General features: G+C 41.0%; 3 protein-coding genes across 6 annotated transcripts in view; 1 reads left to right on the forward strand and 2 right to left on the reverse strand.

Annotated features, from left to right (window-relative positions):
- Positions 1-11,615: 11,615 nt before the first annotated feature.
- On the reverse strand, positions 11,616-24,845 carry mob3a (MOB kinase activator 3A). Of its 2 annotated transcripts, none has more exons than XM_058390487.1 (4): positions 24,572-24,845; positions 17,906-18,444; positions 15,333-15,535; positions 11,616-12,014 (listed from the first exon to the last, which is right to left on the reverse strand). In XM_058390487.1, exons 2-4 carry the CDS (start codon positions 18,321-18,323, stop codon positions 11,985-11,987), a joined length of 651 nt encoding a protein of 216 aa, XP_058246470.1. In that variant the 5' UTR covers positions 18,324-18,444; positions 24,572-24,845; the 3' UTR covers positions 11,616-11,984. The 2 variants fall into 2 exon arrangements, with proteins under 2 accessions (XP_058246470.1, XP_058246471.1); XM_058390488.1 differs by lacking the exon at positions 24,572-24,845 and adding an exon at positions 18,669-18,815.
- Positions 24,846-26,104: 1,259 nt separating this feature from the next.
- Positions 26,105-48,337, reverse strand: LOC131352581 (tyrosine-protein kinase ZAP-70). Of its 3 annotated transcripts, XM_058388789.1 has the most exons (15): positions 48,157-48,337; positions 42,495-42,648; positions 41,274-41,386; positions 39,962-40,392; positions 37,489-37,649; positions 33,776-33,914; positions 33,556-33,637; positions 32,503-32,525; positions 32,320-32,359; positions 31,319-31,523; positions 31,016-31,222; positions 30,331-30,523; positions 30,040-30,180; positions 28,793-28,905; positions 26,105-26,842 (listed from the first exon to the last, which is right to left on the reverse strand). In XM_058388789.1, the coding sequence occupies exons 4-15, from the start codon at positions 40,361-40,363 to the stop codon at positions 26,725-26,727; spliced, it is 1,824 nt and encodes a 607-aa protein (XP_058244772.1). In that variant the 5' UTR covers positions 40,364-40,392; positions 41,274-41,386; positions 42,495-42,648; positions 48,157-48,337; the 3' UTR covers positions 26,105-26,724. The 3 variants fall into 3 exon arrangements, with proteins under 3 accessions (XP_058244772.1, XP_058244773.1, XP_058244771.1); XM_058388790.1 differs by lacking the exon at positions 41,274-41,386; XM_058388788.1 differs by lacking the exons at positions 41,274-41,386; positions 42,495-42,648.
- A 2,810-nt stretch (positions 48,338-51,147) lies between these two features.
- Positions 51,148-72,089, forward strand: part of adamts10 (ADAM metallopeptidase with thrombospondin type 1 motif, 10) — a 59,076-nt gene continuing 38,134 nt past the window's right edge. The window contains exons 1-5 of the mRNA XM_058390468.1: positions 51,148-51,523; positions 60,004-60,369; positions 66,739-67,100; positions 71,657-71,816; positions 71,907-72,089. The exon at positions 71,907-72,089 is cut by the window's right edge and continues 17 nt beyond it. Coding sequence (XP_058246451.1) covers positions 60,276-60,369; positions 66,739-67,100; positions 71,657-71,816; positions 71,907-72,089 — 799 coding nt within the window. The 5' untranslated portion in view covers positions 51,148-51,523; positions 60,004-60,275. The remainder of the gene's footprint in view (positions 51,524-60,003; positions 60,370-66,738; positions 67,101-71,656; positions 71,817-71,906) is intronic.

Below are 72,089 nucleotides of genomic sequence, written 5' to 3' on the forward strand. Positions count from 1 at the left end.
TCAAATTTAGACGTACAGTAAAGGTGCACTTCCGCTATAGATTACAGTAAGAGAGCTCATGTCTGATGCAAGTTTCTGCAATAACACACACTGATGTCATCCATCCATCCATCCATCCATCCATCCATAGCATGATTACTGAGCACAGAGTCAGCCTGAGAGAAACTGAGTCATGATGCTATTCAGATAACCCCTAGTTATAAAGCTGTGCACTCTGCTTGCTAATATAGAAAGAATATTTTCTCAAATCAAGTGAGCTACATGTTATAAATACTCTGTTAAAGGTTTTGTTTACACGTCGGAAGATATCCAGAACATAATAAAATATTAGTTAATCCATGGTGAGAAAAGCCGTTCGGGAAAATGCTTGTTTGTGTTGGGACACGCCTCCTGTCAATCATTTTATAGACACTCCAGGGTCCACTATAGGTCAGGTGGGCGGGGCTTCTTGAACATGTTAGCGTAATCGATCCACCAGACTGTTAGAGACCTAATCTTTAAAAAAACAAAAACTAAACTAATCTACACTAATCTTACCTAATGCACCTTTAATTATTAAACAACTTTCTGAAACGAGACCAAAAACTAATTGAAAACTGAGCCAGAATTCTAAGGCATATATGTACAAGTAAATATACTGATAATCTACACAACTATTTGCATAACCTTTAGGTTTAGATTAGTTAGTGTTTACAGCTGAGACTTCACTACAAGTAACAAAAACATAGGAGTCCCTCAAGGTCCCAGGTTTGGGACCGTCACAATGTTATGTTAGCCAGGATCATTCACATACATATTTCACAGCTCCATATTTCTGAAAGTGATAAATGATAGTGAGAACCTTAGGTTAAATAGGTTAAACTTCTAGCACCTGACTCTTGTAGATCTTTTATTGACTGTTTAAAGGACTGTTTTGGTGCGTTATCATTATCTAACGATAAACCAGAAATCGCTGCTGTTATTGGAGTCCTTATCTGTGAAGGTTAAAAATTGCGTAAAAAAAACAGGGAGCAGTGTGGTCAGCTTTAAGAGCCGCAGTGGGAATGTTTGCAAAAAGGGTTAGGAATATATCTCCAGTCTGTGATATTCCCTCAGCAAATGATAGTGAGAAATGCTGGTTTTACAGAAACACTGGTTAATCTGGTTTAGCAAAGCGCTCTGTTTCTAGATTACATCACATGCAAAATGCTGTGAATAAGCAAACGCATTACACCTGATGTTTAAATGATGTAATAGGCCAGCAAGATGATTAGCCTGTAGCTCTGACACATTTTTAATGAATTCCTCTGTACATAATCATTATTTATGGTAGAGTTAGTATTTATGGTGGAGTTAATGGTAGGCCTCCTCAGATTCCGAACATAATTTTTATCGTAGCAGATTTAGTGATATCTACAAATATCATATTGTTGCCTCCTGAAATGTGAACACAAAATTTGTATTGTGTTTAGCCTGAGATTCACTTTGTCTTACAGGATGTGTCCAGATTTAATTGTTAAATTTGAACTTCTCCGAATAGAAATACTGAGGGGGGTACAAACTTTTGCACTCAGATGTGTGTGATTAGTGTGTTTTATTATGGATCAATTTCTTCTTTTGCTTTTGAGAGAAAAGTCTGTTCTATAACAAGAACGATGTCCCGTGTCGATGACCTCCAGTGGTTTCACGTGATGGATCAATACGGTTCCCGGTGCTTCTAGGAAGCGTAGACAGGAACTCACCCTCGCACATTCTGGACTCTGGAAGGTTTTTGTAGTTTGCCGAGAGTGAACGAGCGAGGCGCTGCACACTCTCTCACGACAGTGTTAATGAAATATCTCTCTGTTGTGATCCCTGTTCTTCGAAAGAGCCGTTCCATGAAACAATCGCCTTGGGCTAAAAAGTTAAGCTTGGCGTTTTCGGGTTGTTTGTGCACTGTGTGAAATTTAATCAGACACAGTAAGAGCAACGTGCTGCATGTGACTGCATGAAAGATGAGAGAAAGATCTTGAGGCTCTCTGCTTACAAGCGGCTTAGAGGTTTTTTTCCATCTCGAGCCGTCCAGCAAATCCTGCGTTCTCCCTCCCTTACCGTGTAAGGGCACTTAATAAAGTGGAATCTTACGACTCTCTCTTTTACTCCCTCTCTCCCTCTCCCTCTCTCTCTCTCCTGACCTACAGACTCACTTCTGAAAACAGCAGCAGACATTGCGAAAGCCTTGCCTGCTGCTTGGGAGGGAGAAGCACATGATGCAATTCCTGGTGGTGTTGACAACAAGCCGTGTTCTGAGGCAGGCGAGGGTTACTCGAGGGCCAGCATGAGCACAACGTCGTAAAAAAAAAGGCCCGATGCGGCACTCGGACTCACCCGCCGCCTGGAATGTGCTTTCCAAAATCAATAGCGGAGCACGCCCGGCTGACGCCTGCCACACAAATACGGCCTCTGATTGGCTGGGGTGTGTAGGTGTTCCGTTGAGTTCCTACATGTTGACAGTGTGTGTATGTGTACCTTGAGTTATGTGAAAGAGGCATGCATCTTCACAGTTGTGTTCATTTTCACACGTATGTTCTGTACGCTTGAATCAGTCCTCGGTCCCAGGTGCATTGTGGGTGGGAACAGGACACGGATATGTAGAGGGACTGAGTGGGATTTTTGAATGCATGACACTAAGGGATTGTTACCTTTATAAAATATAACTGAAGATTTTGGGGAAAGTAACAAACAATTAGGAAGCCAAACTCCATTTAACAAATAGAAATGTGCGCCGATCAGGCTGCCTGACCTGTCCTGCACTGTGTATTCTGACCCCTTTCTATCAGAACCAGCATTAACTTCTTCAGCAGTTTGATCAACAGTAGCTCGTCTGTCGGATCGGATCGCACGGGTCAGCCTTCACTCCCCACGTGCATCAATGAGCCTTGACCGCCCATGACCCTGTCGCCGGTTCACCACTGTTCCTCTCTTGGACCACTTTTGATAGATACTGACCACTGCAGACCGGGAACACCCCACAAGAGCTGCAGTTTTGGAGATGCTCTGATCCAGTGTTCTAGCCATCACAATTTGGCCCTTGTATGTTTTCTTATTATAGACTCTTCAAATAATGTCATAATGTCATAATGTTATGCCTGATGTGTGTAAATTGTATTGTTGTTTATTACACGACTCTCCAAACAAGGTGTGTTATCTTCTGACACTGGGGCACATGAATACCATCATCTCGCTTCTACCATACTTGCTTTGCTTTGTTAGAACCGAATAACATAAAGCCACTCTGTTGTTTCAGATATCTTTCCTCTCCTTCCACTTGAGCTAGCTTTACACAGATGCACACAGAATGACAGAAACTAAAGCGAAAGGAAAAGTGACAAGAGAGCGAGAAGAGACGAAAACCGCAAATAATGTTGTTTTTTTCCAGTACTTTTAGAATGGAAAGTGGAAGTTAAACTTAACGTTCGTTAGATCTCTAGCGACTGCACTTTCAAGGATGTGCTAGCTAGATGAAGAGGACTTGTGTGTTACCTGAGCTTTAAGAGAGACCTGTGTATGTGTGTGTATGAGAGAGAGTGTAAGGGTAGTGCCAGAATATGTGTGTGTGTGTGTGTGTGTGTACACGAGTCGTTCCTATTCTGTTACATCTGAATATTTTCCAAGCTGGCAGCTACTACCTACTCACGATCAAGGCTTACGGCTGCTTCTGCAGGAGCATCTGAAGTGTTTCTCAAGTCAATCTCTGCAGAAACACAAGCCTCTGCTTTAATCCTTACTCCATAACTTCCACTGAAATCAGAAACAGAACACACACTTACCTGCAGACCTGAATGACCGTGCATGTGTGTGTGTGTTCGTATTGATCACTAGAGTACTAAAGAATCTGTATATAAAGCTTCTCCATACAGCACTGTATTATAGGCTGAAGCAGGTGTAGAGGATCTGGAGAGTCTGTTTATAGATCACTGAAAGCCACTACCAACTTCTGGGCCCTAAATAAAGATTTAAATGTGTCCTAGGGGGTAAAAACCCCGTAAATCTTCTGTCGGAGTATGTAAGACGTGTATTGTCGTTAATGCGTATGGATCGTACATTTTATTGATTAGGAAACTGACCATGTGGGACGTATCTGGGCGGAAATCTGTTCACACACTGATGGAGGTCAGAGGTGACGTACAAACACTGATGTGAAACATTACAACAAAGTGATCGGGAGAAACAACGCCGTTCATGACCATATGATATCAGTAATTTGATTAATTGTCACTGATCAATTGTCGTTCCTTCTGACAGGTAATAAATGCGCTTGTATGAGGAGTTGAGTCTTGTAAACGATTACACAGAAACGCTTTTGCATTAAAGTGTGAATCCATTTAACATCTCGAGCTTGAAGCATACTCTTCCATGAAAATATCTCCATTTTAGTTCTAGAACATTTCCCTCAACCCAGCTATGTGACACGTTCACTCTTGTAAAACATCTGGAATGTCCAAACAGGAAGCTGACATGCCCTCTATCTATGAAAGGTCAGAAACTTCAGTCTCCAGGTTGTAATTATGACGTTGTCGTGAAGTGCGCTAACCTCGTCACACATTTCCGACAGGTAGCATTAGCTGAGCAAGAGCGTGATTGTTTTCCTTTACACACCGTCAAGTAAGAATAATCTCCGTCAGAAAGAAGACGCAGCTGTTAATGACGTCTCGTGTTAATTGCAGCACCGTGATTACAAGAACTACATGTTGTGACGTCTTCATGCAATGAAAGGATTGTTAATAATAGCTGGACGGCTCTCGTCAAGCTCCAGCAATTAGCGATCTCTGACAGGTTTGTGTACAGTCGTCGAGGGGGCGTGGCTTATCGCCGGCGCAGTCGACTGTTGCGCCAGTCAAGCGATTCGACATGACGTCACTGCCACTTCCTGTTTCTGAAGCAAACACATCAAAATACGGAAATGAATCACAGATAATAGGCCGCTTCACGAGGTCTTCAACCTTTAGCAATATGTTTATTTGCTAATTCTAAGAAATCCTGACATTTTTAACACTCATTGCTCATTTTAGAGAAAAATGTATCCTGTTCACAAACAAACCTTGTGTTTTAGAGAGAGAGAGAGAGAGAGAGAGAGAGAGATTGATTTTGAATAGCTAAATGCACAGGGTATGAGTTTATGACTATTTTTAATGTGTATATGTATATAGATCTTTTTTATGTAAATAAAATAGACTGTAAAAAGATCCTGTGCACTGGATCAGATTAATCACCAACTGTCTCTGATGCAACTCTGAGCCGCATTGAACCAGACCCTCTCACACACACACACACACACACTCACACACACACACACACAAGCCGTTTGGCACGTAGCAGCACCGAGGCCACGCCCACTCTCGAACGCCCGTTCTAGCCCCGCCCACTTCTGCATGACGTCTCGTTTAGTCTCGGTACCTCTGGCACGTTCTAGAAGAAAACAAAGCATAGACCGGCTGTAACCGGCTGCAGGGTTGCCAAGTCTTCTTAAAAATAGACACTTATCACAGTATCAACAATACACAATCTTCACAAGCTGTACACGAAATAATATGACCATCCTCTCAAATATGTTATAAGATTCATGAATTAACATTTTATAATACATTTAACAAATTATTTTAAAAAGTTGTATGTATTATTAATTTTTGTATGAACATTTATGCATTTTAGTCTTCACTGTCCTTGCTTTTTTATGTATTTAGTCTAGTTTTATTTCATCTATCCTTGCGCATATTGTTTATAGTTTTATTATAAACCTTTTTGTTTCTATGGCAGACTAACACAGAGATATGCGTTTTGCTTGACATTAACCCAGTATTTTTTTTATATGACATGTTTCATTGCTTTGTCTCCTTTATTATACACTATATTGCCAAAAGTTTTGGGACGTCTGCATGTACATGCCCATGAACGTAATATGGAGTTGTCCCGCTCTTTACAACTATCACAGCTTCAACTCTTCTGGGAAGGCTTTCCACAAGGTTAAGGAGTGTGTTTATGGGAATTTTTCGCCATTCCTCTAGAAGTGCATTTGTGAGGTCAAGCACTGATGTTGGACGAGAAGGTCTGGCTCACAGTCTCCGCTCTAATTCATCACAAAGGTGTTCTATGGGGTTGAGGTCAGGACTCTGTGCAGGTCAGTCAAGTTCCTCCACACCAAACTCACTCATCCATGTCTTTATGGACCTTGCTTTGTGCACTGGTGTACAGTCATGTTGGAACAGGAAGGGGTCATCCCCAAACTGTTCCCACAAAGTTGGGAGCATGAAATTGTCCAAAATGTCCTGGTATGAAGCTGAAGCATTAAGAGTTCCTTTCACTGGAACTAAGGGGCCGAGTCCAACCCCTGAATTCAATGATTTGGAGGGGTGTCCCAAAACCTTTGGGAATATAGTGTATTTCCTATAGGTAATTCTTTGAAACTTTTACTGTATTTACGGATTTAACATATCTTAGATCCTGTTTGTATTTGGCGTACTGAGTACAAGCATTATGTCTCTGTGTAAAAATTTAAAGTATAAAAGTTCCCACTTGAATCAGATCAGAAATCTGAGCTGCATCTGAAGTGGAATTTCATAACCCGTCCCACAGCATTGTTAGTATGTTTGATTCGAACCCTGATGCAGGTAGCTTGCACAGGGGCAAACACAGCACCCGGTTGTGTGGACCAAACAACCAGACCATAAACCGTCTCTGTGTGAGACACGGGTCCAGTCGATATGTCTCTAGCGCTGTTTGATTGCTGTGAAATCTTGCATAAAGCAAAAGAAAAGGTGGATGCTGGTGAAAGAGCTGCCAGGACCTGATTTTTTTATTAACACTAGACACAAATACAGACGGGATTTTAACCTGAGTAGAATGTCGGTAGGGTTAAAATCTTATCAAGGTTAAATCTGGATAGAAGACAAACTGAATTTTTTTTTATGTAAACAGAGACGTTTAAGCATAAACAAAGCTCATGTATGTGTATTAATTACTGTTTTTTTAATCCACTTACTGATTTAATTTAATGAACGGGAAATACACCACTAGGGGAGACAATTGCTGCGGATTGGGGATAAACGGTGGATTTGGCAACACACATGAACAAGAAAGAATGGAGGAAAAGGACGTACTGTTTCACATTCTGCACGTAACACACGGACTGGACACGAGAGGTTTATAACCGTGTTTTATATTAGACTAAGGACACAAAAGAACAGCTTAATAATTTTATTGTGATTAAAAAGTTTCTCTTAACTGGACCCGGAAGTAAGCTGTTTGTTGTTGGGACGCGAACTTGCTGTGTGTTTCTTTCTTTGTTTTTGTTTTTCATGCAAATCATTGCATGTTCACTTTTCAATTCATTCTATGAATTGTAAATTTCTTTTATAAATAAATATCTTGTATTCTCGTTTATCTTCCGAAGTCTGCCGATGATTAGCATGCTAGTTAAATCACTTCAGTTTAAAATCTAACAGTTTTTCTGAACCAGTGTTTTATAAAATAGGTGGTAAATATCATTGAACTGAATGAAAGACTAACATTTTCCCCCTCACTTAATTTACAATAAAAAGGTTCAAACAAACAAACAAACAAAACAGTTGTTCGTTTAACGGCTCAGCTCCGAGTTTAAATTTAAATCCTAGCACGCGCAGAAAACCATGTCGGCCATTACGGGTCGAGTTTCTGTAGGCCGCAGAACAATCCCCCAGGTCAACTCCAGGTACTAAATGGCCAATAAACTAAACATGTACTGGACATTTGAGCCAAAATGTGATTTAATAGACTCCTTATTTCGATGTGTATAAACTAATAAAGTTGCCATAGAGCTTTGCATCAACACAAGTTGAATAATAAACACTACGTGACCAAAAGTATGAGGACGACTGACCATTACCACCGAATGTGCTCTTTCGAAGACCACAGGAATTAATACACCATCAAATCGAGTTAATTCCCCTCCTTATAATAACCGGCACTCATCTCTAAAGTCTATCTGCTAGTCTTTGGAGCGTGGTTGTGGATTTGTGCGCATTTGACAATAGCGTTAGTGAGGTTAGACGCTTATGTTGAACAAAAAGGGCCTTGGGCAGTGTTCGGCTTTTCTTTTCGACGCATTCCGAGTCAGCTCATTGGGGTTAAGGTCAGGACTCGGGGAGAGGCGGTGCAGGATACTCGAGTTCTTCCACTCCAACCTTTCAGCAAAACATGTCGTCGATTTCATGCAAAGGTGCATTAGCATGCTGGGACTAGTCTGTGAAGCTTAGTTCTGGTGTCTACATATGCAAAGACGTCCTTTACAATTGCGTGCTTCCAAATTTGCACACATGGGTTATGACGGTCATGTGACCACATACTTTTGGCCATATTGTGTATTTAGGGCCACTTGTGTTGAGGGTTGGATTAAAACCGTTCCATTTAAGTGGTCAGTCAAGCCAGCTAACAGCTATAAGAACCCAATAATAAATACTTACTGTGATGTTTGTGATATATTCATGCTATTGTGCCTTGCGGTTTCCACGACTGGAACTTTAAAAGCAAGCACCTCCTGGCAATGCATCATGGAGGGGTGAGAACATTGCTCTAGGGTAGTGGTTTCCAAACGTGCTGTTTAGGGACCCCCCAGGAGGATCCCGTGAAGCACTGCCAGAGGGTCTGTGATCTTTCACTGTGATTTAGTTACACCATTATCCGAGTTAAAAATAATGCCATCTTCGGTGTTACGTGTTTTATGTGCAGAAAGTGCAGGTGTTAAAAAAAGCTTTACGGCTCCAAGAAGAAGACAAAATATTATTGTGGTTCGATCCTGAGCTTGGGCTAGTGTCTGAGCAAAGTTTCCAATGTTTTCCAGTTTCCTCCCTATTCTCAGAAATATCATGGTAAGTGGCTTGACTATGCTAAATTGTTGCTCAGTGTGTGTGTGTGTGCCCCCACAATGCAGGGTATGTTCTCACATCTCACTGAGATAGTCTCCAGAACCACTGCAGCTCCGCTCAAGATTACTGGTGCCTCATAGACCCAGGGTCCAGGGTTTGATCCTGAGCGCCGGGTTTCTATCTGACCCAGATCAGGATAAAGCGCTTACTGAAAGAGAGTGTGTGTGTTAACAAAAGGTGGTTACAAAAGGTTTGATAACCCCTGACCTAGCTTTCTTAAGTCTCACTTTCTATACACCGGTGTTGTGTTGACACTGGTCCAAGAATCCTTTCCGTTGATGGATGGTGTAGAAAAGAGGTGACAGTTTTTACTTCCTGAAAGTACATTTTTCCCAGTAAACACTTTTGCTAACCAACAGACCGAGAAGTGGAATGAAAACGATGGTCAGTGCAGCCAAACCTCCAGTTTTAACTTTTGTTTTTGGAAGAAGAATCATACAAATATAAAGAAAATTCTTTTTTTTCAAACGTAGAAAGAGAGAGTTTTACTCAAAGGTGGCACTGGCAACATGATCTTCCTCTTAGTAACCCACTGAGCCGCCACGGACTCCTGTAGAATATGCTAGAATTCGCTGGAACAAGGCTAGTAACCTAACCCCATTCTAAGGAATGACGCAATTCTGACAAACGAGCATGTAAAGCTTCCACTTGAAACGCCTCGATTGATGAGCCTCAGTTATATTTAGTTGGTTTTCTTTCTCCATTTGGCATTCCAGCGTTTGTTCCGCAAGCTTCCTGCCCCCAAGGAACAGAACAGAACAGAACATTTCACACACATTTGTCATTAAAATGCTTTAGTTTGTCATGCAGGATTTAGTGCACCAACAGACGGGACGACATTTAGGCTCGTTTCTCAAATGGGCTGTAAAATAGATTTGGGTAAAAAAAAGAAATAAATCATTTCTAAATTGTTTGAGTGAAATAAAGACCTCTATATTTCACAGTCAGGGTTAATGATATGGTTTTTCAGTGCTCGTAGTGCCACCTGGTGGATAATGCAACTGTGTGTGCTCTGTTGTTAATTTCTAAATTATTACTAACAATTACTGTAAGTCCTAGTTGTGCTAATAAGATAGAACAATAGGCACAATATTAAGCACTTTGGCTATGGCACTTCCTCACGAAATTCTTCTTCTTCTTCTTTGGGCTTTTCCCTTCAGGAGTGGCCACAGTGAATCATCCTGCCTGGCAGTTCCATGTCCAACATTCTCCTACCAATATACTCAGTCCCCCTCCTCTGAACATGTCCAAACCATCTCAATCTGGCCTCTCCCTGACTTTGTCCCCCAAACATCCAACATGAGCTGTCCCTCTGATGTACTCGTTCCTAATCCTGTCCAACCATGTCCCTCTTCAGCTCTGCTACCTCCAGCTCTGACTCCTGTCTCTTCCTCAGTGACACCGCCTCTAAACCATACACCTTCCCCTTGATTCTTGCCGATATTACTTCATCATGAAATGCAGTCCTGAAAATTTGCATACAAATTGCTGCACCAGATATATCCCAATGTATATTTCAACACATTCAGTATGTTCAGTTTACTGGACCTGTGGAACCCTTGATCTTGCACATTTTAGTATTTTCACCTGTTCTAACACACCCACTGCAAACCAGGAACACCTTTCATTCGTTTCTTAGTTGAGTTCAAGCAAGAAAACAGTAATTTATCATAATGGATTATTTCACATGTTAATTCATATTTTTTTGATAATTGGTGCTTATGCAGTTATGTTGATTTTGAATGTAAAATTGAATGTAAAATTGTTACCTGTGCAAATCTTTTAAGGGCAGCTGTCAATGTTATTTAAGATTTTTTTCTTTTAATCTACATTCACTGACCACTTTATGTTCATTCATACAACTGTCCAGTCAGCCACTCTGCTGTTGTAGACCACCTCCCTGACATGCTGTGCATTCTGAGATGCTTTTCAGCTCACCACGGTGGTTTAGAGTGGTAACTATAGACATGTTTTCTCAGCCTGGCCTCTGGTCTCCTCTGACCTCATTGTTAAACTGGACGTTTCTGCTCACAGACTCATTGCTTACTGGATGTTTTTGCTTTTCACACCATTTGAGTGTTATGTGTGAAAACCCCAGGAAATCAGCAGTTTCTAAAATTCTCAAAGCAGCACATTTGATGCCAACCACCATGCCCCAGTTCTCCCAACTCCTTGAGCACACTGAGATATTTTCTGATGTTTGATGTGAACTTTACCCAAAGCTCCTTTGCTCTATTGTTGACTGTGAAGTGGTTGGACGCTTTATGTCCCGGGAAGCCCTGTCTGTCACATATCTGTCACCTTCTGGCTCTCCCTTTTAATTATACCGTCATAGCTTGTCTTGCCAGTGTCCCTGTCTGCACTTCACACATAGTCTACATTGTCTTTAAACATCACATGATCACAAGCATACCTAATATCTTTCTCTCTCTCTCTCTGTCGAGCTACATGTCCTAAACTTGAGCTCCCAGTATTCCGAGTTCCCAGCATAACCACTTCTTCTTTCTGGACCTGCCTCATCCATCCAGACACTACCCGGTCCCAAGCCCAGATAAACATGGGAGGGTTGCGTCAGGAAGGGCATCCGGCGTAAACCCTGCGCCAAGTTGTTGCGAACCCTCACACACGTAGGGAGCACCCGAAAGATCAACAACAAGATATTTTATATTTTCAAATGGAGTAACGACGAAGTGTAAATACGTTAAGGAGAGAATGTTTAATGTCTCAAACACATACATAAATATTAACAAATATAATCTGTATGCTTCAGACAGGGAAAAAATAACAGCAAACAATTACAATGACAGAAATGACTCGGAATCGAAAAAAAAAGAAAAAAGTATTTCTAATACTGCGTTCTACAAACAAAAAGTTTCTACACATTTAAGAGAGAGCAGTTAGGGCTGTTAAAAAGGATATTTCTCGCTAAATAGAATATTACAGTACTTTAAAAGTGTATAAAAATAGAGTCTTTGAAAACTTTGGTTCGTTTATTTAAATCGTTGAAATAGGGCGCACGTGCGGCTCCGCCGACCTTTCCGGAACGTTCTGCCTCGAGGCGGCGGTTCAGTGACACACCCGTGACGTCATCTCTTTCTGTTAGAGAGAGAAACAGACGATTGAAGGCATTAAAAAAAATGATGTTATGTTGTTGTTCATGAACTTGTGAAAGCTGCCATCATGTAAACAAACAAACAAAAATCTGATCCAAAAATGAAAGCACATGCAATACGTGTAATATTGTTGTCTTTGTGCTTGTGGACTGGTAGGTTTTTGTTACAGAAATCACTACTGAGTGTGTTTTAATAAAATAAAATAAAAATAAAATAATATAAATAAATAAATGACAGAATTATATTTGTCACTACTCGATCCGTATTGGAAACACAACTTGTACTGCGCATGTGCAAAATTGCCGCTAACAACACATTATAACATTATATTATTTGTAGGATCAGTAAAGCGTTTCGTCAGACAACGATTAGACACATTTCTGCGCATGCGCAGTACAGATCCAGTAGTTACAATCCTATTTTAGTTATTTTCCAACGCCATCTAGTGGCTGCAGTTGGTATTGGCATGATGATCGTTCTGAGTTTTCTAACTTTCTCCCGGAAGTGACGTAAGGGCATCAGTCATGATCAAGCGGAAATCTCTCTGTATATAATTAGGGCGTTTGTGTAAGTGAGGATTGTTGATTATGTTTTGCTTGCATCGTTAGTATACAGCTTTATGTTCTTGCTCTTATATATGTGTATGTACACCGATCAGTCCCCCTTTTGCTGCCAAAACAGCCCTGACCTGTCGAGGCATGGGCTCCACTAGATCCCTGAAGGTGTGCTGTGGTATCTGGCATCAAGATGTTAGCAGCAGATCCTTTAAATCGTGTAAGTTAGGAGCTGGAGCCTCCATGGTCACCACCTCACAACTTACAGAACTTAAAGGACTTACAGCACATAAAGGATACTTTTGATAGATACTGACCACTGCAGACCGCGAACACCCCACAACAGCTGCAGTATTGGAGATGCTCTGATCCAGTGGTCTAGCCATCACAATTTGGACTTGTAAACTCGCTCAAATCCTCACGCTTGCCCATTTTTCCTGCTTCTAACATCACCTTTGAGGACAAAATGTTCACTTGCTGCCTAATATATCCCACCCACTAACAGGTGCCATGATGAGCAGATCTTATTCACTTCACCTCTCACTGCTCACAGTGTTATTCCTGATCTGATGGCGTGTATGATGTCTATGCTTTGATACTGATGTGTATGATTGTGAGTTAAATGTAGTATGGTGTAACAATATGGTGCCCTACTGTCTGCTATGCTTATGTACGTGAATGTGTCCATTTACTTTTGGTTTTTGTGTATTTTGCAGTTTCACGCTTGATCTTTTAAATCTTTGGGAGTTTGATGGGAAAGAGGTGTGTTTATGTCTCTGATATATGGTATATACATGGCGCACATATCAAGGACAAAAACTTGTCGATTTTGTGCTTGTAGGTTTGTGTTATCGAAATCACTACTGAGTGTGTTCTCAGAAGATAAATAAATAAATAAACGACAGCATTATCATTTTGCAAGTGGAAAGAGCTGGCTACAAATGAACCCTAGATGTTTTTCTCTAGTGCTTTGAGGATTATGCATCTAACTACAAACAAATGCTGATGGCTACCAGTTTAGCTTTGCGTAAAGACGTCATGCACACTGCCACGTCTCCTCACGTCACATAGAGATGCCGGACTCACTGACGTCCAGGGCGAGTATGCGCTGCTTACTTCTTAGCGACAACAAAAAGCAAAATAAACCGAACCAATTGACACCACACGTGTCTTTTGATTGTGACATTTTCTTGGACGAACCCTTTCTCTGAGTGTCATGGGCCGAGACCAGGAGAGATGATGTGGAAAACCCTGTGAATCACGCTGGCACTGGGAACTCCCTGAGGCACCCGTAACGGGCTGGTTAGTCACGGCAAGGCGTCTTTTTGTCTTTTGCTTCTCCTCCCTTCACTTCTCTTTTTACATATGTAAATGGAAACATGTGCATGCACACAAAATAACACACACCGTCCTCCACGCACTGTGTACACTTTCCACTGCCTTCATCACACACACACACACACACTTTTCTCACCATCCTTATGTGTACTATCCTTCCCCGGACATCATTATTAGTTCAGATAATTAAAGCTCTGCTATGTAAATTTAACCCTAACCTTAACCTCAGGAACCAGAAAGGATTTTTTAGCTTTTGAAGATTAAATAAATAAATAAATAAATAAATAAATAAATAAATAAATAAATAAAGTAGTTTTCCACACGGGGACCAGCCAAATTTCCCCATAAGGTCAAAACTGTCACATATTCCTTTCCTTGTAAGGTCAATTGGTTCCCACCAAAATATAAAAACATGTTCCCACACACACACACACACTTTCTATGTGTCTCTTTAAAACTTTCTCTCTTTAGTTGTCCATCTGAAGAAACCCTTAAAACACGTAGCTCAGGTAGGAGCGAAAATCCTTAAATGAACCGTTAACAAACCTTCCCCTTTTTCTAAAAAAGTAGGATTACTAATACCTGTCTGCTTCCTGTTACACAACAGTGCATGTGAAAGCGGGAAGATGCGGTATAGTGACATCATTTCCTGTCTACACTAAAAGCAGAGTGTCAGGGTTTTGTTTTAAGCTTTTATTCGACGCCCATGTAGATGCAAACGGAAATTATGAATGGGAATATATTGAAGGTTGGTGTTCCTATCTGGTTGCTAGGCAACACCTTAAGTGTCTTTCTAAGTATTATTATGGTACGACATGAAGGAAGGAAATTTTGCCACGGTGTTTCCTGTAGTATCTTGTCCTTTTAAAAATTAAATATCACTGATTTGACTCTTTAGCGTCTGAACCATTTGTAGCTCCGCCCACACGTCTGTGTTGGTACACTGTGTAACCACATGAACACTCGAAACATTCGTGCTTCCAAAAAACAATTCTCAAGCTTCTCGTCTCGATGCTACTTAAGAGCTGCTGCTGTAATCATCAAGACTCGTGTCTGGTGCTCAACCCAGGACAACACACTCAGTAAGACTCTTAGTCTTTGCTCTCCTACACCAGGATGCTGATTTCAGATCACTCTAGACGAGAGAGCATGGGTTCCTCTTGAGGTTGCGGGAGATTTTCCTTGCCCGCATTCACCTCTGGCTCGCTCATTAGCGACCTAAACTTCATCCAGATTTCAGCAAGCGCTATACAAAATAAAGGAACTGATTGAACCATGACCCTGGATCACAGGTTTTCAACCAATGCTGAAGAACTCTCCTTCTCAAGGGATGAAAACCTGTGATCTAGAACCTTAAGATTTTTTTCATACTGTTTGTACAACACACACACACACACAACAGCACTGACCAGTGGTTCCAGCTCCTTGTGGTCTATGAGGTTGAATTCAGTGACGAAGTAGTAGAAATGTTTGTAACAGGTGTTGACGTGCGCTTCTGCCCCCATCTGAGTGACGCGGTCGAAGTGGTGGATGTAGACGTGCACAAAGACACGGAACAGACGCGACAGGATCTTCTTCGCCACCTGCATGAAGCTCTTAGGGAAGGGCGTACCTGTGGGGTGAAGAGACATGGTGATGTTACTTTTTAAACGCTTTAGGTAAACATTATAACTGGAATATTAGCATTTAGATGATCGTTTCTCTCATGCGGTCATAGGTTTAAGGTTATACCTAAGGTTGAGCTGACCTAGATTGTAGGTATTTTAGGGGCAGTGGTAGCTCAAGTGGTTAAAGCACTGGGTTGTTGATAGGAAGATTGGGGTTCAAACCCAGCTACTGCCAAGCTACCATTGCTGGGCAACTGAGCAAGGCCCTTAACCCTGTCTGCTCCAGGGGTGCTGCAGTTCATTATAGACACAGTGACACCATTAAAGCTGCTGTCACAGAGCGATTCCGGGTTGCCATTTTGGTCTAACTTCCTCTCAGTTTTCAGACTTCACCATGACTCTCACCCATACCACTCCACCCTCCACCCCCCCAAACACACACACACACAAGCTGCATTAAAACCACACGTAAGAAATCCCCGCTGCTGAAGCCACTCCAGACTCAAGGCTAAAAAAACCTTGATGTTATAAATGAGCAATTATTTTATACACAGGAGTGTGTGATGTGACATTGCATCACTAGCTCTGTAAATTCCACGTCACGTTACTGAACACAACACAGCCTTATTCTGCTTATTATTAATTCTTGATTCTGACTGGTCAGAATGTGTTGATATACACAGATCAGGCACAACATTATGAGTACTGAAGTGAATAAGACTGATGATCTCCTCATCATGGCACCTGTTAGTGGGTGGGATATATTAAAAAGTCAAAAATGTCAAAGTCAAAGGAGCTTTATTGTCACTTCAACCCTATATAACTGATGCAGTACACAGTGAAATGAAACAACGTTCCTCCTAGACCAAAGGTGCTTTGGTATTAGACAGCAAGTGAACATTTTGTCCTCAAAGTTGATGTGTTAGTAGCAGGAAAAATGGACAAGTGTTTGAGCGAGTTTGACGAAGGGCCGAATCATCAGAGCATCTCCAAAACTGTAGCCCTTGTGGGGTGTTCCCGGTCTGTAGTGGTCAGTATCTATCAAAAGTATCCTTTAAGTCATGTACGTTAGGTAGGGCCTACATGGGCACCTAGCATCTTAGAGGACTTAAAGGATCTGCTGCTAACATCTTGGTGCCAGATACCACAGCACACCTTCAGGAATCTAGTGGAGTCCATGCCTTGAAGGGTCAGGGCAAAAGGGGGACCAACACAATATTAGGCAGGTGGTCATAATGTTATGCCTGATTATACAACATCTGTTGCAGTATATATATATATATATATATATATATATATATATATTTATATATAATATCTTACATAAAATATATATTAGATTCAATTAGCAGAATATAATTAGCAGAATATAATAATCATGCTGGAGTTTTGTTTAAGTGTCCTCGCTGTAATTGTATAGATTTGTGTCTAACATATAGAAAAAACTAACAAATTAAGGAAAGCAATTGGTTACTTTTCTACCACAATGTTGAGATCATATGGTCATTTTACTCTGTCCTTATAATGGACAAGACGTCTTGGTGTATCACAGTATCATGATATTTTCTTTGCCTCTCCTAAATATCTCTGTCTTTGTGCACTTTATAAATAGCAGACTGATGAAGATTTAATTACGCCATTAAGCTCTCTCGGGCTTGGCAGCGTTTTGAAAAGGTGTATTTATATCCTAATCCAGGCTGCGTCACCTGATTTGAAAGGTGACGCTTGGATGAGTGCAGGAGCGGTGAGGCGTCAGGTTTAGGGTGACAAACGAGACCGAGACGGTGAGAGGAAAAAGCCTGAATCATGTGGATTGACCTCCTGCTTTAGAAGAAACGTCTTTTTTATCTGTGTGGCATTTTGATTAAATAATATTCATCAGCAGCACGTGATCGTGTTTTTAAACGTAATTCGTTGTGTGATTACACTCTGTCCTGCGACGTGTGTCCAGGGAGTCACTGGGCTTTCTTACTTCGCATATTTGTATGTCATTTGAATGCAAAAAGAAGTTCACGCCCAGGTCTGTACCTAAAAAACAAGCCTAGGGTGCTTAGGAGGGTTTAAACATCGATTACAAATCTAACTCACTAGCCAATCATGCTAAGATCACTAGCCAATCATGAGCTCATGTATGTAGAAGATCACTAGCCAATCATGCTAAGACCACTAGCCAATCATGAGCTCATGTATGTAGAAGATCACTAGCCAATCATGCTAAGACCACTAGCCAATCATGAGCTCATGTATGCAGCAGATCACCAGCCAATCATGCTAAGACCACTAGCCAATCATGAGCTCATGTATGTCTTACACCATCACCAATCGAGAATTCTACAGCCTGTGCTATAAGTATGAAGTGTTTGAGGTTTTCTTACCAACATTAGTGGGGAAGATCTGCTCGTTGTTGATCTGTACCTCGATCCAGTCCATCAGCAGACTCATGTACTTCGGGGCAGAAAGCGCCGTGGGCTTCTTGTACTTGTGCTCGTCCTGCCAGCGGTACTCGTACTTGGGCCCTCCGGACATGACGGGGCACGTCTGCTCGGTGCACGACTCGCTGATGGTGCCGTAGATCAGGTTGATGCGGTTGAAGAAGTCCACCACGTGCACGGCCACCCAGTCGCTCAGGTCCTCGCCGTGAGGCAGCTGCACGGCCAGCTTCAGGTCCAGACCTGCATTCAGCGACGCCTGCGCCTTCTTGTGCAGCTCGAAGCGCTGCGTGCCTGGCTCGAACTTGCGCTTGGGCCGGAATGTTCTGTCTTTGTTGAAGACTTGCTTCAGGGCCAGAGACATGGCGAGGGGACGGTGTGGTTTACTGAAAGAGGACAAGGGAGGAATAAAAACAAACGCTGGCAGGAAGGTCCAGGCAGCTCGAGTCAATGGCAGCTGGTTTGCAGATCCAGAGAGAAATTCTCTAAGAGAGCGAGAGAGAGAGAGAGAGAGAGAGAGGGATTACATAACCAGAATAAGTTTCACTTAGAAGGAATTTGACTTGACAGTTGTTCAAATAAGAATTAAGAAGAGACGAAAAACAGTCGCAGACAATATCTTGCGAAATATTTAAATATTTTTTTTATATGAAACATCCAAAAGAGGCAGAAATATGACAAAAAGGCATCTAACATCATCTGAACTCACCACTTCGACCATTTCTGAGGACTGTCCTAAGAGGCATGGCTTAATATTCTAATTAATGCATTGAGGTGAAGCAGGTTGAATTTCCATGGCGAGTTTTAAAACTCTTACAAGGAACACACTACCTGTTAGACATGAAGGACGTCACAAACTAACCTGACCAACTGTAATTACAATGATATATAATCCACTTTCTGAGTTTAAACCCCATCCAGAATGACCAGTGACATTTCTACTTCGAACGCACTTCAGTTTGAGTAGCCTCGGTACAAAAGAGAAGCGATCTTTAAAGCTTTGAACCTTTTGAAAAACATTCTAATTGAGAGCGACAGAAGTTCCAGATTTAAAACAAAGACTGCTACGTCAACCAAGCAGAACTGAACACAACAATGCAAGCGCTGCTTCATTCAAAGCTATTAGAGAGGACTAACCTGTGATTGTTCATGGTGAAACAAAATGTCACCTGTAATCACACCTGTAATCAGCAGCCGAGTTTAAATCAGAGCGAATAGAAGCTCTCGGGCTTCTGAGGTGTGTGTAGGGCTGAAAATTCACAGGTCAAACACAATGAAGATGGAACACTGAGAACATGGATCACGAAGAAGATGGAACACAGAACATAAAGAATATAAAACACAGAGGAGATGTAACACAGAGAACATCGAACACAGAGAACATGGAACAGGAAAAAGATGGAACACGAAGAAGATGGAACACAGAGAATATGGAACACGAGATGGAACACTGAGAACATGGAATACAGAACATAGAGAATATGAAACACAGAGAACATGGAACAGGGAGAAGATGGAACATGGAGAAGATGGAACACTGAGAACATGGAACACAGAACATAGAAAATATGAAACAGAGAAGATGGAACATGGAGAAGATGGAACACGAAGAAGATGTGAACACGGAGAAGATGGAGTCATTAAACTTTTACTCCTAGATAATTCTACAGTATGTAAGCCGGTTAAATATTGCGTGTATTGCATCCTGTGTTTGTTTCCTCTTTTTCTTTGTCATTACAAATCTCCATGAACACACAGATCATGTTTGATTCACGTCCTGCAGCTGGACTGATTCAGAGTTGAATCACTTTCTCAATAGATTTTGCACGGAAGCAGGCTGAGACCACAGAGCTCTGACTCTCCCGGACCTGGGGTTCTCGCCTGTCTAAAGAACCTCACTGAAAGGGGAAAATACACTACATTGCCAAAAGTTTTGGGACAGCCCTCCAAATCATGCAGTTTAGGTGTTGTTTTTCAGGGGTTGGGCTCGGCCCCTTAGTTCCAATGAAAGGAACTCTTAATGCTTCAGCTTCATACCAAGACATTTTGGGCAGTTTCATGCCCCCAGCTTTGTGGGAACAGTTTGGGGATGACCCCTTCCTGTTCCAACATGACTGTACACCAGTGACCAAAGCAAGGTCCATAAAGACATGGATGACCTCAACCCCATAGAACGCCTTTGGGATGAATTAGAGCGGAGACTGTGAGCCAGGCCTTCTTGTCCAACATCAGTGCCTGACCTCACAAATGCACTTCTAGAGAGGAATGGTCAAAAATTCCCATTACATTGTGGGAAGCCTTCCCAGAAGAGCTGAAGCTGTTACAGTGACAAAGGGCGGGACAACTCCATATTACATTCATGTGCACGTAAAGGCAAAACTTTTGGCAATATAGTGTACATGGGTTTGATTCAAGCAGACTAAACACTGTGTACAATACCACTATTGTGTGTTTAATCATGAAATCTTATTGATTTATGTTTTTTCACCACACACCTAGGCTTCATCTTCCGGGATGCTGAATTATTCCTAGATATTTTCCTGCTCTGCATTTCTCTCAAGGATGCATTCCCACCATGTGCATTGTAATACAGACACAATGGAGCGAGAAACCCTTACAAACCGCTCCCATGTGTAAAAATAAGGCTCTACTGGCATTAAGGAAGAGGCGTTCAAATGAAAGAATAAGAAGAGGCGGAGTCACAACCTTCTGAACGTCACATGTTTCAGACTCGTGTTGTTTCCAGAATACCTCAGATGGGAAATTACTGAACTAACCCCGAGCAGCACCTCAGAGTGCTGGGGGAATTCGTTTGTTGTTAGTGATGGTGTGATACAGCAATAATGTGTCACGATACGAATTTGACAAAAACTTCATCAGAGACACTGCACAATAATCATACCAATAATGACATCACAACAATCCCGCTCGTTCAAGTCTGTATAGGTTCAGACGTTCGCTTATAGAACACTGAGAAGATGCAACACTGAGAACATGGAACACAGAACATAGAGAATATAAAACACAGAGAAGATGGTACATGGAGAATATAGAACACTGAGAACATGAAACACGAAGAAGATGGCACACAGAGAAGATGAAACATGGAGAAGATGAAACACTGAGAACATGGAATGTGAAGAAGATGGAACACAGAACACAGAGAAGATGGAACACAGAGGTGGAACACGAAGAAGATGGAACACGGAGAAGATGGAACACTGAGAACATGGAACACGAAGAAGATAGGACATGGAGAAGTTGGAACACAGAACATAGAGAATATAAAACACAGAGAAGATGAAACATGGAGAAGATGAAACACTGAGAACATGGAATGTGAAGAAGATGGAACACAGAACACAGAGAAGATGGAACATGAAGAAGATGGAACACAGAGGTGGAACACGAAGAAGATGGAACACGGAGAAGATGGAACACAGAACACAGAGAAGACGGAACATGAAGAAGATGGAACACAGAACACAGAGAAGACGGAACATGAAGACGATGGAACACAGAACACAGAGAAGATGGAACATGAAGAAGATGGAACACAGGTGGAACACGAAGAAGATGGAACACGGAGAAGACGGAACATGAAGAAGATGGAACACAGAACACAGAGAAGACGGAACATGAAGAAGATGGAACACAGAACACAGAGAAGACGGAACATGAAGAAGATGGAACACAGAACACAGAGAAGACGGAACATGAAGAAGATGGAACACAGAACAAAGAGAAGACGGAACATGAAGAAGATGGAACACAGAACACAGAGAAGACGGAACATGAAGAAGATGGAACACAGAACACAGAGAAGACTGAACATGAAGAAGATGGAACACAGAACACAGAGAAGACTGAACATGAAGAAGATGGAACACAGAACACAGAGAAGACGGAACATGAAGAAGATGGAACACAGAACACAGAGAAGACGGAACATGAAGAAGATGGAACACAGAACACAGAGAAGACGGAACATGAAGAAGATGGAACACAGAACAAAGAGAAGACGGAACATGAAGAAGATGGAACACAGAACACAGAGAAGACGGAACATGAAGAAGATGGAACACAGAACACAGAGAAGATGGAACATGAAGAAGATGGAACACAGGTGGAACACGAAGAAGATGGAACACGGAGAAGATGGAACACATTACACAGAGAAGACGGAACATGAAGAAGATGGAACACAGAACACAGAGAAGATGGAACATGAAGAAGATGGAACACAGGTGGAACACGAAGAAGATGGAACACGGAGAAGATGGAACACATTACACAGAGAAGACGGAACATGAAGAAGATGGAACACAAAGGTGGAACACGAAGAAGATGGAACACGGAGAAGATGGAACAAGGAGGAGATGGAACATGGAGAACGTGGAACACAGAGAACATGGAACACAGGAATTGAACATGGAATTGAATTAATTGAATGATCCCGGGGTCCCTGGATGGTCTGGTATTTCTGGTAGATTTATAAAGTTCACTCGTTTTCAGCTAGGAGGTGCAGATTCCGCAATGTTCGAGAAGCATAAATAGAATGTGGAAAAATGTTATAATATTAAGGAATAATGAATCTAATTATATAAAGTGTATCACGGAATAATGAATGAAGGAGAGCTGAAATGTGATGAGGAGATGGTTTGTGGTGATGGTGTGCATCAACCAGACAACAACATTCTCTTCCTGTACGTGACGTTGATAGTACGTCCCAGCAGACAGAGGTTGCAGGTTTATGCTGCTTTATGAAATATTTATAAAAATCCTTACGAAGATGAAACTGGGAAAGAACGTCTGGGATGCCTGGGACTATCAGGGGCTCCTGAGTGAAGTAATAATATAAATAATATAAGCGCTCGCCTTATTATCTGGAGATCACTGGTGGTGTACTCTCCCTCCTGTCAATCACAGAGACACTCATGCCAATCATGACATCATGTATGCAGCAGATCACTAGCCAATCATGAGCTCATGTAAGCAGATCACTAGCCAATCACTAGCCAATCATGAGCTCATGTAAGCAGATGATCACTAGCCAATCATGAGTTTATATATACAGATGATCACTAGCCAATCATGAGTTCATGTATGCAGATCACTAGCCAATCATGAGCTCATGTACGGAGAAGATCGCTAGCCAATCATGAGTTCATGTATAAAGATGATCACTAGCCAATCATGAGTTCATGTATACAGATGATCACTAGCCAATCATGAGCTCATGTATGCAGATCACTAGCCAATCATGAACTCATGTATGGAGAAGATCGCTAGCCAATCATGAGCTTATGTAAGCAGCAGATCACTAGCCAATCATGCTAAGATCACTAGCCTATCATGAGCTCCTGTATGCCGAAGATCAGTAGCCAATCATGAGCTCATGTAAGATCACTAGGCAATCATGAGCTCATGTATGCAGACGATCACTAGCCAATCATGCTAAGATCACTAGCCAATCACTAGCCAATCATGCTAAGATCACTATCCAATCACTAGCCAATCATGCTACGATCACTAGCCAATCATGAGCTCCTGTATGCAGAAATCCTAGTACACGAAGAAAATGTACTTTTTCATCACAAAAACACAATATAAGAGTATACAAATTGAGACGCAACATTTGTTTTACTTTTACGTTTTGTTCCGGACTCCGCCCCCTGTCCTGTCATTGGTCTTCAAAAAAAAAAAAAGAGTATGTACTTCTAGCACGTAGCACATGTCCGCAAATCAGGACACGGCATTTGTTTTAAATGGGTTTTGCTCCTGACTCCGCCCCCCTGTCCTGTCATTGGTCGGTTACTGATTGTCTTCACCTGTCTTCTCCTGTGTGTCACTGAGGCAAGACAAGAAAGTCATCATGATGTCTTTTGTCTGTAAAATCTCACTCTGTGTGTGTTTTCCATTTCTCTACCCTGCTGTAGTGTTATAAAACCCAACCTTTATTATTAAATATTAATTACCTTTAATAAGCTAACGCGCTGACTCACCAGTTATACCAGGTGTGCTTCGAAATAACCTACAAACTTACATTTCTATGAAATAAACATGAAAGTGAGATGAATTAAGGGCTTTAAGGAACACCTTTTTAACACTTTTGTGACTAAATCTACCCCGCTAGTCAAAACAACCATGATTTCTAACATCTATTTTAATGCTGTGTTTGAATCCTGACATGAATATTACCATGGGCGTTTCTGCTGCAGCTTCAGGGAAAACAACCCACTACCTGTTGCACGCCACGGGTGTCACACCAAACCTTCTGAAATCATCTCTAATTACGCTTAAAGAATTTGAAAGTCCAAAGAAGTATTTTTTTGAACACTTTTATGATCTGAATTTGAGCAGCGCGTGCCCTCATGTGCGCGTGTATATGCGCGCGCGCGCCTATATATGTGTGGTATTTTCGGGTGTGGAAAAAAAAAATAAAACCAGACATTTTCTGACAAAAAAAAGGCGTTTCCTTTCCTTTTTAGAACCAACACGAGAACCATGTTCATCAGGGAAAAAAAGAAATAAATGCTTAAACTTCTCCCGGTGTGTTAATAAGATGTTAATAAGCGACATTTCCGTATATAGAAGTTGAAAGAAACTTACCGATTAGCGGCGGATACTTTCTACTTCCGCTTTGATGTTACCGCTTTTTTTTTGGACGCTATTAACTAATTTACCTAAAACTAATGGTCCCCAACCCCTAAAGCTACATTATTGGCACCCCGATAAATCCAGCTGAGTTGTTCCTTATGAGCACAGCCGCGCTTTATAGACAGTTCTGAAGCTTTTTCTGTTGAGAGATGAAGCCTACAGTTTGTTGAAGAGAGCAACAAGCGCCTCCGTGTAAACCTGGTGAACAAAGTCCACTTCCTCTCATCATGACAACGTCACGCAGCTCTACTGTACACACTGCATCCCAAAATGGCTCCCTGGTGGAAACAGAGTGCACTACATAGGGCGTTAATAGCGCTGTATAAACACGCACTTTTATGTAAAGGGAATTGGGATCGAGCCAATGTGACTCGAGAGAGGGGTTTTGACTTTACTGTACGTTTCTCAAACACGAAAAAAAGAAACTTAACCCTTCAGTTTAATAACTTAGCAATAGATGTACTGCTGACTTGCTCTACTTACATTTACATTTCTAGTATTTGGTAGACGCCCTTATCCAGATCGACTTACATTTTATCTCATTTTTTCATACAAATGAGCAATTGAGGGTTAAGGGCCTTGCTCAGGGGCCCATCAGTGATGGCAGCTTGGTGGACCTGGGATTCGAACTCACAACCTTCTGAACCACTAAGCTAACATACCCCATATATATTTCAGCTACCTACATCCAACAGGCATAACATTATGACCACCGAGAGGTGACGTGAATAAGACTGATGATCTCTTCATCATGGGACCTGTTAGAGGGTGGGATATATTAGGCAGCAAGTGAACATTTTGTCCTCAAAGCTGATGTGTTTGAAGCAGGAAAAATCTATCTATCTATCTATCTATCTATCTATCTATCTATCTATCTATCTATCTATCTATCTATCTATCTATCTATCTATCTATCTGTCTGTCTGTCTGTCTATCTAGCTAGCTATCTAATAGTTGTGTAGAGCACTCTGAAGGATCACTAATCTCCACAGCCACGCTGTAACATCTAGTGGAAAGCTTCCCAGAGGAAATTAGTGGAGCTGATTATAATGGAAAAGGAAAAACAACTCATGGGACTGGAATGGGAATTTCATGTGCAAGTTTTTCTGACTCTCTCTCTCTCTCTCTCCCTCTCTCTCTCTCTCTCTGTGGAACACTGTAAATTTCTTTTTCTCTATAGATCTATTTTAATAAAAGCATATTGTTTAAAAGAGTACATAAATTCAGTAATAACTGTAATAGTAAAAGAAAAAAAAAACTGTAAATAAAAAAAGGGGAAGAAATTAAGATAAAGTAAATGTTTTATGAGGTGGAATGCAAATCAGTCATGGGATGAGTATAAAATAAAGGAGAAAAAAAATAAAGATTGATCTTAGAACTTTAATCTGAGGAAAAAATCTGATGATCTACTCAATTATTAATTATTAATAAATGATCAATTATTGTTAATTGTACAGCCCAAAAAAAAAAACACACACGCACATACTGTATTTGCATAGTTTATTAAAAAGTAAAAAAAAAAAAGTATTCTTGAAAACAAAAAAAAAGAAAACAACACCAACACACACAGGAATTCACACACAAGTGTAAAACTATCCATAATAACATTTTGATTGGGATTTTGAATTTGTCCAAAATCCCAATCGGCTAAAATTTCTTCCATGAATTAAGAAGACTTTAAGACTGATCAGCAATTAAATCACTCCATTATTGCCATTTTTACTTTTCAAGCTTCACCATCGTTACTAAAAAGGTTCGAGGAAACATGACGAAGTGGCAAAGGCGTTTATTCTTCGAAAGAAAAACTGTTAAACTTGCATCATTATCTCAAAGAGGATGTGAATTAAAAAAAACAAAAACTTAATGTATTTCATAAGCACAAAGTTTTCACTTCCAGCTCTGACCTCTGACGCACAGCGGATCCTGCAAAGAATTTGTATTTCTGGGCACTTTCTCACACACACACACACACACACACACACACACACACACACACACACACACACTACACACACACACACACATACACACACACACACACACACTACACACACACACACACACACACACACACTACACACACACCAGGCTGTTTCTAATTCCTGCTAATTTTCCGGCGTCTTCTCCTCTCCGTTCTCCTCAGTGGGTTTCTTCTTAGAAATGGAGTAGTAGTAGGTCCTCATCTTCTCCTCCACTTTCATGAAACCCGGCCTGTCTTCATAACTGCAGGGGAGAGAAAGCAGGCAAGGAAAATGAGTGAATCATGCTTCATTAGAAATAAACACAGCTCGGGGTAATTCCATGCAAATTTCAACTGAACTCTGGGAAAATAATGCTCTGAGAAATCGCTATAAAATCACACTACTAGCGATTTAACTGTCTGATCTGATTTAACTGTTAAATTTATAATAATTTTATATTTTAAAATCTGAAAATAATTTTAATAATAATTTAAATTGTTGTAATTTTATTTATTTGTTTGTTTGTTTGTTTGTTTTTAGAAATAAATGACAACACTAAATAGAAATCATTTTAAAGCAACACATTGTCAGTTTATTTGTATGTTTTAATTTTATCGTGTTTGTTTTTATTTTCTTTTGCATTTTGTGTTAGAAAGACATGATGACACTAAACAGAAATGATTTTATACTCTGAAACTTTAAATGTTTTTTATTTTATTGTGTCTTTAAATTTATTTTTTAAATTTATTTTAACATTTTTTAGATATAAATAACACTAAATAGAAATAATTTTACAGCAACACATTGACAGATTATTTGTTTATTTTTATTTTATTTTATTGCGTTTTTATAATTTTGTATTATTTTTTTATAGAAATAAACAATAACAATAAATAGAAATAATTTTGAAGCAATACACTGTCAGTTAATGAAATGATGAAATGTTTTTTATTTTATTGTGTTTTATTTTTTTTTATTAATTCTTTTAAAAAAATAAATGATAAAATTAAATAGGAATAATTTAAAAGCAACACTGTCATTTTATTTGTATTTTTTTAAAATAAATAATAACACTCAATAGAAATAATCTTAAAGCAACACTGTGAATTTATTTGTTTTTTATTTTATTGTTTTTTTTTTTGAAATAAATGATAACACTAAATAGAAATCATTTTAAAGCAACACACTGTTAGATTATTAGGGTTTTTTTTTTGCATTTTTAAAAATCTATTTATTTATTTTTATTTAGAAATTAATGATAACACTAAATAAAAATAATTTTAAATCAATACATTGTCAGTTGATTATTTGTATGTTTTTTATTTTATTGTGTTTTTAAATATTTTTAAAATTATTTTGTTGTTGTTTTTAAATATTTTTTAAATTAATTTCTTTTTTAGAAATAAATGATAACACTAAATAGAAATAATTTGCCGCAACACATTGTCAGTTTATTTATATGTTTCCTTTTTTAAATGTGTTTTTAAATTTTATTTATTCTTAGAAATAAATGATAAAAATTAGCAGCATTATCTGCCAATAGAACAAGTTTGGAATTAAAATAAATATCTAGAAATATGTTTTTAAACAAACTTCAAGCTATTTTCACTTCTATATAGATATTGTTCTACAATTACAGTATTATAATACCACAAACATACGCAGATAGGCAATTACAACTCTAATTACATTACAAATAAATAAATAAGTAAGTAAGTAAACAAACAAACAAACAAACAAATAAAAACAAACAAACAAACAAACAAACAAACAAATAAATAAATAAATAATATTTAACATTTATATTTAATGTTCTGGAGTTAATCTTTTTTTTTAAGTTAGTTAAAGAAAAATCTCACAGCCTGTCCTTTAATTCCTGAAAAACTTAAATTGAGACGAACCTCAATAAAAACATGTAAAAAAACAACAACAACAAAAAAACCCCAGCTTCACACGCTGTAACGAATCACTGACCTTTTCTTTTTACATTTACATAGATCATCCACTGTACAAATCCTTGTGGTTACCATAGAAACGCAATTTACTTATTTATTTATTTATTTATTTAATAGAACGTGAGCATCATTTAGACGTGTAATTTGCTGCGCTAGCATCAGAGCTGCTGTTATAGAAAATTCATCAATACTTTCTGACCAATCAGAAGCAAGAATTCAGAAGTGCTGTTTCCTAATAACTAATGAAGCTCACGTACTTTAAGGTCCAGCATTCTTTCATCAGCTCGTACATGGGCTCCGGGCAGCCAGGTGGACTGTCCATGCGGCTGCCGCTCTGGATGAAGGTGATCACCTCGGGACCTTTCATTTTCTGTACACAAGTAAAATAAAAAACAAAAAGTTTATAAACATTCACAATCAACTTTAGCAGGTTGAAGTACTACAAGACACTTCATCATGGACACAGGAGATCTTTCCTACTAGTGGCCATCAAACTCTATAACTCTTTCAGTAGGGAGCAGAGCTGACCAAATCAACACTGACTGTACCAAAAATTCTACAGTAATTAAAATGTACGTTAATACACCGATAAGGCATAACATTATGACCACCTGCTTAATATTGTGTTGGTCCCCCTTTCACTGCCAAAACAACCCTGACCCGTCCTGCACTGTGTATTCTGACACCTTTCCATCTGAACCAGCATTAACTTCTTCAGCAGTTTGAGCAACAGTAGCTCGTCTGTTCGATCGGATCACACGGGCCAGCCTTCGCTCCCCACATGCATCAGTGAGCCTTGGCCGCCCATGACCCTGTCTCCGGTTCACCACTGTTCCTTCCTTGGACCACTTTTGATAGATACTGACCACTGCAGACTGGGAACACCCCACAAGAGCTGCACCCTCCCATCCACTAGAGGTCTCTGTCTCCTGAACACTAATGCACTTTTCCAGTCATAACCAGTCTCACGTCCTGTTCTCAGTATATTATCCTATCTAGATTATTTCACTGTGATTATGAGAAGGCTGTGATCTCACTCTATCTGTATTCAATTACTTGACCTGCGTCATTCTCTTTTGCATTCAATTATAGAGTGTGTTTTTATTTTAAAAAAATATTAAAGGCATCACTTTTATCTTTCATGAATCAAAACCATGTGGTGAAATTATTTCCAGAGTGTTGTTTATTAAGAGCAAACCTTAATATGGTCATCATTACTCCCCACGCAGGGGTCAGAAAACAACAAGCGGTGAGATAACAGGAACCCAGAAGATGTAAACAAGTAAACAAGTCTCTGACGTAAACATACAAATGAATGATGAGACTTCTCATAGAGACTCGAACAAACACAAAACAGGTGCAGACGGTAAACAAACCTAAATACGAACACGTGGAGCTTATCGCCACGGCAATGGCAATGCATGATAGGTAAGTACCAAAAATGTGTGTGTGTTTTATTAAATTTATTTGTTCTTATAAGTAATCAGGATGTTAAGAGAATTACCTTGTAAGGTTTTCCTCCGTAGGAGAACGCCTCCCACATGGTGACCCCGAAGCTCCAGACATCGCCTTTACTGGAGAACTTGTGGTAGTTGATGCACTCCGGAGCGTACCATTTTAGAGGCCATTTGCCTAATGTTCGTGCCTACACACACACACACACACACACACACACACACACACACAGACGCACAAACACGGATGTTTGTCTCGATTTTTTCCACCCACACACTGCTCTTTGTGGTTTGAGGGGCTGCAGAGCGTATCAGTATGAACATTCTGAGCAGCTCTTCACCTTGTAATAGTTATTGTCTGCGCCGAGCGCTTTGGAGAGTCCGAAGTCACTGATCTTGGCGTAATGTTGGTTGACCAGCAGAACGTTCCGAGCTGCCAAATCTCTGTGTACGAAGTTCTTCTCCTCCAAATACTTCATCCCCAACGAGACCTGGTGCATCAGCTCCACCACGTTATCTACCGACACCTGATCTCTGACAAAACACACACAAGTGCATCACTGATTAAAAAAATTAGTCAATCAATCGGTCCATCCATCCGTTCATCCATCAATTCATCCATCCATCCATCCATCCATCCATCCAGCCATCTATCCATCCAGCCAGCCATCCATCCATCCATGCATGCATCAATCCATCCATCCATCCATCCATCAATGCATACATCCATCCATCCATGCATCCATCCATCCATCCATCCATCAATGCATCCATCCATCCATCCATCCATCAATCTATCCATCCAGCCATCCATGCATCCATCAATCCATCCATCCATCCATCCATCAATGCATCCATCAATGCATCCATCCATCCATCCAGGAAGGGCATCCAGCATAAAACCTGTGCCAAATGATTCAAATCATTGAATGATCCACTACAAACAGTGGACTCTGCCGTTGCGTGGGACAAATGCTAGGATAAAAATGAATAAATAAATTCACACACAAGTTGGTCCTTCCTTACTTCCTGCTGGAGAGGAACTTGTTGAGCGGCCCGGCCGGTGCCATTTCCATCACCAGCATGAGCGCCTCCGCCTGGCACAGCCCGATCATGCGCACTATGTAGGGGTTATCCAGCTGGTGCATGATCTCGGCCTCGCGCATCATCTCGTCCTTCACCGACTTCTCATTCTCGCTCTTTAGGACCTTGATGGCTACGTCGATGTGTTTGCTGGGAAACAGAAAGATCCGGTAAACCCCAGAGCCTTTACCTTTTCCTTTACCTCAAAGCTTTCTCTGAGTATCCAGATGAGTCCGCAGCGCTCACCTCTTCATCTTATAGACGCCTTTCTTCACGCAGCCGAAGTTTCCCGAGCCGAGCTCCACCTCGTCCACCATCAGCTTATCACGCTTGATGAAGAGTGTCTTCTCCTGGAGCTCCTTGGGGTCGGCGTACGGGCTGACGAACTCATCGCTGTCCATCGGCAGAGCCTGGCGGTTTATCGGCCCTGTGGTCTTACACGCTCCGGGAGCTGCGAATAATCACGGAAAAACAAACGGAGCAATGAATCAACTGGAGACGAGCTGAAAGAGAAAAGAAAACTGGGAAGGAGATTAAAAAAAGAAATTGTAGAAGTAGAAGAAGAAGAAGAAGAAGTAGAAGAAAAAGGAGGAGGAGGAAGAAGAGTAGATGTAAAGAAGAGAAAGAAGAAGAGGAGGAGGAAGAGGAGGAGAAGAAGAAAAAAAGGAGGGGAAGAAGGAGGAGGAGGATGAGCAAGAGGAGGAGGAAGAAGAAAATGATGAACAGGAGGAGAAGGAAGAGTGGATGTGAAGAAGAGAATGAAAAAGAGGAGGAGGAGGAGAAAGAGGAGGAGGAGTGGATGTGAAGAAGAGAAAACAAAGAAGAGGAGGAGGAGGAGGAAGAGTGAATGTGAAGAAGAGAAAAAATAAGAAGAGGAGGAGGAGGAGTAGGAAGAGTGGATGTGAAGAAGAGAAAGAGGAAGAGGAGGAGAAGGGGATGTGAAGAAGAGAAAGAAGAGGAGAAAGAGAAGGAGGAGGAAGAGGTGATGTGAAGAAGAGAAAGAAGAGGAAGAGGAGGATGAGGAGGAGGAAGAGGGGATGTGAAGAAGAGAAAGAAGAAAAGGAAAAGGAGGAGGAGGAAGAGGGGATATGAAGAAGAGAAAGAAGAGGAAGAGGAGGAGGAGGAGGAGGAAGAGGATTTATTAATACGATTACTAATGTATTATTTAGATTCATTAATAGAACACTGGGATTTGTAGCTAAATTGAATCAACACATTCCAACAGTGTTGTGTTAACACACACTCACCTACAGGGGGCGGCGTGTAGCCATTAGAGAAGATTCTCCTCTGGAAAATACACACACACACACACACAGACACACACACACACACACAGACACACACACACAGACACACACACACAGAGAGAGAGTCAGTGTGTGTCACTCATTTATGGTAAGATCATAAGAAGAGATGAATGTCATACACACCGGTCCAGGAACGGTCGGAGTCTCTGTGGAGAAAAACACACACACACACTTTAATAACTCACACACCATCAGACAGCTCAATGTTTCATCAATCCCACTCCCCCTCTCCTCACGTGTGTGTGTGTGTTTGTGTGTGTGTTCATGTTTTTCAGTTTATCGGATAATTAGCAAGACCTTCATGACCTGATTCAGGCATCTAACATCACCTCAGAGAGTTTACATGAATGCAGTTAAAGAGAGGAGGAGGAGGAAGAGAAGAGAAAGAAGAGATAGCAGGGTGAAAGAAAGTGGAAGAGAGAGGAGGAGGAGAAGAAAGAAGAAGGTGACATTTCGGAATAGGAAGAAAAAGAGGAGGAAGAGGAAGAGTTGTGTGTGTTTACAGACTCAGAGGTGGAGTTGTGTGTGTTTACAAACTTGCAGGCGGAGTTGTGTGTGTTTACAGACTCGGAGGCGGAGCTATGTGTGTGTTCACAGACTCGGAGGCGGAGTTGTGTGTGTATGTGTTGTGTGTTTATGTAATTGTGTGTGTTTACAGACTCAGGGGCGGAGTTGTGTGTGTTTACAGACTCGGGGGCGGAGTTGTGTGTGTTTACAGACTCAGAGGTGGAGTTGTGTGTGTTCACAGACTCGGAGGAGGAGCTGTGTGTGTTCACAGACTCAGAGGCGGAGTTTTGTGTGTACATGTTGTGTGTTTGTGTAATTGTGTGTGTTTACAGACTCAGGGGCGGAGTTGTGTGTGTTTACAGACTCGGAGGCGGAGCTATGTGTGTGTTCACAGACTTGGAGGCGGAGTTGTGTGTGTATGTGTTGTGTGTTTATGTAATTGTGTGTGTTTACAGACTCAGGGGCGGAGTTGTGTGTGTTCACAGACTCGGAGGAGGAGCTGTGTGTGTTCACAGACTCAGAGGCGGAGTTGTGTGTGTTTACAGACTCAGAGGTGGAGTTGTGTGTGTTCACAGACTCGGAGGAGGAGCTGTGTGTGTTCACAGACTCAGAGGCGGAGTTGTGTGTGTACATGTTGTGTGTTTGTGTAATTGTGTATTTGCGTCTTACGGCTTGCGTGGTTCTGGTTGAGGCAGGGTTCCCGTAGTAACGTCACCAGACCGTCTGGCTTCATTTTCAGATACTCAACGAGCTGCAACAGACCAACCAACCAATCAACCGGTCAATACACATCTGTCCTGCAGTGTAGAGCAGCTGCACAATTCTCACACACACACACACACACGCACACACACACACACACACACACTCCAGGTGTGTCTCCACTCACCTGCCACACCGTGTCGAACTTGGTTCCTTCAGGCATGGAGTATTTGCCGGATTTGTCGTGAAGGATCTGGTAATGGTAGGTGGTTTTCCCGTACAGCACGGACAAGGCAAAGGTGCCGGCTTCATCTCGCTCTCTCACTCTGCAGAGAAGAGGAAACATCATGTCTGCTTCACACAACAGTTATTAAAAAATACAGTTTATAAATAACACCGGGGCATGTTTCTGGGGTAAATGTCACTGTGTGTTGTGGGTTATACAGAGAGAGAGAGAGAGAGGGCAAAGAGCTCGAGAAAGATCTGTCACTTGTGGTAATAATGCTTATACGACTCGGGGGGTGGGGGAGGGGGATGAGGAGGAGGAGAAGGTGAAGTAAAATGAGGAGAAGAAGAAGAAGAAAAAGATAAAGAAGGAGGAGGAGGTGGAACAGGAGGAAGAAGAAGATGAGGAGGAGGAGGAAGAGTGGATGTGAAGAAGAGAATGAAGAAAGATAGAAAAAGTAACAGCAGGGTGAGAACAAGACAGAGGAGGAAGAGAGAGAGAAAAGAGGAGTCAAAACATGAGTAGAAGTGAAAGAAGAAAAAGAGGCAAAAGATGATGAAGTAGAGAAAGAAGCAGAAGGTGGGAGAGATAGAGGAAGAGAAATAGAAAAAAATATACAACAGCCAGGGTGGACAGAGGAGAGAGAGAGCAAGAGAGAGAGAGAGAGCAAGAGAGAGAGAGAGAGAGAGGAAAGTAATCTCCTTCCTGATGCTCACATGATCTAGACGTTGATGTTTTTCCTCTAGCCGCACACCCCGGGGTGTCTGACTCCTCGCTACTGAGAGCATTATCACCGACTGATCTCAGTCTGGTCTGGTCAGCTCAGTCTCAGCCACACAGCTATAGACTGTAAAGCCCTTCTTCAGCGGCTGGTGAAAACCGCCCAACGTATCACTGGCACTCAGCTACCCTCCATCAAGGGCATTTACAATTAACATTGGGTCACTGCTATCCCAGCAAACCATTGGGCAAAAGGCAGGGGTACACCCTGGACAGGTCACCAGTCCATCACAGGACCACACATATAGACAGACAACCACACACACTCACTCCTATGGGCAATTTAGAATTACCAATCCACATAATGCACATGTTTTTGGACTGTGGGAGGAAACCAGAGTACCTGGAGTAAACCCACACAGTACACCTGTACATAACACACCCATTCTCCTGTACATAACACATCCATTCTCCTGGAAATAACACACCCATTCTCCTGTACATAACACACCCATTCTCCTGTACATAACACACCCATTCTCCTGTACATAACACACCCATTCTCCTGTACATAACACACCCATTCTCCTGTACATAACACATCCATTCTCCTGTAAATAACACACCCATTCTCCTGTACATAACACACCCATTCTCCTGTACATAACACACCCATTCTCCTGTACATAACACACCCATTCTCCTGTACATAACACACCCATTCTCCTGTACATAACACACCCATTCTCCTGTACATAACACACCCATTCCTCTTTACATAACACACCCATTCTCCTGTACATAACACACCCATTCTCCTGTACATAACACACCCATTCTCCTTTACATAACACACCCATTCTCCTTTACATAACACACCCATTCTCCTGTACATAACACACCCATTCTCCTGTACATAACACACCCATTCTCCTGTACATAACACACCCATTCTCCTTTACATAACACATCCATTCTCCTGTACATAACACACCCATTCTCCTTTACATAACACACCCATTCTCCTGTACATAACACATCCATTCTCCTGTACATAACACACCCATTCTCCTGTACATAACACACCCATTCTCCTGTACATAACACACCCATTCTCCTGTACATAACACACCCATTCTCCTGTACATAACACACCCATTCTCCTGTACATAACACACCCATAGCTGTATATCTTTATTGTAATTTATTGTAAATATGCCACTTCTGCACTTCTGGTTGGATGCTAACTGCATTCATTGGCTCTGTACATGTACTCTGCACAATGACAGTAAAGTTGAATCTAATCTAATCTAATCTAATCTAATCTAATCTAATCTAATCTAATCTAATCTAATCTAATCTGAAACTCTGGACTAATGAGGTGTTAATTGAATGTAAGAGTGAAACACTGAAACTGACCGGATGTACGAGTAATAACGTTTTTTTTGCACTAATCCGAACTCTGTTTACAAACTCGTCTAATGTACGTTATTAGCAATGTTTATTATCTGCACACTTTACCGCCAGTGAAAGTTTCCGACTGCGCTTCAGAGATGCTGCTTGGGTTTCGCTACTTTTACTGTCGCTAATTATATGTCACTGTGTCGCAGCTCAGAGACGCTTTATCATTTAATCCATGAATTTATATTTATCTTCTCTTTATTCCTAAACACTCACACTGACCTCCTCTTTATTCCTAAACACTCACACTGACCTCCTCTTTATTCCTAAACACTCACACTGACCTCTTCTTTATTCCTAAACACTCACACTGACCTCCTCTTTATTCCTAAACACTCACACTGACCTCCTCTTTATTCCTAAACACTCACACTGACCTCTTCTTTATTCCTAAACACTCACACTGACCTCCTCTTTATTCCTAAACACTCACACTGACCTCCTCTTTATTCCTAAACACTCACACTGACCTCCTCTTTATTCCTAAACACTCACACTGACCTCTTCTTTATTCCTAATGGCTCATATAATCATCTACTTTTTTTTGTTGCACAGCCGCTCAAAAGTTTTTGCCCCCCATCACCCCCCCCCCACACCCACACATTACTGATTTTTATCTAAACGTCAGAGATCAATTAAATCCAGTAGAATCAGAGCATCTAAATATAAACAGTTAGAAAAGAAGCGAGAAATGTTTGTGTCTGTATTTTATTGAGGGGGAAAAATTATTTTTGCCTCTGTACGTGATTAGATCTCGGCTAACGCTAACGTGGCTTCATGCGTTTTTTTTTATGTGAAACTAACATTTTTACAGTCTTAAAACACAATGATTGAGAGATTTCTAATTATTATAATTTATTTTTGTCCTTAATGGATTGCCATTAGTGTATAATAACTGTACTAAAAAATCAGATTAAAGCGGTAATAAGCATTTTTTAGTGACTACTTTTTTTTTTTTTTTATCTCACTAGGACCTTTTTTTTTTGCTCCTAAGACTAATAACAAACAGTATAAATTTTTTAAATCACCTGTTATTTTTCAAATATAGTAATAATAATAACAAGTGTAATAACAATAATAGTAATAGTGTAATAACAATAATATCACAGCGACTGTTACAGTAACAGTGACGGAAAATCATGACCAAAAGTTTTAAAACACAAAGATTTTGACATTTGATTCGATTTTTTTTTCTCCTTAATTGATAAGTGCAATTGTCTTTCTTTAAAAACTCTTCTAAAAATATGCAAATAGTTGGGCCTGGTGGTGTACAGCACTCGGATTAAAGCGGTAATAAACATTTTTTATGGCTACTTTTTAGAAGATTAAAGGATCAGAAAAGCGCGCTCTGTTCGTTGATGTTTTTCCGTTTCTCTTCGTGTCTTCGACATGTGGCGTATAAATGTGAAAGCGTTTCAGAGGAAAGTTTCTGTGTGTTAAGTGTTACACAGTGAGGCAGGTGGAGAAGCTATAGAAGGACGGCGGTGACTCACAGGAACTTGCCGTCCGGCTGAGAGCCCGAGTAGAGCCGCCTCTCACCCTCCTGACGCGGGACTCTGCCGTGGTACCAGGGCATCTTCTCGTGGGCCGTGGTGGCGATCAGCTTCTCTAACTGAGGAGCCTGACTGATAATGGCCTGCTCCATGGCCTCGCCCTGTAAAACACACACACACACACACACAGTCTGTCAACACACTCATTTGTACCAATACATTCGTTTCAAATTAAATATATATATATATATATATATATATATATATATATATATATATATATATATATATATACGTATATATATATATATACGTATATATATATATATACGTATATATATATATGTTTTAATATTATTAGATTAGATTTCTTTATAAAAAACTCTAGGCTGTAGATTTGTGTTATGAAATAAAACCATAGCAACAACAACAACAACAACAACAAACAATGAGATTTTTCAAAAATTGTGTAATGGTTTAAATGTACTTTCGGCACCGTCGCCTCAGCCTTGCTCATTAGGGATGAATATAAATGTAATTTTAAACTTTGACATTTTTCACGATCACGATTTTATTACGTTGCTCACGCTAGAGTTATAATACTTATATTGAGTGTTATGGAACATCTGTGAGACAAGTTCCTGTTATTGCTGTCGTTTATACTCCTGCATTCTCTCTCTCTCTCTTTCTCTCTCTCTCTGTCTTTCTTTCTCCCTCCCTTGCCCCCTCTCTCTCTCTCTCTCTCTCTCTCTCTCTCTCTGTCTCTGTCTCTCTCTCTCTCTCTCTCTGTCACAGTTAACTCTTATTAACCAGTACACATTCAAAATGGAAATTGATTTACGGGACGTTTTCAATCAGAATAAAGGAATAAATAATTTTATCATCGTGAGTCTGATCTAAAACGAGTCTGTCGGCTTTCAGCGTGTTTTAGACGTGTGTGTTTCCCTCTGTTGGAGAACCTTACACAGAATTTGACTGGTTTAGACACTTTTTAGATGAACAAGCACTTGGAGCGTCTCAGAGAGCAGAAATGGGTTTGATATCAACATTTACTTTCTGTGGAAAAATATATTATTGGAACTTTTCTATAAATATATCACCCATAGTAGACTAGAGAACAAACAGAAATACTTATAAAACACTACAAGTCCTGCGTGTCTACTTTCATATGAGCTTCATATTAACCTCCACTGTGGAGAGGAACATGACAAAGACGCTCAAACATCAACATGGACACAACAACAAACAGGAGCAAATAACATTTTCTGACAGAAGAAAATATCAGAAACCTACAAATCTTCGACACTGGAGACTCCTTCTAAAAACGTTAATCATCACATCAACATCTATACGTCCTTCGTTTTTAAACAATGACAGACTATTTTGAAATAATTCGGATCATTTGGAGCGCAAGCGTCTTCGTATTAGCTGTTACTATAATAATACGGTATAAGGAGAGCTTCAAAATACAGCGATGGATAATAACGACGGTTAATAAATAAACGTTCCGAGCCTCTGTTAAAGAAGATCAACTCAACCATACTGTGGTGTAAGATCAGCTATCGCTCAGCTCTGTGAGGAGACTCGGTGATCTCTCTGATTCGGGTGGTTTTATTTGCGGTTAAGATCTGCACACGCTGGTTGAACATCTAAATATATACATGTTCCATTAGCGAGCCTATCAGTATAATCTGTAAATTCACCTCACTTATTAAACCTTTTTAAAGATATTTTTTCTCACTGCAGTTATATTGACCATAAGGTCATTTCAGCAGATATGAAGAAAGAAGCAGAATTATCTGCCTGTAAAATCAGACAGTTGATATTAAGACTAATCTTCATAATAAGAAGCAAAAGTATGTGCACCCCTGACCGTCACACCTGTAGGTATTACTCCTCCAAACAAACCATGAAGCGCACAACTGTACAGAATGTGAACAGAATTTTCCTTCACTGGCCTTCCCTAAGAGACTCAAACACTGTTCCAGACACGACGTGCACAAAGTTCTCCATGACGTTCTCCATGAAGACATGAAGGTTGGAGTGGAAGATCTGGAGTGTCCTGCACAGAGCCCTGACTCTGACTCAACCCCACTGAACACTTTTGGGATGAAGTGGAACTGGAGTCTCATCACCATCCTGACCTCAGGATGTCTGACCTCACTAATGTTCTTGTGGCTGAATGAACACAAATCCCCACAGCCACATTAGTGGAAATGCTTCCAAGAAGAAAGGAGTGGAGTTTATTATAACAGTAAAGAGAGAGAAAGAGAGAGAGAGAGAGAGAAATCTGGAATGTTCAATAAGAACCCATGGGTGTGATGGTCAGGGGTGCACAAACTTTTGGCTATATAGTGTAGCATTGTATAATAGTATAGTGCAATAATATTTCCAATTTGGACTCGATTAGAATAGCCTGTGACGTCATTTTATCCCTGACGCTAAATTGACCTTTAAGCTCTAACTCGCTCACCTCCAGGTTCCATGTTTGCCGGACGTACTCGCGAAGCATGTTGTCCCTCAGAGTATCGAAGACACCGGGTGTGATGGGCGTGTCTGCGGGGCGGAGACACGGCTTCTTGAGCTGGCACACCAGACCGTCCGCGTCCTTGCTGTAGTACTCGCAGAGCTCAGCTGGGCCGCAGTGGGCCTTTCCGCCCGAGATGCAGTACGTCCCGTTCATCTGCTTCTCCACCGGGTAGTGATAAAACTCCAGGTTCCAGACGACAGACAGCACGTATCCGCCCAGGCTGCGCAGACACTGACGCAGCAGGAAGAGACCGTCGCCCATCCCTGCCAGCTTCAGGTGCTGCTCGGCGTCCGAACGGCTGATGCTGCCGTAGAAGAAGGGCAGATCGGCCGCGGGGTCGATCATGACGGAAGCGGGTCACGAGCGTCTATAGTCTGGAGGGAGAAAGATGACATTTACGTGGGAGTTCAGATTCTCTCTTTCTTTTAAAAAAGAAAAAACTTCAAGGAAACCGTTTTATAAGACAGCATGCCAAATTATGAGATAATAAAAGAAAAAAAAGATTAATATTCATGCCAGGATGCTGAATTTTCAAAGAAAGTGGGGTAAAATTAATGGCTTGTTTATGAGAGAAAATAAAAAGAAAAGATAGACAAAGACATGAGTTTGATTCTGTCACAGCAAAAGCTGCTCTGCTGATGTGGAAATAACTAACATGCTCAAACATCTCTTTCTGACTCACACACACACACACACACACATTAACACGTGCTGTTTTTCATGCTTCCTTTCCGTCCCACAACTCTGTCAGGACTGCAGCCAGATCACAGAAACATGGCTCTATCATCCCCAGCTCATGTTTTTCACGCCGCAGCTTGCACCGCTGAAGTGTTGCTTTCTCTGCATTGTGCAGACACTCTTTACTGCTGATCTGAGACCTGCGGCGCCGCAACAGGAAGCTTACACACACACAAACACACACACACACACACAAACACATCCTCCCCCCCCGCCTTCTTTCTGCTAATCTCAACATCTCCCCGTTCTCACAGGTGCTGACGTTTGCTCGAATGTTCCTCTGTGACACACACAGACTACTGTTTCACCCCAAAAACAGGACACGTTAACTGTTCCATAATCTGATGCAGATAAACTCCTTTACACAGGGACATGTGTATGACACGTCAAGAGGCAGGGCCTTGAAGAAGACATCCAGAGCAAACTATATATATATATATATATATAAAATGCTTTTTACTAGTAATCAAATTATGGGACATTTTTAGCATCAATATTAACAAGTGAATTATTTTACCGTCATGAGTCTGATATAAAAACGAGTCAGTGTGTTGTAGATGTGTGTTTTTCCCTCTGTTGGAGAACCTCACACAGAATTTTCCTGGTTGAAGATCAGATTTTAGACACTTTCTAGATGAACAAGCAGAAATGGGTTTGATATCATCATTTATTTTGAACATTTCTGTGGAAAAAATGAACTGTTTTTTGTTTTTGTGGAATTTTCCTACGAATATATATCGCCTCTAGTAGGCTAGGGAATGAACAGAAATACTTCTGAAACACAAATCTGAGGTATATATAGGAAATATACCTATATATAAATAACAAATAAATCGTTTTTTTTTCACAGATGGTAGCATCACTTCTTTAAAAAAAAGGAGTTTTAAATCATTTCAGAAGGAAATAAAACACCTCTCAGGCTGAGGAAACTCCTCCATACAGCTTCCACCACTCGAGGAGTTACTGAGGTTGAAGTTTTGATTAGAAACGATGCTTTTCTTTACTAACTTTATTTTATTTTGCCTGAAATCAAAACAAATCCCACTTTAATTCAGATTTGTGCTGCTCTCTTACTAGAAGATGTTGGTAAGCCCGAACAAGGTAAACATTCCGTACTATTCTGTATTTAATGACTAATCACGTATCTAAATATATAGCAAAAAGCAATAAAACATATATCAACTAACCTGTAAGAAAACCAGAGCAAGATATCAGACTTTTAAAGTGTAGAGAAACCAGGATTAACCACTATGGAGTCTGGAGACAATTGGGACTAATCAACAACTAGTGTCTTAGCAACAATGACTAAGCGAAAAATCTTTAAAACTAACCTAGAGTCGCTAGCGAAGCGATTTAACATTGCGTTATTTAAATGTGTGTTTTTATCTTTTACTAAAATAGTTATCTTGATATATATCTAAAGCTAACTCTGGCTATTAGCTCACCAGTTTAGCATAGCTTAGAGTTAGTTAGCTCGCTACATTATATTATTAGTTCATATTTCTTTTTCCTTTTAATATTCTTTTGGACTATGTAATTCAAATGATATGTACAAAAATAGTACAAAAAAGAGAAAGAATGAATAATTTGACATGTATATAATCCAGATATAGATCTATATGAAATAAAGCCCCATTCAGGACACCTACAGTGACCACTAAGAAAGATTTTGGCTTCTGACCTCCAAGGTGAATTTGATTCGAATTTGTGCTGAATATTTAAGCATTTAAACTTTTACCTTGTCTAGAGATTTCTTTTCGCTCCTCATCAGATGCTTTCTCTCTCCGTCTGCTCCCTCACTTCAGTATTTATGATACACACTTTCCACTGTGTGGGAGGTGGACAGGTCACAGAATCACGGCATATAGGAAGCTTTTTTTCTTTTTGCAAAGCTAAGCAAAACAGACGAAGCATCTCGTAAACAAGAGAAAACAAATTTTTTTTTTTTTTGCTATAGATAAAGTTTGCAGGTAGCAGGTCAACCCCACCACCATTCACATACTCCCAGCATTGCTGCTTGTGTGTTTCACCACAGTTTCCTGGACAAAATCACACACACACAAACACACACACACACACACACACCTGCCCACAGTCCCAAAGAGGACACCGGTAGAGCGGAAGACCCTTAGACATACAAAAACACATATATGCTACAGTCGAAGCCACACCAGACCACAGCAAAGGGATCGTACACATACAGCCAGGTGACAAAGGTGTGGTGGAGAGCGAACCAGAAAAGTACTTCAAACCGCTGCCCAGCTGCACAAAGCCGCACTAGCCGGGCGTGTCTTACGAATCTAGAAAGCCTGGGATTTCTACGTTAATTGTAACTGCTAGGTTTGAGCTGTGGCTGTGATGGTGTGTGAATTGCTACTCATAACACGTTAAAATGTTCAATTAGTTCCAGTAATGAAAACATACCTGCTACACAAAGTTGCCTACGTAATGGCTGAGGCTAACTAGCATGTAAAAGTTGAAAAACTTGACCTTAAAGACTTTAACTAACCAAGTGTGAGGTCCTTATTGGCTGATACTCATTAAAACTAAAGATTTAAAGTCTAGAACTAAGTAATAAGCAAGAGCTCTACGTTTGAGCCTTACGTTTTACCCTACGTTTAAGCCTTAAAGACGAACGAACAACCCCAGAAAGATATAAATAAATAGCGTAGCTGCTCGTGTCTATGCTAGGTTTGCACTGAGGTGATGTGTGGTACATTTATCATGATAAAGTGGACCTAAACTATTTCAAACTATTCTAAATTCTGACACTGAAAAACATGGAAAATATGGCTAGTTAGTGACTGAGGCTAGTAATAAGGGCATGCAGAGGCACTGAAACACTGCGAAATGATCAAAAAAAGTCAGCGTTTACCTCAGGATTTTTTTAGAAATTGTTTGAAAATTTATTTTCCAGGCAACACAAGGTTTTTTTTCTTTGTTTTGTGGTTATGGAAGGTTTTTTTTGCTTTGTTTGTGTTTATGGAGAACGAAGTATCCGCCTCCATGTGCATAAGATCTTGGATGATCTTATAGTGTCTCAGTAACTAGCGCTTAAATGTTGTAATTCCTTCCTAAAAACAGAGAAAAAGATGATCTAGATTTGAACTCATTCGATCGAAACTTCATTTCATGTTTATTCAGATTTGTAGGAGCATCATATCCGTACATGCAGCATTCTTTGTGAGCCAAAGCCATTTTCGGGAGTTTCCAGAAAGAATGTTGCGGTGAAAAGAAGACCGAGACTCCTTCCTGTTTCTGTTCCGGATGCTTTAGAAAGGGCCACGGGGCTCTGAGAACGGATCAGATAAACGAGGACAATCCTACGCACTTTAGAAACATATAGAACGTCGTTTGATCTTAGATTAAAAAACTCAGCGTCTCACCACAGTCGTCGTCTGCTTAGCTTTAGCTTAGCTTTAAAAGTATTAACGATAATCCCAGACTTTAATTCGGATTGTATTTTTTGTAAAACAGTAGCATTCTATGTTAACACTTTACACAAACCGAGCACTTATTGATACAGAACATTTACACTCAGCGTTACAAACCAGACAAAATGGCCGGGCATGAGGTTGAACGTGTGAGAAATATACGTCTCTGTCAATCTTTATCACAAAAATACAATAAAATTATGATTTTCCTGAGAGAAAAGTGAAAGGTGTGTGAAGCACCACTGTGAATATGAGACGAAAACACCTCAGAATGACCTTTAACCTTGAGTCTAGAAAATCTAAGTTTAATAAGGGTTCTTTTCAGTATATCTGACATTTTGAGAAGAGACATACTTGGTGTGTGTGTGTGTGTGTGTGTGCGTGTTAATTCTTAACACATTACAAATACAGCTTATACATGAAGAGCTAATTAATTTGACTATGGTAACAAACAACACGTTCAGGGCCAGTTTTTTCCTTCACAACCGTAAATCTACTGAAACCTACGCTACACTGCTAGGACACTCATGTCTCACTAACACTTGACCACCATGCAGTTCTGCTCCAAACTGTACGTTCTTCTCCGAATAATATAATTATAATGTACATCATATCTGTCTATCTATCTATCTATCTATCTATCTATCTATCTATCTATCTATCTATCTATCTATCTATCTATCTATCTATCTATGTACACAAATCAGGCATAGCATTATGACCATCTGCCTAACATTGCAACAGTAGCTCGTCTGTTGGCTCGGATCACACGGGCCAGCCTTCGCTCGATGAGCCTTGACCCTGTCTCCGGTTCACCACTGTTCCTTCCTTGGACCACTTTTGATAGATACTGACCACTGCAGACCGGGAACACCTCACAAGAGCTGCAGTTTTGGAGATGCTCTGATCCAGTGGTCTAGCCATCACAATTTGGCCCTTCATCAAACTCCTTACGCTTGTCCATTTTTCCTTCTAACACATCAACACTGAGGACAAAATGTTCACTTGCTGCCTAATATATCCCACCCACTAACATCTGCCATGATGAGGAGATCATCAGTCTTATTCACTTCACTTCTCGGTGGTCAGAATATTATATCTGATCGTGTATATCCGCATATGTACTGTATGTTATCGCTGTTACTGTTTTACATACAATGTACATAATGCACACATATTGCACAAATATATAATGAAATTTTACTTTATATACACTTTATATGCTGTAAATACAACTTGCACATACCTTTGATCAATTTCTCCTTTTTGCACTTCTGGTAGATGAAAAACGGCGTTTCGTTGCTATGTACCTGTACTAGACAATGACAATAAAGTTGTATCTAACTATACATAAGTCATTTAAGCGCGTAGGATTACTGTGTGGATTCGTTTATCAGAATGAATCAGTAGTTCGATGTTAATGTGTTTAGTTGTGGAGTATATAGTAGTACAGTAGAGAGTTACCACTGAACGGTACAGTAACTACACTGTATTAAAAAATTATATTTAAAAAATCGCTGGAGATATGTTTTCGAAAGTGTCTGTAATTTCCATTTTCTTAAATTTCTTAAAAATTGAATAGAATCATAACTTTATGTACTTTGAGTAAAATGTCATTTAATTCAATTTTTATTTGTATAACACTTCACATTTATAATCACAACACAGCTTTACAGGAATATTTACCGGAAAGTCGAGGATATCTGTTTTTAATTCAATCCTGAACGAGCAAACCAGAGGTGACGATGATGAGGATGTGATATGAGGAAGAAAAAGAAAAACCCTGTCCTGGATAGTGTGATCGTAAAAATCATTTCTTTTCTCTACAGTTTAAACGAAAAGTGCAGTCTTCTCACCAGGAACTCTGAGTCTGAGGAGAGGATACTGAATTCATGCTAAGTTTAAAAGTGAAATCTGTTGTGTTGGAGTGATCAGAGCAGCTCTTGTGTGTGGAATTTTTACCTTCACATGTAGCACACATGCTAAGCTAACCTAAGGATCATCTTGCTAACAATATTTGTGCCTGATTCATTTGTAGTTTTTTCCTCACCAGGATTCACGCCGCACCGTGTTGTACAGCATCATGTGCTATTTACTTCATTTAACTTGCACTTTATCCTAAAAGCGAACGGAAATTATTTTCTCTCAGCCTACACTGGAAATTATTTTCTCTCTAACCCAAATACGTAGAAGACCATTAGAGCGTCTGACCCTGTGCCTTTTCAAGCCTTCTCTTTTCGTTGCGCTTGTCGTTTATTTTCCACAAACAGCTTTTAGCCCGTACTCAGCTGCTCCCACGGGTCTGCTGAAATATCACGAGCGTTTTGAGCCGAGACAGGCCTGGATTCCTGCCACCGACCTCCTGCTTTTTTCTATCTCTATATATTTGTATTCAGAATGCTGTAATACTCGCTGATCTCAAATCTCTAAATGCGTTCGTTGAAAAGAAGCGAGATTTTGCTGTCTTCTTTTTTTTTTATTCTTCAAGAGATGATGGACGTTATTTAATTTTTTTAACAGCTAGGCCAAACGTTGCAGGTTAATTCAGGTCGCAGAATTTTAACGACTGCTGTGGTGGGACCAAAACATGTCAGCTTCTCTGAAGAACAGGAGTGTGTTCGATTCGTTGCTCTATAAATAAATCTCCAGCTCTGAGGTCGCAGCTGAACTCGCTGCTTTTTTGTGGCCGGCAACATGGTACCCGAACGCGGCGGCTGCGAATGCACACCATGCTTCATTACTCTAAATAGGAGAAATTTTCTTGAAAGGAACGTCTCGTGAAAGTTAAAAAAAGGACTTTTTTATATGGTGGAATTTGCTTCATTAAATTGAATTCCAAATTTTATGGATTTCAACAAGAAAGAAATCATTTTAATGATCTGCTCTTACCTCTATTATGTTTAGTTAGAGAAAACTTTTGCAATTTTTTCTAAACAATATCCTTGACATTGCGTTTGAGAGCGGTGCCATATAAGAAAACCATTTAAATAAGTTAGATTAACTGTAAATACTGTAAATAGACGCACACGTCTCGATTTCTTCTTCAAAAAGTAATTTTATCATAATTCCATCGAATTTCTGGCTCTCATCTGAACCATTCCTCTAGCACCGATTCTCATTTTTTCACTTATTCAGCATTTAACGATCGAACCTGACATACGCTTAAAAATCCAGACCGTCGTTTTGAGTTCTCAAAAATGTCATCACACACAAAGATGTTTAAAGTATCAAGAAAGTTATTTTAGGTCGTTTCAGGTGTAAACATATAAGCGTTAACACGATTATATGTTAATAAGTGTGAACATTTGAGTGCAAATCAGTAATCTATGATCTCTGATTACTCTACACAAATCCTTTGATTGGACTGCTTAAAAAATCCTGATCTTTTTACTCCAGCATGTGACAATAGAATGTTTTTAATGGAGGCTGTAAAGGTTTTCTGGATGAGAATATCTAAATACAGCTAAAAATCTAACTACATTAAATGCTAAAAACTGTTGAACGTCATCATTTCATCGAACGGAAAGCCAGCAGGTCATTTCTTCATTATTCACTTACTAATAAAACAGAAATCCAACAATGATGCACCAGCTACATCAGACAAAAGAAAAAGAAAGACCCCCCGATCGCCGTCTAAGGCCTTTTCTTACTGCGACATGGCCCGGGTTCACCCGAAACGAGGGGAAAAAAACCCTTGAGGCATGTTGAACAACGCTGTCAAACATTCTAGCATGGCTGCAATTGTTTTAGTTCGTAACTTGGCCTGGGATTAACTCCCATCTGTCAGTTTAACAACCTTCCTAGTCTTGCTCACCTCATTTACACACACTCGCTACTCTGACACTTAGCTCAGCACTGGAACGCTCGTGATGAAATCAGCCGAGAACCAGACAAGAACATCCATCTGTCATGGAGAGACAGATGAAAGGGGGGGGGACAATACACATGATCCCACTGAGCACTCACCGAGGTTTAGAAGGTTCCAGAAAGGGAGAGAAAGAGACGGCGAGAGCGAGGAACGTAGCCCAGATCCACCGTCAATGACAAACGTGTACAGTCTGAGGAGGTGACGAACTCTGATCTGGCTTGATGTATGACATCTGCGCTTGCCAAGCACTACTGTGTGTGTGTGTGTGTGTGTCGCTGTCTCTACAAATGCAGGTGAACAGTGTGGGCTGTTAGACTCCCCTTCATGTTTTTGCAAGTTCTCAGAAACACAAAATGTACTCCTGCACCTCAATCAGCACAGCGCAGCGTGGCCTCTGGCAGCAGGCGGTGTGTATCGTGTTTACAATATAAAATCACTTCATATTTCTTTCAGTGAAATGTACTACAGCGGCGGAGGCTTAGTCAAAAATGTGTCAGAATGTAATTCGTTGTAGGAATAATCGCCTGCCAGGTTATTAATACTACACGAACGGCACAAAACAATTATAAACAAAAAAAAGAAAGAAATTTATTGAAACACGCTGAGCTGGACACAAATGGACTCCACGGCACACACGCCTTGACCTGCTGCAGGTCAGAAGGTCCAGGAACATTCTTTCTGCCACACACTCGTACCTGGATCTATGTATAATCTGTTTAAGTAGTCTTTATTAGTCACATTACTGCACAGTAAAATACTTTCTTTGGGGGTTGGGGTCAGAGCACAGGGTCAGTCATGTTGCAGCATGGGCCTTGCCAGACAGTGGCAGCTTGGCAGTGCTGGGGCTTGAACCCTGATCTTCCGGTCAACAACCCGGAGCCTTAACCACTTGAGGTACCACTACCATCTCTAAGTGTGTCAGAGATTTTATTTATTTACATTTAGTGGTTTTTCTATGCTCTTGCCACATACACTGACGGAGCTGGTAGCATTGCTGTCTCATAGCTCCAGCGTTTCTTTTATATGTTCTTGGCTTGTGGATGTCCTCTAGGTTTCCTCTCATGTCTCAGAAACACGGCACCGGGTGGACTGGACTCACGAGTATTTTTGCTAGTTTCCTGTTTAACTCACTATTTTTCTCACTGACACTGAAGCACAAGACAAGATCAATTAGTGCAACACACAAACACATATACTTATCCAGTCTGAGACACACTGAGTTGTCTCCTCACCCTGGTTAGATGCCACTCGTGTAGGAGGAGCTGAATCAGGTCTGACTCCACCTCCTGGACTTTAGCTTTGAGTGTAGGAGGAGGTGGAACAGGTTAAACTCCACCCCTTGTACTTGTGGTTTGAGGCTACCAAGGTAGGAGGAGCTGCATCAGGTCTAATTCCACACTATAAACTTGGATCAGAGGAGTTTAATCAGATCTGACTAGATTTCCTCAACTTTTCATTAGTATACGGTCATGTAGGAGGAGCTACATCAGGACTGACTTCATATTCTGGAGTTTTGGTTTGACTCCACTCTGGTAGGAGGAGCTGGTTCAAGTCTGACTCCACCCCCTGGACTTTTGGTCTCATTCTGCCAATGTAGGTGGAGCTGGATCAGGTCTGACTCCACCCCCTGGACTTTTGGTCTGATTCTGCCAATGTAGAAGAAGCGGAATCAGGTCTGACCCCACCTCCTGGAATTTTGGTCTGATTTTGTCAGTGTAGGAGGAGCCGGATCTGCTCTGACTCCACCCCCCCGGACTTTTGGTCTAATTCTGCCAATGTAGGTGGATCAGGTCTGACTCCACCCCCTGGACTTCTGGTCTGATTCTGCCAATGTAGGAGGAGCTGGATCAGGTCTGACTCCACCCCCTGGACTTTTTGGTCTGATTCTGCCAATGTAGGAGGAGCTGGATCAGGTCTGACTCCACCCCCTGGACTTTTGGTCTGATTCTGCCAATGTAGAAGAAGCAGAATCAGGTCTGACTCCACCCCCTGGATTTTGGTCTGATTCTTCCAATGCAGAAGAAGCGAAATCAGCTCTGACTCCACCTCCTGGAATTTTGGTCTGATTTTGTCAATGTAGGAGGAGCTGGATCAGGTCTGACTCCACCCCCTGGACTTTTGGTCTGATTCTGCCGATGTAGGCGGAGCTGGATCAGGTCTGACTCCACCCCCTGGACTTTTGGTCTGATTTTGTCAATGTAGGAGGAGCTGGATCAGGTCTGACTCCACCCCCTGGACTTTTGGTCTGATTCTGCCAATGTAGGCGGAGCTGGATCAGGTCTGACTCGACCCCCTGGACTTTTGGTCTGATTCTGCCAATGTAGGCGGGGCTGGATCAGGTCTGACTCCACCCCCTGGACTTTTGGTCTGATTCCGCCAATGTAGAAGAAGAAGAATCAGGTCTGACTCCACCCCCTGGACTTTTGGTCTAATTGTGCCAATGTAGAAGAAGCAGAGTCAGCTCTGACTCCACCTCCTGGAATTTTGGTCTGATTTTGTCAATGTAGGAGGAGCTGGATCTGCTCTGACTCCACCCCCTGGACTTTTGATCTGATTCTGCCAATGTAGGCGGAGCTGGATCAGCTCTGACTCCACCCTCTGGACTTTTGGTCTGATTCTGCCAATGTAGGAGGAGCTGGATCAGCTTTGATTCTACATCATGGACTTCTGGTTAAACCCCACCCCTTTGGGAGGAGTTGAATCATGTATGACTCCCCATCCTGGACTTTTGGTTATACAATAAGAGTTACACAAGTGCTGAACTGAAATCCCAGCCATTTTCAATACATTTATCATTTAATTTTTTTCTCGATATGGTCCATTGACATATTTCACCTTACATACTTTACATACCTCCACTTGACGTCTCCTGATATACAGGCTATAAACTATCTATAGCAGTGAAAGTAATACTGTATAACATCCGCGTGTAAAAAAAGCCTCATGTGGTGTTATTTTGCACACACAGAGGCAGTTCGGTGTAGTGGCGGGTATCTGATCTCCAGCAGGTGAAGGAGCTCAGTACTCTTCCTGGCCCCATCAAAGCGCCGAGGCTCGTTACTGCCGCCCGCGCGACTTCCTGCGCACCGCGCGCGCTCACGCAACGACGGGCGGGTGCGCGTGAGCGAGCGAGTTAGGGGGAAAGTGAGTGAGTGAGTGAGTGCGCGCGCGCACGCGCGTGTGTATGCGTGTATGCGTTTTTTTCTCTTCTTCTTCTTCGCCCCCTCTTTCTGAACGCAGAAAAAAAGAGGAAAGACTTTTAGAAAAGGAGGAAAAAGAGAAAGGCTGCAGCACCACAGTGCGCTCCAGCTCCGCCGTGCGCTCTTATACAGCATGCGGCAGTGAACCGGGAGGACCGCGGGACTTTACACACACACACACACACACACACACACTCACACACACACACTCACACACACACACAGCACTGAGAGGAGACTTTTGCTGCACAAATCGCACTCACAGGTGGGGACTAAACGCCTTTATATCGTGGATTTTCTTTGATTTGCATGCACTAGGAGGACTCGGGGAAGCAGACTGGAGTCTCTGAGCTCTGAGAAGAGAAAGTGCATGACGTTTTCAGACAAACTTTTACACTTTTAAAAAGCTCTTCTCTAGACTAAAGTGTTGACCATGTCAAATGTCCAGTCGCGAATCGTACTGTTATTGTTTATCGCTGTTGATATTGCTATTGATTTGCATTTTAAGCGCCAGAGAAATCCTTCAGAAGAAACTTTGAGTCAGAGAAGACAAATCTGAACCAGTTATGACGTGGGAGCTGGGAGCTGCGGAAATTAAAGAGCAACTGCACTCCGAAATGACATTCTGTTTTCCAAAAAAATTATAATATGCATGAACTGGCCCTGAAAGTTCCTAAGTCTCCTATTTTGAGACAAGAGAGCTGAATATCTAAATCTCGACGAAGGCATAGTTCCTTCATCACCCTGTTTGACTTAAAGCTTTGACTTGACGTTAGACTTCTCGGCGTGACGTCACTGTGGATCCTATACAAGGAGGCTTAATTGATTTAAAGATTAATGAGGAGGGAGGTGAGGTGGGGGGGGGGAGAAAATTAGCTTTGCTTGCCTCTCAGGGGTGATTATATGCCTTGCATATGGAAATGGGGATGTAAAAGTGATTTAAGGTACATAATTTGTTTTCAGAGGAAAGATAAATGATATACAGGGAAGGGAAAGGGTATGGTTTAGAAGACAGTTGCCTATATGTATGTATGTATGTATGTATATATGTTTTTGTCATATTGAGTGTTGTTTCAATCACAATATGGGACGCTATCATTGTAAATTAATAACTAATATATCGAACAGTATGTGAATAATATATCCAAAACTGTTGGATGAAAGGATGCAGTGATTCATCCAGGATTATCCTCACTTGTTTTCCATGATGCTGAGGTGAGAGAACAATGTAGTTTTATTAATAGTATTATTCTCATGGAATCTATATCGTTTTCGTTTAGCTGTAATTATAATTAAATGTAAACCACCTGTTACAGTAAACAAGCTGCGGCTACAAAACTGACAGTTGCTACAACGGGCAGTTAGCTACGGTTGGTGTTTATTGATGAAATGCTAAACTCTAAAGTGGCTAAAAGTTGTCAGATTAATGTTAGTGCCTGTTACTGCGCATGTGCGAAAACTCAGCTGTATTTATAATACTATTATAATGTTATAATGTGTTAGAACAAAAACTGAGTTTCCGCAGTATAAATCGGGTTTCTGGTACGGATCAATTAGTTATAAGAAGTATTATAACAACAGTATTATAAATACCCGAAACTGCCTTAAATCGTTTCGTCACACTTCAGACAAGAATTAGACAAATTTCCGTGCATGCGCAGTAAAAATCGTGTCTCCGGGACGGATCGAGTAGTGACACTAACACCAGTTGTTAGTTAGACTAGCTAGCTGCTATCTAAAGTGATATGATTGTAGCTTATATTTAAAAGATGTCACATAACCACTAAAGATAGTAGCAGATTGTTGCGTCTTGTAGAACAGAACGTATTTTATTGTTAGCTAGAATAATCTTTGAATGTTGACGTAATAGCCGTCGAATCCGATGAGCGCAATTCTTCTTGAATTTGCTGACAGGACAAAAGGATCATTTTCCAGTTTTTCATCACTTCAAACACCTAGATACAGAACGGCATTACGTAGCCACGTCGTCATCGAAGTTTTGACGTAGAAACGATTATATCGTTCGTCTGTAACATTTTATCTAGCCGGTTTTCTGGTTAGCATGTTGTTATTGTCAGAATGTTACAATATCCACCTATGATGGCCACATTTTTCAGTTTTCATTTGAAAAAATGTAACATGACGAGAAATATATTCAGATGGTTATCAGGACTCCGGTCAGAGCTAAAAAGCTATCAAGATAACTAGCTTCCTGCTACAGACAGTCTGAGGGGAATTTACTCGACTGAAACTTGTTGCCATGGTGATGCTGACGAGTCTTATAAGGTTAAAGGCTTTAGTTTTCTAACATTTTAGATTGAAATGTTATTTTTTTAGTTGTAAATAATCAAGCAAAAAAAAAAAAAGATTATAACCCCAGGCACTCACTTCCTGTTTGAGACCTGCGGTTATTATCGTGTTATTATTATACCAAGCAACACGTGACATTCAGACATTTAGGAGGCTGTTAACCGCGGGTCAGTGCTCATATAACCTTCGAACCTTGGTGGCTGTAAAGTTGCATGACGAGTGGAGTGGCATCCATGACTAGCATAAATCCTCTGCGATCAGAAGATTAGCAGAGAAATCCCACGATACTTCTCTCTCTCTCTCTCTCTCTCTCTCTCTCTCTCTGTCTCTCTCTCTGTCTCTGTCTCTGTCTCTCTCTCTATGCAGTCACATGACATGGATGGCTGAGCATTCAAACTAAACTGTTTCACAGGATTGCTTTTTGAGGAAAAAAAACCCCTCGAATGTCAAAGCAAAGCAAGCTAATTCTGTCCAGCTTATGTCTGTTCACCAGCACGGTTCCCAGATGCCACAGTGTGTTGACTGATCTACGGTTGATTGAGTTCATTTAAAATGTTGCGTCATGAGCCATTTTAGCCAAGCTTGCATCAGTGGCCATGAACGCTCTGCGTTCTCCCGTGTAGTCCAGTGTTTATTCTCAGACACTGGAGAGACCCCGGGGTCGATTTAACCCGGGCTTTGTTCTCACCATTAACGTTATCGCCTCATCTGTTTCTGGCTTGCTCCAGGCTCAGATCTCCTGCTTTCTGTAGACCCCAGCGTCTGCGGATGAGGGTGGCGTGTTCGTGGACGCCAGCAGTGGCCTCTGGACCTTCTCCGTTTAATACCTCTTTCCTCCTCGTTGGCACGACACTCTGTGATACGTTGTCCAAATAGGGGAATGAAGAACAGAAATTCCTGGAAAAGCACAGAAATGTCCAGATCTTGTTTGTTTCCAAGAGTGTGTGTTGTGGTATAAGTCTGGGACACTGAGAGAGAGCTGTATGAGTATGAGAGAGACAGAGAGAAAGAGAGAGAGATTTCCATGCTTCAATTCTTCTGAGAATCCTATGCATTGAGACTGCAGTCATATGGGTTTGATTAGTGAAGTCCACACTGATGTGTGATGCCTCTGAGGCTTGGACATTTTTTTTTTTATCAGACTAGCCACTGACCTTCCCCTGCTTCAGGTTATTTACGAGGATATGATGCAGTGATATACGAGACCCAACCTTTGTCTGATGGAGACTCCTTTAAAGTCTTATCTTAACGATTCATCACAGTGCCATGTCCATGCTTGGAAATCGGAAAAAATAACTCCACCTTGGACATGGAAAATGCGCAACAGAACTCGGAATTCCTAGTTGGGAAAATGCATCATTTTCCGTTTCTTTTTGATAAAACCTGTCGTGAAATTCATCACAGAAATAATTCACGTAGCTATAATTCTTTATTCATTTATCAAATCTAGAGACTAGCCACACACACACACTCACACACACACTCACACACACACACACACATACACACATGATTCCACTTTGGGCTCGGTGTTTCCGAGCTGAAGCACTGGAACATGTTTAGATGTTTGAAATACTGGAAAATCCACTTGAAACATTAAGCTCGCTCCAAGTGCACTAGACTGCAGCTTTCGACTCCGAGCGCTAGGGACGTCTACTGTGACTGTGCAGTTTCTCAGATCTTAGGCTCAGAGAAATAAATACATTTTAATAAACTACACATTTTCTCAGTACTAAAGCACTGGTTCGAGCGAAGACGTGGTCATTTATGGGAAAGAAAACAAGCCGTATTGACCATTGTTTAGGTTCACGCTGACTAAAAGAACAACAGTCTACCACTTTATCATTTACTCTTCCCTACAGATGAGTTCTGTAGCTATACTGTACAGCCTGCTTAGCTAAACCTTAGCTACAGATCTCAGATTAATGTTAGCACCAAACTGGTTACTAATACAAATTTTCTTCGATAAACTCGCTATCTGCTAGCTAAACTCTATCTAAAGTTGTTAGATTAACTTTAGCAATGTTTAGTTTTTAACCAAACTTATGCTCCTACCTGCCTGATAATCTCTTACAACAGTTGTCTGTTTAATATTAGCACCTTTTGGTTATTCAGAGCAGGTCTGAGTTAAATTAGCCATCTGCTAAAGTTTTAAATTAATGTTAGTGCCTAATAGCAGTTCTTAAACTCGCTAACTGTTAGCTAAACTCTCAGTTGAACTAACCGCTGTTACTTTTACTTTTGAGTTTAAAGTTTTGGAGTCTCTATTACAAACACGTTATGCTAGTTTAAATCAAGTAAGTAAGTTTTTAGAAAAATAGCTCGAGTTATTAGATTATCGTTAGCGCCAGTCGGTTACTGGTGGTTGCAGTTCTTGAGACAAACTAGAGACAAATGATAGCTAGAAATATGATTAGCTAGAGTTAGCAGGTGATCTGATCTTCCAGTAGCATTACTATATATGATATAGCACAGTTTTTATTTATTTTTTGAACATTTGAAAATGTACAAGCAAACGAGCGAGATTAAACCTCTCCTATGAGCAGTTACACGAGCGTCTGATGCGTCTGAGGGGCCTTTCTTTTGTTAGCCGAAAGCGAGATGAGAAAATAAATGGCTTAATAAGAAGCTCTGGATATCTTAGTGCGAGACTTACAATAAAACAAGCCTCGGAACGAGAAGAAATGAATCCAGAGGGACTTGAGCCAAAGTGGCAAATCTCTGGAAAAGCCCTTGGAGTTTGGATAGAGGAAAGAAGAGGAGAAGAGAACAGAGAGAAGAGAAGAGAGGGGCCCACTGCAGACCTGCACCATTTGTAGTTGGTATAGTGTCTGGGGGGGGGGGGGCGTGAGGGCGGAGTGGAGGGGGGTGGGGGGGACAAAGACGTCTTAGTGTTTTAAGACTCCCTGCTGAACCGGGGCCATTTGACTTGCTCTCAAAGGAAATGAGGGCAACCTTAAACCTGCATCCACTTCTTTTCCACCGCAAACTCGCCCCCTCCACCGGCCCCTACACACACACACACACACACATCCTCAGTTAAAGCCCCAATGCTCAGAGTTATATTGTGCTTTGAAGATAAAGACAGATGTATTGTTTTTTGTCCCTGGTGTGAGGTGAGAAAGGGATCTTTGTACCCCGGGTTCGGTAAGTCGGAACAACAAAGGCAGTATTTTAAAGCGAGACGTGTTAACACTGCAAGGCAGCCGAGCACTGCAGCGTGCAGGAGTTTCAAATAACGTTCCAAAACAATGTTTTTTCCCGAAGCAGAGTGAAAAAAGAGGTTTATTTATTCTAGAGATTGGAGGTGCAAATGCATGGGAACACACACACATACACACACACATTGTATTGTTTGTTGCTCATCAGGAATGGTTATCCCAGCTGGATTGAAAGAGTGCATAGTTACTCTTTCTTTCCCTGTCTTTCACTTCTCCTTTTTCTCCTTCTAGTTTTCTCCCATTTTTTCACATCACAAGACGACTTGTTCCTTCAATCCCATTTCCAAATTGTTTCCCATCTGCTCCTGATTACCTTTGGTTGCACTTGGTTCTCTGCCAGCCATCTGGGTTTCCATATTCTCTCTCTCTCTCTTTCTCTTTCTCTCTCTCTTTCTTTATCTCTCCGCTCTTTTGCTTTTTCCTTCTCTCCATCCGTTCTCTTGTTCTCCCCTCCTTCAAACTGTGAGAAAGGATGGAGTAGAGGATAAGCGAGACGGGGAAGAAAAAAAGTGTCCAAGAGAGAGAGAAATCGAAAGTGAAAAAAGAGAGAGAGAGTTGGAGATTTGTAGTAGGCTTTTGGCAGTTGGTACAGAGCGAAAGGTAAGAAAGATAGACAGATAGACGAGCAGATACTTTATTGGTGCTGTAGAGGAAAATTGCTTGTTATAGCATGCATAACTGCAGTATAAATCTCTATTATGATGGGGCAGACGTCCAAGTCCAGATTCACCAAAGACTGAGTCTGAGAGCAGTGTGTAACACTCGAGACTCGGGGGAGGTGTGAGGCTTCGAGTGCAGGAGTGTTTCGAATTAAAAAACACTGGACAAAAAGGAAGGTGTGTGTATGTGTGGTCAGTCTTCAGGTTGCTGGTGGAGCCTCAGCCATTGAGTGTGAGACATCGGTTTGGACGCAAGTCAGACATCAGTTCTGGAGATGGCTACAGTGCTGATTATCTGTCCGGTATCTCATTTGGACCCTATAGTGGTACAGTGGAACCTCGGCATACAAATTCAGTTCGTTCTGGAGGCGAGTTCTTAAGGTGAATATTTGTATTGCGAAATGAATTTTCCCATCAGAAATAATGTAAATGCAGTTAATCCGTTCCAGCCACCCAAAAATATGACCAATATGAAGCGTATGTAAACTGCTTTTACGAAGAACTGACCCAAGCCAAGCAAAAAAACGCCCAAAAAAATCATGTAGCTTTTGAAGGTATGCCGAAGGCAACGCTGGTATCATGGGTTGACTCTTTCCAAATAGCTTTCGCTGACTGAAAAAAATTCGTAAAACTTCAGTTGGTTTCGCTCGGCTTTCCACTGCTAACAAGTTTTGAACGGCTCCCGGACATACGCATCCGTATGCTGAAAATGCTTCGTGTGCCAATGCAAATTTCTTGCAAAATTTCAATTCTTAAGGCAAACATTCATAATGGTGGGCATTCGTATGCCAAGGTTCCACTGCAGTATCTTTGGGTAAGATTTTGAACTCCCATTTGGAGCCCAAAGCGTTAACCACCACCAGGCGAGTCACCAGGTTTGGTATGTTAACCACGTGAATGCAGGCAAAAGTTAGAGGGATCCTGTCATTCCGAAGCTCACCACCAGTTTCCTGGTCATGGCTACCATAACATGCAGCCAGAGCTTTTAAGAAACGGTCTTCAACGAAGCAACCATGGTTAATCACTAGCCCGAAACCATAGCCGATGAGCCAGCACATCTCTTTCTCACCCCAGTCTAACACTTCTTCTGTCCGTTGTCTTAAACTGTGATCTAGAAAACTCACTTGAGAACTTCTACAGGTGACTTCCAAGTGGTACTTGAGATCTGATGTGTAGAGAATCTAAACAGGAAGTGAGAAAATATGTTCAGCTGGAGAGCACCTGTGATCACTCCCTGTCCAGACAGACAGACAGATTTGAGTCCTCACAAACTGCAGACAGCTACACAGGTAGCCTTTGATCCTTAAAATCCTAGGGGCAAACACCTGCAGATTTACCGAACAGCTGTGAACGGATAGTGTTGAAATTGTTGGACCAAACACTACCCCTAACATGGCTACCTGGCACATACAGATGACTGGAGACCTTCTTGTCGTATCCACAACTCAATGGGGTTGATATAAAAACTGCACAGGTTGACCGAGACCAGGTTTTCCAATGTCTTCACAACATCAGAAGTCAATCAATCAGACCTGAGATCTATCATTACTTTGGTACATAGAGTTGACATAGACTTATAGGTTCTTTCTCTAGATTCTGGTTGAAACTGTTGGCAAAACTAGCCAGGACAAGTACTCAGGAGTCTATGGAGGTGTGATGGTATTCCTAGGAGCATTCACAGCCATCCTCAGTGATAATGATCATAAATGGACTTCAGCAGTCTTGATATAGTTCTCCAAATGGAGGAGACAGCATAGATCAGCTGAGGGTTGTAAGGTGTGAGGTGTTTGGTAATCAACTGAAAGCCTCCGCTTCATAAAGTCCCTTTTTCAGGTTCTCCAAAGAACTTTCAGACTTGTCTAACTCCATGATGGGAATTTGGGAATTCTGAGGCCCCTGGTGTAGGAATAAGTTGCAAGCTTTCTCAAATTGGCCAATTTTCATGATTTACTTGGTGTGGTTTACCTTGCTGAGACTTTGCCCCGATTGTTCGGAAAAATCCAGAATGCTTTCATTGACACTGGTTTTAAGGCGCTAGTCATCGACCAGCTATGAAGAATTTAGCCGTTCACACACTAGCGCAGTTGTGGATTGTATTCCTCTAGTGCCTCCTCTATCCTCAGTAGCTGCTTTATCCCGGTCAGGGTCGAGGAGCAGTACAGTGAAACTCTTTACTCTAAGCACTATTGGGATGAGGATAAGATTTCCAGATGTTGAGGATTAAGGTTTGTGGTAATTCTGATTGATTTACATGTGATATGTGATAAGGCCTTTGCTTTAGTTTTGCCAGGAATTGACTTCCTCCTCTTTATTTATGACTTGCGTATCAGTACGTGTCAATAGCTAGCTTGCTAACTCCCAAACCGTAATGTAAAAGGCTAATCTAGCTATAGTGATGTTTAATAGAAGAAACATTTTCAGCCGTCTCAGATAAGCCATAATCAGGTTTACTCTTAGGTCTAGAACTTTAACCGCTGGACTTAGCCATGCTCCATCTTTTCCAGTGCTGTTTAGTGTTTTGGTGCTAATCCTGTCCTTATTGGTCTTTTCCTCAGCGTCTTCAGCACTACTGATTTCTCTGCCTAGCTGTTGGACGTCGACCCACAGACGAGTCACATGTCTTGCTGAGCCGCCTGGAAGCTGAAGTTGAACACATACAACTTGCACTCAAACACACACACACACCTACACACACACATTCGTGCCCGGAGCTGCTGTCATGGCCCCAGAATTCAGTGCGTCACTCTGGTGAGCGGTGGGGCGAACCAGGCAGAAGACATGTTGGCACGGAGGGACGGGTACCGCACTGAAACTAGCTGTAGTAACCATGGAAACGGTGTGGAGGAGCTTGGCCTGTGTCGGGGTCATCGCCATGGTAACCGCTGGAGTGGGAGTGAGCGTCTCTGCTCAGGAGGGTCAAGGTAATGATTTTTTTGAATGAATATTAGATATGCAGTTTGATTTCACAAAATAAAGTTACCTCATAAAGTACTATATACTACGAAAACTGTGATTTTACAATTTTGAGGCGTTCAACATGGACACCTTCATGAGACTCTGTGTTTCCTTAGCAACAAGCTAACCCAACTAGCATTAGCACTGTATGTATGTAAGTTAAGTTATAGGAAACATTTCTGAGGTAAAATTTGCTCTGCGCTAACTTAAACAAATATGCAGACACTGCATGCTTGTGATCCGAGTTCTGTTTTTAGTCCATGTCCTTTATATAGCTAATGAGGTTAGCCATCATGCTACCAGCATTGTGTCATGTAGCGGTTAATAAAGAGCTGCACCAAGTGTGTGTAAATGTGTGTGTGTTTGTAACCTAAGGCTCAGACAGGCATTTCATGGTTTTATAACTTTAAGTGTGCGATGGTTCCCCACGAGACGGACAAAAACAGAGACAGGATTGCATGCGGAGTTATGAATAGGCTCGTTTGGAGTCCTGCGGTTATGGTGGCCTCCGTTCAAGAAAGAAAGACTTTCTAAACCTGACACGCAGATACGCGTACGCTCTTCCACGAGCCCGGGATCAGCCGTGACTGGATACAGCTGTTGGACATCTGAAACAGAAAGAGAGACAGACAGACAGACAGACAGATGGCTGCTGTTTTCCTCGCTTTCTCCAGGAACACTGAGTCATATTCATCAAGTGTTCCCGAGCAAAAGCAGTGATTTAGGATCCTTTCTTTTTCCAGACAAGTGTACTTACTGTGAAGAGAAATGCAAAAGAAAGAAAGATTCGGAGCACTGTTAGAAATATGAAATATATAGAAAATGTTAACAGCCAGGTAAAAATGACAAATTATTAGCACCTAGTCATTTTCCATTCAACCAGACTCCCACCCTGTAGCTCGGCAGGTCTCGCTTTATCACAAATCCCAGATTCAGATTTCTTGCTAGCGAGCCTAGCTAGCAATATCTAGAATCTTGAGTTAGCTAGCTTGCTAACAACCTAGGGCACTGATTTATAAACTGTAGTATTTTGCCTAATGTTACACCACAGTTTACAGTATAACCCTTGTTTTTTCAGTATATTAGCTAGCGGCTAATAATAGCTAACTATGGAATACAGATACTCTAGCATTAGCTAAATTAGCAATTTAATAATAATTTAATAATTCCCTTGGCTACTGGTTTACAGTATATAATGGCCCAATATTAGCCAGCAGCTATTGGGTTACACTGTTACACAGTAATAGTGAACAGCTCTATTACACACTAATAAAAGCTAACTATTAAATAACAATAATAATAATAATAATAATAATAATAATAATAGTTACTCTAAGGGGCATCACGGTTGTTTGTTGGTTAGCACTGTTGCCGCACAGCAAGAAGGTCCTGGGTTTGAATCCTGGGTTCGAACAGGCAGGGGCCTTTCTGTGTGGAGTTCTCCCCGTGCCTGTGTGGGTTTACTCCGGGTACTCCGGTTTCCTCCCACTGTCCAAAAACATGTACATTAGGTTGATTCTAAATTGCCCATAGGACAGCACATAGGACTCCATAGGTGTTAGTGTGTGCGGTTGTTTGTCTATATGTCTGGCCCTGTGATGGACTACAATTGTCACCCAAATGAGGATGGGTTCCCTTTTGAGTCTGGTTCCTCTCAAGGTTTCTTCCTCATACCATCTAAGGGAGTTTTTCCTTGCCACAGTCGCCTCAGTCACCTCAGGCACCTCAGGCTTGCTCACTTGGGATAACATCTAGGACTGTCTGTCTGTTTGTCTGTTTATATGTTTGTTGTTTTCTTATGTTGTTTCTCATGTAAAGCTGCTTTGAGACAATGCTCTTTGATAAAAGCGCTATACAAATAAAATTGAATTGAATGGACTGGTGACCTGTCCAGGGTCTACCCCTGCCCTTTGCCCAATGTGTGTTGGGATAGGCTCCAGCAGATCCCCGTGACCCTAATTAGGAATAAAGCGGGTATAGAAAATGGATGGATGGATAGTTACTCTACTGTTAGCTAAATTGCTAATATCTCTGTCTACTGGTTTACAAAATACCTCAGGGCATGTGCATTCATAAACAAAAACAAAGCAAAGCAACAAGAAAAACATCCCGCTTTATGGTGCTTTGTGAAACAATTTCTCTTGCCTACCACAGGGTATAGCTATAGCATATATACAGCCATCTAATTCACATGGGCTTTTATTTTATTTTCGTTGTACTTTTCTTTTTTAGACTTTTGATTCCACTGAAGTTTAATTCTGTCTCATGTAAAAATATGTTTTCCACACAAACCTTTAGCTTCGCTAGCTAAACCTCCAGACATTTAAGAGCAGATATTCCCCTCATTGCCGCTGCTTCAACCCATCGCCTCCTTTTATTTTTCATGGTTAAAATGAGTCTGTTGATGTTTATCAGACTTCCCCTGTGTTCCTCTCTACACTCAGGATCAGATTATAGCCTCAGCTAACTGATTCACCTTCCAAAAAAACAAAAAAAGCACTAATCAAATTCCCCTTTATTTTCCACTTCCACCTTTAATGAAGGGCTTCTTTCCTTTCAGAGGCTGTAAGGTAAACTAAAGCGAATGAAAGGTGAGTGCTTTTAGTTTTATAGGCCTCTCTGTCTGTTGACTTTATGAGAGAATAATGGGGCTATCCTGCATCTCCCCTGGGCCTCGTCGCGGAGATTAAGAGGAAAGATCAAAAGCCTTTAATAAATAAATGGGCTTCCCAATGTGCGCAGGGAGAGGCCTTTCCGTTCATTGTAGCTGAATGTTTAGTTAAGAGAGTGTTACTGGTGTGTGGTGGTCCGGATGCTAGGTGTGTGTTAACGTCTTTTTAACGAGGAGAAGTTGTATAGTTATTGACCTTTTTTTTTTAGTTGATGAGATGAATAGAATTCACACGAGCTCAGGCTCGTGACCTCAGAAAGTGTCTTAATGTATAAAAAACGTCTCTTAGAAAGAGATCTGTTGTGTACGGTTACATTTTGTTGGAAGAGGTGTGTATTACGTGTTTAATATCTTATACCCTGACTCTCTCAAATTATTGATTCTGATTGGTCGGTTGGTGTTGATTCATTTTCTATAACAGCATTTACATTTACATTCATTGACTGAAGTCTCTATCAATGAATACATTAACACTGGGTTCAACAGATCACACTTAGGACTTAAAATAAGAGCTAATTCAAGTGCTTCAGGAAGAGGTCTTCATCCAGCGTTTGACTTGGCTGTGACATCTAGGGGAAGTTCTACCATTCCACCACCTCTAGAACAGAGTCTTGATGTATACCTACCTCTTACCCTGGTGGGACCAGTCGAGCAGTGCTAGTAGATCTGAGCGAGTGTGGTGCAGTGTGAGGAGTGATAAGAGCTTAAGACCTAACAGCAGCTACAACAGTCTTGAATCTAGCTATAAATCATTGGTTTATATCAGTGTAAAAGAACTGGTGCTGTCATTTTCTGGCATCGTAAAAGATGTCACGAAATTAGTCATAAAGTGCCACTGTGATTGGTGTTACCCAGAATGCCGGTGTTCACTGCACCCGCTACTCCACCTGGTCCATTCCCTTTCATTAGACCCAAGAACAGATGACAGAGAGAAGGGAAAACGTGTGAGGAAGTGATGAATAAGTGCGTATTTAAGAAAGAAGTTCACGTGGAGCTGAAATTAGTGAAACAATAATAGGAGCATTAAGCCAGATATGAGCTCAATGTCAGTCACGCTCCTTCTCCCCACCACGGAGGTGTTGAAAACCCAATGAAACCACATGTTAAACTTCCAAGCAGATCTAATCGGATCAGGATGGCCGGCTCTGGATAGGCGATCACAGGCCGGGAAACACGTTTTCAACATGTTGATCCTTTAGTGATTGTGACACGAAAGTGAGCGAATGTCATCACTTTCTTACGTTTTGCGTTTAAAGCCCATTAACGGGCTGCTTAAGTGGTTAGGAATGAGGCACTACACAGGCACATCTGGACCAAGCAGATGTTGAGGGGTAGCTCTTAATAGGACCTGTTCCTACTAGGGACTACAAGTACAACATGTTTTCATGAAACTTTAGGTATTAAACTTTAGATATTAGCACAGATTGAATTCTAAATCACGCTGAAGAAGTGGAACTTTTTATTTCAATACATGTGAAATCCAAAGCTTATAATGATCAATGAATATGTTGTATAAATTCCTGATAAATCAGAACTGATCCACAGGTTCAGAGTGTAGGTCAGAGAACTGGTAAGCAAAGGAAAGTGGGAAAATCCATAATAAAAGTAAAAAAAAAAAAGCATGAATCAGAAAAAGGAAACAGGAAAAAAAACAGCTTGGGGCATAATGGTATAATGCTGCCTTCGCATGCTGTGGGTATGATCGGAAATAACAAGTTTCCAACTGGGAAGCTGCACACAAATGTTGTAATAACGAATGGGAAAATGTTTCATACCCAAGTTTCCAAGATGGGAGGAGTCCAAAACATGGCGGAGAATTGTATAGTTTCCTGCTGAATTACCATTATTATTATTAACAACTCGTTAGACATTCTTGTTTTGTTCTGATTTGTTTACAAAATGCTGTACATTTTTACATAGCTTGTTTAAAATAACTTGTATTTGTCCAAAATTCCAATCTTCTGCAAGTTACCTAACAAAGTGTTAGGTCTCAAAATAAAGTAAAAAAAAAAGAAAAAGAAAAAAAGCTGGCATCATTAGCGTTTCATATTTGTTCTTGTTGTCCAACAAACAGAGCATGTGAACATGGAATTACTGCTTCAGATGTGGGAAGTAGGATTATTCCAATAGAGCATGAAGACAGCTAAAGAAGCCAAAACACAGTACAGGTGCACACAAACCAATAACAGCACAGCGTCTCATGCTGAGAAGAAAAATTCATGACCCTTGATAAAAAACTAAAAAATTCTGTATTTCTCTATATGTTATGTGTCTACAGTATTTCTTAAACATTCTATGTCCTGGGAATGAAAATCACAATGTACCATAACAATTTGACTGCAGCATTTTAGACAGAAATGATATTTCCCACATCAACGCCACATCCAAGAGAAAATCCAGCTGCTCACATTGTTTTGTTTTCTTTGGCCGCTCCGATGCTTTGCTGATATTTTTGCTTATTACATAGGAATGCTTAACCTTTGGCTATTTTCTGCGAGCTGTGAGTAGCAAAACAATAAAATTCGGTCCCTCGTCTCTTTTTTTAAACTTTATATACTGTATGTATCAGATACAAGCAAGAATTAGTGTCTGGGTATCCGATCGTGGTCAGCTAAATTAAACCCTGAGGACAGAAACAGATATATCTAAAGGTTATTGTAATCATATTTCCATGGAATCTGTGGATCTCACCACTTCCAAATCCTCGTTTAAGCCCCAAGTGTACTGTATCACCAAGTTTCATGATATGCCCGTGCAATGGATAAGGATTAGACTTCTACGGCTTTCTCAGGTTCGTTTTACTGCTTGAAATAACAAAATAATCAGAGAGTTTCTGATATTGATTCTGCTTTTCCATTATTTTTTTCCCTCCATTTTTGCAGCACGGATAGCTCTCGGTGTCTCGGATCGCTCGAGAGCTGAGAATACAATTGCTACACTCACTGTCTCTCTTCTGCAAGTCAAGAGATTTTACAAAGCCTTAACCAGTCAGGCCTTGGAGAGCTCACACTGCCTTTGTCCATTTTGTTCTGCTTCCCGAAAAAGGGATTTTCTGGTTGTCCTGTTCAAGGTTTATTTTAAACTGGCTCTGACGACTGAGCACCAGCCAAAGTCTTTATTTCACTCCAGAGCCAGTGGATAGCATGTTAGCATCAAACCCCATTAAGGAAAGCAACGAGTTGGACAGCTGGGGGTTTCTGAGGTGACCTCACCCATTGGTGCTAAGCGTTGCTGCACTATTTATAGAGCAACTCCTTGGAGAGCAGGAAGTATACGATTTCAGGGTTTCTGTGGAAACAGTTAACTGTCAGACCTTTGGACAGTTAGCTGTGGACTCTGACGCATGTGGTTAAGTTTGTATTGGTAATTGCTAAGTAGGCTGCCAAATGCCAGAAACACCACTCAGATGCTCGGGATTTATTTCTGTTTAGATGTAATCATACCTGATGAGTGCTCGATTCTGACTGGTCAGAAAGTCTAGATGTTTTCTCATTTCCTCAAGCTTTTACATTCTGTTATACTTATTTATTATTTTAAAATATTTTTTTTAACTGCCAATAGATCAGTTTTTAATTCCTGTAGCGAACATCTAGAAATAGGCTTACATGACAAATCAATTTGTTTCTGCTTTTAATTCCACTGATCTCCTGCTTCTTATCTCCAGCTGCATTCCTCACCAGTCTGGCTCACTATGAGATCGCCATCCCGATCCGCGTTGGCCCTAGTGGCGGGTCGTCGTACGATGCCGAGGCCTCAGACAGGCACAGACGCCATCGGCGGAGTTCCGAGACGGAACAGGAGGTTCCCGAGCCGCAGCTTTATTACCAGCTATCCACACCAAGCACGAGCCTCTTCCTGAACCTCACGCTGCAGAGCGGCCTGCTGTCCCGCAAATTCCGCGTTGAGTACTGGAGGAAGGGTAGGCTGGCATGGAGTCACCCTTACTCATCCGGCTGCCAGTATGTGGGGCATCTGCAGCACCAGCCCCAGTCCAGCACTGTGGCCCTCAGTAACTGCAATGGCCTGGTAAGATCTTATATAAGGTATGAGTCCTAAATCATGCAGGCTGTAAGATCTTGCAGAAAATGTGAGTCCTGAAACATGTAAGATGTAAGATCTTGCAGAAGATGTGAGCTGTGTAAGGTTTTCAGTCATCAAGCTAATGCACTTGTGCCATCATTTCTATATCAGAAGCCTTCTCTTGTCTCATATATAGAGTGAAGCATGTCCCAGCTTGTTAGGAAATTGGAGTCAGAGTGGAGGGTCAGCCATTATACAATGCCCCAGAGCAGAGACAGTTGAGGGCCTTGGCTAAAGGGCCAAACAGAGGCAGCTTGGCACTGCTAAGGGCTTGAACCTCAGCCTTGCAATCAACAACCCAAAGATTTACCATTGGAGGCCTGCTTTCCTTGCCCAGTGGTTGTGTATACCAGGTTGTTGGAAGCTGTGGTCAGAGCGCAGGGTTATGGTACAGTGCCCCTGGATCAGGTGGGGTTAAGGGCCTTGTTCAAGGGTCCAATTATAGAAATATCCTCTATTTGTCACACATACATTACAGCACAGTGAAATTCTTTCATTGGTCAGAGATGATACAGCACCCCTAGAGTAAAGAGGGTTAAGGGCCTTGCTCAAGAGCCCAACATTGGCAACTTGGCAGTGCTGGGGCTTGAACCCCTGATCCTCCAGTCAACGAGCCAGAACCTTAACCACTTGAGCCACCATCATAGCTTGACCAAACCCTGTCCCCTGATCAGCAGCAACCTAAAGCCTTAAACGTTGAGCCACCACTTCCCAAGACCACTTCCCTAGACTACTTCCATAGACCACTTTCCTCTAGACTACTTTCCTAGACCACTTCCCTAGACCCCTTCCATAGACCACTTCCCTAGACCCCTTCCCTAGATCAGTTCCCTAGACCACTTCTCTAGACTACTTCCCTAGACCACTTCCTTAGACTACTTCCATAGACTTCTTCCAAAGACTACTTTCCTAGACTACTTCCATAGACCACTTGATTAGACCATTTCCTTAGACCACCTCCCTAGACTACTTCCATAGACCACTTCCCTAGACCACTTCCCTAGACTACTTCTATAGACCACTTCCCTAGACCCCTTCCCTAAACCATTTCCCTAGACTACTTCCCTAAACCACTTCCCTAGCAAATCCACTCTGACTTATTAATACTAGATCACTTATGCTAATACTAGATAGAGTTTGGTTAACTGCCAGTTCCCACCAATTCCCTTGTGACCACTGTACCAGGATTCCCTTCAGATACATCACAACCACCCTGAGCAAAATAAGCAACTTCTTGTTGCTCCTGGATTGGTTCCTTTTTTTTCTCTGACCAGCCTTTATGCTAGGTTTTGTCAGTTTTTTGGTTAACAAAAGCCACATAACTGATTTAATTTGACATAATAATTGGTACATTTGGTTTGAAACTGGAGAGTTGATTTAATGCAGTGATTTCTAGTGAAACCCGGGTTTGAGTATTTCTAAATCTTATGCTACAGAACAGAAATTAAATTCTCCAACCTTCCCAATTCTTTTCTGTTAAGTATACAGTTTCAAGGACTTCTTTGCAAAGGGGTCATGACTTGTGACCTTCCCCACCTGGTATGACTCAAACCCTGCACACTACAGTCTGGGAGCTGGCGTAACAAACCACACGGCTTCTGAAGTACCCAATAATTTGTACTTAGAGTCAAAACAGGTGTGTTGAGTGTGCTAAAACTAAACTACCACTTAATGTTTCCGAATCCGGTCCCAGGGGAACTCTGCACTAATACGGCTCACTCGTTTCATCAAGGCTCTGCTTGCAGACAGCGGACTACAGGTTTTCCTAGATATCCTGCCAAGTATGATTATGCTAGCCAGCTAGCTAGGTTATGAATAATGATTGGGTATGATGTAAAACATCCTTAGATAAATTCTTAGAAATAGCTTGATAGCATTTGCAGTGAAGATAGTAATGAACTGGTTAGAGAAGAATGATTGTTTTAGATATATGAAAGTCTTCTTTCTTCATAACTCATGTTTGCTAGTTGTCTAACATATAATATAATATATTCTAAAAAGTGTGAACCTGCCAAAAAAATACCTCACAAATTGTCTGGATGTTAGCTAGTTGTGAAACATTAGGAGCAGATTGTAAGCTACTTAGCTCTAGATAGGTAACATAATCCTAGCTATCAAAATATTGATAAAAATCCCTCAGACCTTTTGATATTAACTAGCTGGCAAGTTAGCAATGTTGACATTTATAAAGTTGACTCAAGATCCTAAACATTGTTTACCTTCATCAGTAAAGATTGTATTCATTTGTGAATATGATATATAAATTTCCTCACTCTCTATAGGGATAATGCTAGCTAGGTGCCTAGCTTTAGCATTAAAAACTGTTAACATTGTGTATATGATTGAAAAATGCCTCATGTAAGCTAAGTGTCTAGCATTAAGAGGCAAGACTTAACACATTTGCAGATATAATTGAGAAAAACTGAAATGAATCTCCTCAGAAACTCTGTGTTGCTCATGTTAGCCAGCTGTTAGCCAGCAGCATTAGCAATGAAGATTGAATTGTCATAAATTCTATATAAAAGTTTTAGATAGCTGTATAGTTTGTGAATAACTTAACAATCCCTCAGAAATTCTGTCTAACATTAGCATATCCAGAGACAGCATTAGCATATCCATGATTATGACTGAAAAATCCCTGTTTAGCATGGCTGTTTGGTGTTAGCGGTTTAGACTAAACATTTGTTAAAATGTAGCCCAAACATTCTGTTTTGTTAGCTATTAACTAGCTGGCAAATAATGAAAACCAGCTTCAAAAAATGACTTCTTTTGTCTGATTAGCTCATGCTAGTTAGTGTGTTAGCAGTGACTGAAAACTTCTTCAGAAATCCTGTCAGGTTGCTAGCTAGCTTCGGGTAAATTCTGCAGTTTTTTTTAAATGAAATGCTAGCCTAATGCTAACAACCAATCAGCCCCGAGACACGAGCAGGACTTGTTGTGTTGGACTCACAGGAGGTGTCAGGTCAGATTTTCAGCAGCACAGCTTCATTTGCCTGACAACACAAGGACGTTTATTCTTCTCTAGTGTTTTTTTTTTTTTTTGCGTGGTATTAAGGACATGTGGTACGAATTACTGACCCTCCTCTCCTCGAGTCTGCAGCCGTCACTTCTGCAGGATGATATGATGAGCTTTTCCATCTTCCTTCCTCTCCTGTAAGACTGAGAGAAGGAGAGAGAGATAGAGAGAGAGATTGTGTGGCAGACAGACAGAGATAGATAGATAGATAGATAGATAGATAGAGACAGATTGAGAGAATAAGACAGGAAGAGAGAGAGAGCGAGAGAGAGAGAGAGAGAGAGAGAGAGAGAGCAGATTCTGGGGGGCTGGGATTCATACAGCTGTTCCTGCGGCCTTGTTCCCAGTGCCAGCTGATTTATTGCTCCATTCCTCAGACAGGTGTTTTGGATGGTAATGATGGATTTGGTTTGGAGCAGCGTGCTGTGGCATGTTCATTACTGACCCGGGCCAGCAGCGCACCTGCGTAAACAAGAGCGTCCAGAGCCAAGACTAATGCCCGCTTATTTACACACTTAGATCCACTTTCAGCTCGGGTTAATGAGGGACTGAGGGAGACACACCAGCTACTGCTGACACAATGGCCTGGGAGTCTGCAGGTCTGCTGGAAGCTTCCTGACCAGGCCTGTGTGTTATCAGTGTTAGATCTACAGTACTCATACTGTGCTACATTATGTCAGGGAGACTTGTGAGATATTTCTTGTTACTGAAATATATTTAAAACAATTTTTTTTTTACAATTACAAACTGTTGTGAGGTTTTGTGCTACTTTATTTATTTATTTATTTATTTATTTATTATTTATTTTTATTTTTTAATTAATGAATTTTTTAATTTATTTTATTATTTCTACACACTAATCGGAAGTAGGTGTTGTTAACATTTTCTACACATTTAAATCACTGAAACTGTAGAATTGATGCTAAGATTCTCATTTTATTCAGAGTTTTAAAAAATATGTATATTTTTAATTTTAACATTAACATTGGAATTGTAACATTAATATTTTTAAATTTCTTTTACAAGAGAAATTTGTACCATAAATTGAAAAAAAAATATTTTTGTTCTTTGTTTCCTTCTTATTTTAATTTAAAAATATTATTTTTAAACTATATTAATATATATAATAATTTATATTAATAATTAATTATCATTTATCTTTTAAATATTTTTTTTTTATATTTTTTTATTGGAAGCAATTTTTGGTAGCAATTTTAAATCTGTAAACCTTTTTTTTTTAATTTTTTTTTTTTTAAATTTTGTCTAATTGTTTTATTTGTCAGATTATCACACAGTATCCCCTAGTATATTATATATATGTTTTTACAGTTTAACGCAGGCGAAAGGTAACAGATCTCCTGTGACATAAAACATTATGGGATTATTTTTAATTTAAAAAGTCCACTATATGACATAACAAGCTAAAAACGGCCTCGTGTGTACAGGATTCATAGTTAGTATTAAAGTTTCTCCATGTCTCTTGCAGCAGGGGGTGATCGTAGCTGGAGGAGAGGAATACCTCATTGAACCTTTGGTTTCTGCTGAAAACCAGACGAGCGTGGACAGGAAAGAAGAGCGCCCCCATGTGGTGTACAAGAGATCGTCTCTGCGACATCTATACATGGACCAGTCCTGTGGAGTCATCGGTAATGCTAAGCAGAACGCTGAGCAGGATTGTCGATACGATGCTCGGAGTCGATGATGTCGCTAAGTTAGAGCCTGTTTCTTTGTTTCAGACGAGAAACCAAGCAAAAGCTTCGATTGGTGGCAGAGAACGATTAAACCGCCCAACCAGATGGGCCGCGGCCAGCTGCCGCTGAAGCGCTCGGCGAGCCGCGATCGCTACGTAGAGACACTGGTGGTGGCTGATAAGATGATGGTGTCGTACCACGGGCGACGTGACATCGAGCAGTATATAC

This window comes from Hemibagrus wyckioides, linkage group LG05 (assembly GCF_019097595.1).
Source record: "Hemibagrus wyckioides isolate EC202008001 linkage group LG05, SWU_Hwy_1.0, whole genome shotgun sequence".
NCBI lineage: Eukaryota > Metazoa > Chordata > Actinopteri > Siluriformes > Bagridae > Hemibagrus > Hemibagrus wyckioides.

Excerpts from the sequence above, each read along its gene's own strand:
- mob3a (XM_058390487.1), bottom strand. The coding sequence starts at position 18,323 with ATGTCTCTGGCCCTGAAGCAAGTCTTCAACAAAGACAGAACATTCCGG. Across the intron at positions 15,536-17,905 it reads GATCTTCCCCACTAATGTTG|GTACGCCCTTCCCTAAGAGC; the intron begins GTAAGAAAACCT and ends TTCACCCCACAG. Across the intron at positions 12,015-15,332 it reads ACAAGGAGCTGGAACCACTG|AAAGAGATGACGTCACGGGT; the intron begins GTCAGTGCTGTT and ends TCTCTCTAACAG.
- LOC131352581 (XM_058388788.1), bottom strand. The coding sequence starts at position 40,363 with ATGATCGACCCCGCGGCCGATCTGCCCTTCTTCTACGGCAGCATCAGC. Across the intron at positions 32,526-33,555 it reads CAACCAGAACCACGCAAGCC|AGACTCCGACCGTTCCTGGA; the intron begins GTAAGACGCAAA and ends TTTTCTCCACAG. Across the intron at positions 28,906-30,039 it reads ACGGAGGAAAACCTTACAAG|AAAATGAAAGGTCCCGAGGT; the intron begins GTAATTCTCTTA and ends ACTTGTGTACAG.